This window comes from Anomaloglossus baeobatrachus, chromosome 1 (assembly GCF_048569485.1).
Source record: "Anomaloglossus baeobatrachus isolate aAnoBae1 chromosome 1, aAnoBae1.hap1, whole genome shotgun sequence".
Classification (NCBI taxonomy): domain Eukaryota; kingdom Metazoa; phylum Chordata; class Amphibia; order Anura; family Aromobatidae; genus Anomaloglossus; species Anomaloglossus baeobatrachus.
Window position 1 is genome coordinate 865118682 of NC_134353.1, and position 72089 is coordinate 865190770.

Here is a 72089-nt window from a genome sequence, read left to right on the forward strand (position 1 = left end):
GCGTTTTTGTTTTTTGCTCCTTTTCTTCAGAGAGCCGTAACTTTTTTATTATTCCGTCAATCTTGCCATATGAGGGCTTGTTTTTTGCAGGACGAGTTGTACTTTTAAATGAAATCAAAAGTTTTACCATATAGTGTACTGGAAAATGGCAAAAAAATTCCAAGTGCGGAAAAATTGCAAAAAAAGTGGGATCGTACAATAGTTTTTGGGATATTTTATTCACCGTGTTCACTTTATGATAAAACTGATATATCTATGTGATGCCTCAGGTCGGTGCGAGTTTGTAAACACCAAACATGTATAGGTTTACTTGTATATAAGGGGTTAAAAAAATTCACAAGTTTGTCCAATAAAAGTAGCGCACGTTTTGCGCCATTTTCCGAAACACGTAGTGTTCTTATTTTTTGGGATCTATGGCTCAGTGATGGCTTATTTTTTGCGTTTCGAGCTGACGTTTATAATGGTACCATTTTTGCGCAGATGCTACGTTTTGATCGCCTGTTATTGCATTTTGCGTAAAACTTGCGGCGACCAAAAAGCGTAATTTTGGCGTTTGGAATTTTTTTTGCCACTACGCCGTTTACCAATCAGATAAATTGATTTTATATTTTGATAGATCGGGCATTTCTGAACGCGGCGATACCAAATATGTGTATATTTATTTATTTTTTAACTCTTTAATTTTCAATGGGGGGAAAGGGGGGTGATTTGAACTTTTAGGTTTTTTGTTTTTTTTTTATTTTCTAAAACTTTTTTTTTTACTTTTTTTTTTAATTTTACTAGTTCCCCTAGGGGGCTATAGCAATCAGCAATCCGATCGCTGATCGCTATCTGCTGATCACAGCAATACAGCTGTAAACAGCAGATTCAGTCACTTTGGTTTTCCCTCTGCTCTCGGCCGAGGGAAAACGAAAGTGAAACATCATAGCAGCAGGCGTCATCACATGACCCTGTGCTACGATGGCAACCACCGATAGTCACGTGATAACACACGTGACTTCCGGTGGGGGCGGCGGTAAGTAACAAACATGGCCGCGCGCATTTAAATCTTGCTGCCAGACTTTGGCAGCAAGATTTAAGGGGTTAATGGCCGCGGGTGGAAGCGATTCCACCCGCGGCTAGGAGGCACACATGTCAGCTGTTGAAAACAGCTGATGTGTGTGCCGATCCACACCGCCTGCCCGCGGCAGGGGGCGGGGCTTAACGGGACACGATCCTGGACGGATAGATCCGTCCAAGGTCGTGAAGGGATAATGAATGGAAAATCCTGCTGTTTTTTGTTTGTTTTTTTACACCAAATTCTATATGTCAAAGTTTCAGGTCATTTTGTGATTCACCCTGGTAATTAGGTGTGCACTATTTATTTCTAAGTATCTACTTGTGAATCCTTATGAAGCTTCTTTATTCATAACTAGTTTTTTGATACTAGAAGTTTTTCTTAATTATCGTCATTAAATAAAAAATAACTATAAATCAAAGAACATCCAAGACTGATAATATATTAAGAAATGTAGATAATGAGAATAAGAAATAAATAAAAACAATAAAGAGAAACTGATAACACATGATTAAGTTTAGATGCTATTTGCGTAAAGAAATCAAGAGTCAGAACAGGAGCCCTACCTTCACTTTGTCCTGCTGATGACATTTTGCTCTGTCAGATTTGGGTAGCCCTTATACAGTGGCGAAAATAACTATTTGACACACTGCCTATTTTTGCAAGTATTCCACACCTAAAAAAATAGAGAAGTCTGTAATTTTTATCATTGGTAAGCTCCACTTAAAATAAATGATGAAGTCATTAGATTCATCACTACATACTCGAATGGATCTAGGGAGCTTAGGTATGTACTTGAAAGACACTGGCCTATTCTTATGATGCACAAGGATATCAACGATAGATTGGATGACCATCCACATATTACCTTCAAGAAAGGCAAGTCCCTGAAGTTCAAGCTCGTTAATAGCCACTTCTCTGCCTTGAAAAACGACATCTGGTTGAAATCCGACATCAAAGGATGCTTTAGGTATGGTGGGTGTGTAGTGTGCCCAGATATACAGTACAGACCAAACGTTTGGACACACTTTCTCATTCAAAGAGTTTTCTTTATTTTCATGACTCTGAAAATTGTAGATTCACATTGAAGGCATCAAAACTATGACTTAACACATGTGGAATTAAATAATTAACAAAAAAAAGTGTGAAACAACTGAAAATATGTCTTATATTCGAGGTTCTTCTAAGTAGTCACCTTTTTGCTTTGATTACTACTTTGCACACTCTTGGCATTCTCTTGATGAGCTTCAAGAGGTAGTCACCGGAAATGGTCTTCCAACAGTCTTTCAGGAGTTCCCAGAGATGCTTAGCACTTGTTGGCTCTTTTGTCTTCACTCTGCGGTCCAGCTCACCCCAAACCATCTCAATTGGGTTCAGGTCTGGTGACTGTGGAGACCAGGTCATCTGGCGTAGCACCCCATCACTCTCCTTCTTAGTCAAATAGCCCTTACACAGCCTGGAGGTGTGTTTGGGGTCATTGTCCTGTTGAAAAATAAATGATGGTCCAACTAAACAAAACCGGATGGAATAGCACGCCGCTGCAAGATGCTGTGGTAGAAAAATTATTTTTCCCATACAAAATAATTTATTGAACACCACACATAGGTGATTGTCACACCAATCAGTGAATTAGTAACAAACAAATACCAATTTGTCCCAGGATGCTATAAGACATCCTGAAACCTTGGCCCTAGATACCAGGGGCAAGGTGAAGATGGTAATTTACACAAATTAATACAATTTAGATGAAGCACTAACACAGTAGGGACAGAACAACACAATATAAACAACCGGACTTATCTATTAAATCGCAACAAGTATCCATACAAGTATAGATGTTACAGAAGATGCATAACTGTGCAGATGTCAAAGTCCCTTTATTTAGTGACACAGTAGCCATCTACAATGGATGAGGTCTGTCTCTGTCGGTCTCAAGTGGCTACTGTGTCACTAAATAAAGGGACTTCAACATCTGCATGTTAACGACACAAGGATCTTTATGGACTGCAACCTTTCCAACATTATTTCCACAGTTATGCATCTTCTGTGAAATCTATACTTGTATGGATACTTGTTGCGATTTAAAAGATAAGTCCGGTTGTTTATATTGTGTCGCTCTGTCCCTACTGTGTTACAGTGCTTCATCTAAATTGTATCAATTTGTGTAAATTACCAGGGGCAAGGTGAAGATGGTATCTAGGGCCAAGGTGTTCAGGACGTCTTATAGCATCCTGGGACAAATTGGTATTTGTTACTAATTTACTAATTGGTGTGCCAATCACCTATGTGTTTTATTCAATAAATTATTTTGTATGGGAAAAATATTTTTTCTTTAATACTAGACTTTTCCCTGACCTAGAGTCATTTATGAATAAAGATGCTGTGGTAGCCATGCTGGTTCAGTATGCCTTCAATTTTGAATAAATCCCCAATTGTCACCAGCTAAGCACCCCCACACCATCACACCTCCTCCATGCTTCACGGTGGGAACCAGGCATGTAGAGTCCATCCGTTCACCTTTTCTGCGTCACAATAAGACACGGTGGTTGGATCCAAAGATCTCAAATTTGGACTCATCAAACCAAAGCATAGATTCCCACTGGTCTAATGTCTCTTCCTTGTGTTCTTTAGCCCAAACAAGTCTCTTCTGCTTGTTGCCGGTCCTTAGCAGTGGTTTCCTAGCAGCTATTTTACCATGAAGGCCTGCTGCACAAAGTCTCCTCTTAACAGTTGTTCTAGAGATGTGCCTGCTGCTAAAACTCTGTGTGGCATTGACCTGGTCCCTAATTTGAGCTGCTGTTAACCTGTGATTTCTGAGACTGGTGACTCGGATAAACTTATCCTCCGCAGCAGAGGTGACTCTTGGTCTTCCTTTCCTGAGGCGGTCCTCATGTGAGCCAGTTTCTTTGTAGCGTTTGATGGTTTTTACCACTGCACTTGGGGACACTTTCAAAGTTTTCCCAATTTTTCAGAATGACTGACCTTCATTTCTTAAAGTAATGATGGCCCCTTGTTTTTCTTTACTTAGAATTTGTATTATGGCAAGAAAAAAGCAGCTAACAGTCTATTGAGTAGGACTATCAGCTGTGTATCCACCAGACACATCTGCACAACACAACTGATGGTCCCAACCCCATTTATAAGGCAAGAAATCCCACTTATTCAACCTGACAGGGCACACCTGTGAAATGAAAACCATTTCCGGTGACTACCTCTTGAAGCTCATCAGGTGAATGCCAAGAGTGTGCAAAGCAGTAATCAAAGCAAAAGGTGGCTACTTTAAAGAACCTAGAATATAAGACATTTTCAGTTGTTTCACACTGAAAATAAAGAAAACTCTTTGAATGAGAAGGTGTGTCTAAACTTTTGGTCTGTACTGTACATACATAAAACCTTTAGGCCTAATGTGACCAAAGAGGAATTTGTGATCGGATGTATTATCACCTGTAAATCTCAAGTCATCATATACAAGGCTACATGCGTGTGCAGGGTGCAGTAAGTAGGCAAGAGGATTTGCAAAATCGGAGGATAGGAGATCATCTGGAGACATTGAGCTCAAGCGAGATACGACATTTGCTAAACATGTACACGAGATTCATCGTGGACATAAGGATGTTCTGTAGATTCAGGGGATTGATGAAGTGCACAGACCCCTGAGAGGTGGGGACTGGGTCCTACAGAGCGAAGGGAGATGGATATTCCGCTTGAATACTATGTCTCCACATGGCCTTAATGAGCAGCTTCATTTCAGCAGTTTTATTTAAACCCTTGATATGCGTTCCCTTACTTCCCATAAAACCTGCCTTTAATTAATCAATTTTTTCTCCGATTTGATTGATCTAATTGTCATATTTATGAGAGGTAGTTCTAATTGGTACAGGTGTTCTCTTTCGCATCATGTGGTGATGTGGGTCTGTGTGTTCTACAGACCCAAGGGTTAATGTCCACTGTCAATGCAGTGTATGTAGTGTTGGGTGCTTTTGTGAGGTGTGCAATGATGGGATAATTTGTATCAAATATATTGAGGCACGTGTGTAATTTTTACTGGCTCCTTTATTGGCCATGAGAGCGGTTATGGTCACATGCTTCACTTGACTGTTTACACTGTTCTGCGTTACAGCTCCCGGTCTACTGTTGCGCTTCATGGAACGCATGTTGCTGTGGTAATATTGCAGCAGTGCCCCTGTGGTTTAAGGGCGGGTACATGTGCATGCCCGAGGATCGCATCAAAAGGTGGGCATTACTGCTGCCGGTGTCCTAGTAGAGGTCATGTACTGAACATTGGATTGCACACATTATGTTCCACCTCTTTGGGCTTCAGCCTCTGTTTCTGACCGTGGTACCTGCAGCCTATGGAAGCGTTCGCTATGCTGGCAGTGGTATATGTAACTGCCGGTGCTGGTGAGGGCATGTATATGTCAATGTGCGTTCCACAAGTGGCGTGTACTCCATTTAAGTTATACATGGCTACAGGTAAGATGCTGTTAGAGCATATTTAGCCATTTTATTTGGAGACGCCTGTGATTCATTAACTAAGTGACCAATTGTACACCCACAAGGAGATGGGGCAGTAGATACTTAAAACCACCTATTCTGTCGTTTTTTTTGTTCCTTCAGACCAGTTTGTGTGCTAGGCAGCTGCTTTACTGCGGTATCTAGTTTTATCCCATTAGTATACCAAGTGCATGCTGACTCCCCTGATGATCCTGTGAAAGGTGAAACATGTCGGAAGGCTCCTGGAGTGTGATTAGGGACAGCCATACATAGGATAAATTGTGGACTGTCCTTGTAAGGACGGGAGATATGGGGTGTATAGAGCAAGTTATACCCTAACAGGGATAAATCGGGCCACCCCTGGCCCCGCCTCAGAAGTGCTGGTCATTTCAGGAAATTGGCTCTATGATGCTTACATACTGGTGAGATCACTATGTTTGTTCAGTTTTTGTTGGACGCCATGTAACACATTTTTTGTGTCTGTTCAACATGTTCTATAGGCACGATGACTAAAGCTGGGGTCACACATAACGACAACGACGTCGCTGCAACGTCACCATATTCTGTGACGTAGCAGCGACCATAGATGATCGTTAGTAAGCTGTCAAACATGTTATAAAAAGCTGCGACGGAGCAGCGATCATAGCGACGTCGACGGTCGTTGTGTGGTTTCAGACGTAGCGTAGCGTCCCTGCTGCGGTGTCAAACACAAGGATTATCAGCTTATCAGCATGGCGCAGCGGGATAGCAGCGATCAAAAAATGACCTGGAGCATTCAGGAGCGAGCAACGATTTCGCAGCAGGGGTCTGATCGTTGTTATGTGTCACACACAGCAACGTCACAGAATATGGTGACGTTGCAGCGACGTCGTTGTCGTTATGTGTGACACCAGCTTTAGTCTTTTATTTGTTTAGCTCCTGCTGCCGTCTACTGCATTCTGGTAATGTGTAATCAGAGTTTACCTTTTCCATGGTAAATTATTCTTGAATAATGTGCAGGGTTATCTATAACCTGCGTAATTTTATACTCTTGCTAGGCCACCTTAATTTTTCGCTTTCTTGGCCTTTTTTCAGAGAATATGAATGATCGCACAAAATCTTTTTTCCCACTCATGGTTAGTGGTTGGGTGAAGCCATTTATTGTCAAACTACTGTGATTTTTCTTTTTAAATCATAATGACAACCAAAAACATCCAAATGACCCTGATCAAAAGTTCATACTCTGGTGATTGTGGCCTGATAACAGTCCCAGAAGTTGACACAAATGGGTTTGAATGGCTAATAAAGGCAACATCCTCACCTGTGACCTGTTTGCTTGTAATCAGTGTGTGCATAAAAGGTGGGTGAGTTTCTTGTATCCAGATGAGTCTAGCATCTTTCATCCAGCCACTGACATTTCTGCATTGTGAGTCATGGGGAAAGCAAAAGAATTGTCAGTGGATCTATGGGAAAATATAGTTGAACTGTATAAAACAGGAAAGGGATACCAAAAGCTATCCAAGGAATTGATAATGCCAGTCAGCAGTGTTCAAACTGTAACAAATGAATAATCAGGGGCTCTGTAAAAACCAAACCACATTATCAGGTAGCATACACCACTAAATTAACTACCCTTAAAAATATATTTTATTAATAAATATTAAAATTCTCTCATATGACAAACACAGACACATGAACAACCACAAAATGTGCAGGTGTCAAACAGTGCTATAACCGTATCCGAAGATAGCTCGGAACAGATGGACAATTGCAAGGGAAAAAAAGAAGGAATAGATGATTATAAGGTATATATCAGGATGGGACTAATCTATATAGATCCTATACTGCCCCTTCCTGACAGTGGAGAGTGCCTTAATGTTTTGAACACCCCCCGCTCCAGATGACTCACCCTCACTGTCCCTACTTACCTCTAGCAGGGGCAACCACCACCAGGAAACAAGTGAAAAATTGTGTGATACAGACAGAACCACAAAACATATAACACTGACAATAAATGCGTTAGAAATGTCAATAGTTCCCTAGAATAGGGAGTTGGGAGAGATGAGGGTGTCTATAAGATAAGTAGACCTCTCGACTCTTACCTAACAATTTATTGTTCCTCTAAAAGGGAAACTTAAGCGGGCTTTACACGCTACGAAATCGCTACAGCGATCTCGTTGGGGTCACGGATTTTGTGACGCACATCCGGCCGCTGTAGCGATGCCGTTGCGTGTGACACCTATGAGCAATTTTGCATCGTCGCAAAAATGTGCAAAATCGCTCATCGGCGATATGGGGGTCCATTCTCAAATATCGTTACTGCAGCAGTAACGAAGTTGCTCCTCTTTCCTGCGGCAGCACACATTGCTCCGTGTGACACCGCAGGAACGAAGAACCTCTCCTTACCTGCCTCCTGGCCACAATGCGGAAGGAAGGAGGTGGGCGGTATGTTCGTCCCGCTCATCTCCGCCCCTCCGCTTCTATTGGGTGGCGGTTCAGTGACGCTGCTATGATGTCGCTGTGACGCTGAACGAACCGCCGCCTTCGAAAGGAGGCGGTTCGCCGGTCACAGCGACGTCGCAGGGAAGGTAAGTAGTGTGACGGTTCCGGGCGATGTTGTGCGACACGGGCAGAGATTTGCCCGTGTTGCGCAACCGATGGGGGCGGGTACGCACGATGGCGATATCGGTATCGATATCGCAGTGTGTAAAGCGGCCTTTAGTCTATTCTAGGGAACTATTGACATATCGAACGCATTTATTGTCAGTGTTATATGTTTTGTGGTTCTATCTGTATCACACAATTTTTCACTTGTTTCCTGGTGGTGGTTGCCCTGCTAGAAGTAAGTAGGGACAGTGAGGGTGAGTCATCTGGAGCGGGGGGTGTCCAAAACATTAAGGCACCCTCCACTGTCAGGAAGGGGGAGTATAGGATCTATATAGATTAGTCCCATCCTGATATATACCTATAATAATCTATTCCTTCTTTTTTTCCCCTTCCAATTGTCCATCTGTTCCGAGCTATCTTTTGGTACGGGCATAGCACTGTTTGACACCTGCACATTTTGTGGTTATTCATGTGTCTGTGTTTGTCATATGAGAGAATTTTAATATTTATTAATAAAATATATTTTTAAGTGTAGTTAATTTAGTGGTGTAGGTTAGTTATATTCTACCTTGATCTAAAAACCTTTTGTGGTTCTTGCGACATTATCAGGTAGACAAACAAAAATTTCAGCCACAACTGGTAGGAAAATTGTTCGGGATGCAAAGAAAAACCCACAAATATCAGCTGACATACATAACTCACTGAAAACTAGAGGTGTGGCTGTATCAAGATGCACAATAAGGAGGCACTGAAAGAAAAATGGGCTGTATGGCTGAGTCGCCAGAAGAAAGCCGTATCTGCGCAAACACCATAAAGTATCCCTACAATACGCCAAACAGCACAGAGGCAAACCTCCAAAATTCTGGAACAAGTTAATTTGGAGTGATGAGACCAAAATCAAACTTTTTGGCTACAACCATGAATGTTACATTTTGAGAGGTGTTAACAAGGCCTATGATGAAAGGAACACCATTCCTACTGCAAAGCACGGTGGTGGATCGCTGATGATGTGGGGGGGGGGGGTGACCTACAAAGCCACAGGAAATTTGGTCAAAGTTGAAGGAAGGATGAATGCAGCACGTTAACAAGCTGCACATGGGATGTACTTGGACATTCCAACATGACAATGATCCAAAACACAAGGCAAAGTCAACCTGTCATTGGCTATAGCAGAACAAAGTGAATGTTCTGGAGTAGCCATCTCAGTCTCCTGAACCCATAATCATCGAGCCACTCTGGGGAGGAGTCAAGCGCGCAGTTCATGCAAGAAAGTACAGGAAATTACAGGAATTGGAGGCTTTGTCAAGAAGAATGGGCAGCACTACCATCTGAGAAAATAAAGAGCCTCATCCACAACTACCACAAACCATTTTGTGTTATCATTCATTTTCTCTGAAAAAATGCCAAGAAAGCAATAATTCTGCCAGGATATGTAAACTTTAGCATAATTGTATATAGAATATTAATCTTCATGTAATAAAAGTTAAATTTTATACTCACCTTGGTGATATTTGTGTTAGGTACACTTCAACCATACTAGACAGAATAAAAAAAAAAAATCCAGAAAATAAGATTGTATGATTTTGAAATAATTTGCATTTTATTACATGAAATAAGTATTTGATACAATAGAAAAACAAATTTAATATTTGGTACAGAAACCTTTGTTTACAATTACAGAGGTCAGACATTTCCTATAGTTCATGACCAGGTTTGAACACACTACAGCAGGGATTTTGGCCCACTCCTCTACAGTCATATGAAAAAGTTTGGGCACCCCTATTAATGTTAACCTTTTTTCTTTAAAACAATTTGGGTTTTTTGCAACAGATATTTCAGTTTCATATGTCTAATAACTGATGGACTGAGTAATATTTCTGGATTGAAATGAGGTTTATTGTACTAACAGAAAACGTGCAATCTGCATTTAAACAAAATTTGACCGGTACAAAAGTATGGGCACCCTTATCAATTTCTAGATTTGAACACTCCTAACTACTTTTTACTGACTTACTAAAGCACTAAATTGGTTTTGTAACCTCATTGAGCTTTGAACTTCATAGGCAGGTGTATCCAATCATGAGAAAAGGTATTTAAGGTGGCCACTTGCAAGTTGTTCTCCTATTTGAATCTCCTATGAAGAGTGGCATCATGGGCTCCTCAAAACAACTCTCAAATGATCTGAAAACAAAGATTATTCAACATAGTTGTTCAGGGGAAGGATACAAAAAGTTGTCTCAGAGATTTAAACTGTCAGTTTCCACTGTGAGGAACATAGTAAGGAAATGGAAGAACACAGGTACAGTTTTTGTTAAGCCCAGAAGTGGCAGGTCAAGAAAAATATCACAAAGTCAGAGAAGAAGAATGGTGAGAACAGTCAAGGACAATCCACAGACCACCTCCAAAGACCTGCAGAATCGTCTTGCTGCAGATGGTGTCAATGTGCATCGGTCAACAATACAGCGCACGTTGCACAAGGAGAAGCTGTATGGGAGAGTGATGCGAAAAAAGCCGTTTCTGCAAGCACGCCACAAACAGCGTCGCCTGAGGTATGCAAAAGCACATTTGGACAAGCCAGTTACATTTTGGAAGAAGGTCCTGTGGACTGATGAAACAAAGATTGAGTTGTTTGGTCATACAAAAAGGCGTTATGCATAGAGGCAAAAAAACACGGCATTCCAAGAAAAGTACTTGCTACCCACAGTAACATTTGGTGGAGGTTCCATCATGCTTTGGGGCTGTGAGGCCAATGCCGGCACCAGGATCTTGTTAAAGTTGAGGGTCGCATGGATTCAACTCAGTATCAGCAGATTCTTGACAATAATGTGCAAGAATCAGTGACGAAGTTGAAGTTACACAGAAGATGGATATTTCAGCAAGAGAATGATCCAAAACACCGCTCCAAATCTACTCAGGCATTCATGCAGAGGAACAATTACAATGTTCTGGAATGGCCATCCCAGTCCCCAGACCTGAATATCATTGAACCTCTGTGGGATGATTTGAAGCGTGCTGTCCATGCTCGGCGACCATCAAACTTAACTGAACTGGAATTGTTTTGTAAACAGTAATGGTCAAATATACCTTCATCCAGGATCCTGGAACTCATTAAAAGCTACAGGAAGCGACTAGAGGCTGTTATTTTTGCAAAAAGAGGATCTACAAAATATTAATGTCACTTTTATGTTGAGGTGCCCATACTTTTGCACCTGTGAAATTTTGTTTAATTGCGGATTGCACATTTTCTGTTAGTACAATAAACCTCATTTTAATCCAGAAATATTACTCAGTCCATCAGTTATTAGATATATGAAACTGAAATAGCTGCTGCAAAACCCCAAATTGTTATAAAGAAAAAAGGTTAACATTAATAGGGGTGCCCAAACTTTTTCATATGACTGTATATAGATCTTCTCCAGATCTTTCAGGTTTCGGGCTCTCTCTGGGCAACATTGAGTTTCAGCTCCTCCAAAGATTTCCTATTGGGTTCAGGTCTTGAAACTGGCTAGGCCACTCCAGGACCTTGAAATGCTTCTTATGGAGCCACTCCTTAGTTGCCCTGGCTGTGTGTTTTAGGTCGCTGTTATGCTAGAAGACCCAGCCACGACACATCTTCAATGCTCTGCCTGAGGGAAGGAGGTTGTTGGCCAAAATCTCACGATAGATGACCTCATCCATCTTCCCTTCAATAACGGTGCAGTCGTCTTCCCCCCTTTGCAGAAAAGCACCCCAAAGCATGATTTTTACACCCCCATGCTTCATGGTTGGGATGGTGTTCATAGGGTTGTACTCATCCTTCATCTTTGATGCAAACACGGCAAGTCGAGTTGATATCAAAAAGTTATATTTTGGCCTCATCTGACCACATGACCTTCTCCCAAGTCTCCTCTGGATCATTTAGGTGGTTATTGTCAAAGTTCAAACAGGCATGGATATGTGCTGGCGTGAGCAGGGGGACCTTGAGTACTCTGCAGGATTTAAATTCATGATGGCAGTGTCGTACCAATGGTAATTTTTGAGACTATAGTCCCACCTCTGTTCAGGTCATTGACCAGGTCGTCTTGTGTACTTCTGGGCTGATTCCTGTCCCTTTTCAGAATCATCCTTAACCCACAAAGCGATATATTGCATGGAGCCCCAGACCGAGTAAGATTGACAGTTATCTTGTGTATCTTTCATTTTCTAATATATGTGCCAACAGTTGTTGTCTTCTCACCAAGCTGCTTGCCTATTGTCCTGTAGCCCATTCCAACCTTGTGCAGATCTTTAATTTTTTCCCTAGTGTCCTTAGACAGCTCTTTACTCTTGGCCACGGTGCAAAGGTTGGAATGTGACTGAGTGTGTGGACAGGTGTCTTTTATACAGGCAACGAGTTCAAAAAGGCGCAATTAATACAGGTAATGAGTGCAGAGTAGGAGGGCATTTTAAAGAAAAATAACAGGTCTGTGAGAGGGAGAATTCTTGCTTGTTGGTAGTTGATCAATTATTTATTCCATGCAATAAAATGCAATTTTATTTTTATTTAAAATTCATACAATGTGATTTTTTAGATTTTTTTTTTATTCTCTCTGTCACAGTTGAAGTGTACCTACGAAAAAATTACAGACCTCTCCATTCTTTGTAGGTGGGAAAACTTGAAAAATTGTCAGTGTTTGAAATAATCATTTCCCTCCCTGTATTTCATGGGTAGCTTTTGTGTCTTATAGAACGGCTTCAACTCATGGATGATGGTTGTTAGTGAGATTGGGAAAGCCAGTATTCAGATATTTGTTACCAACTATTCAATTCAGAATTGCTGGGGGCTATCTTGGTGAAACGATAGGCTTGGAAAACGGATATAAAAGGAAGGGAAAATCACAGCAACCACCATAAGAGAGTCATTGCATACAGATTTATTTTAATCCCTATGAGTTCAGGTTTTTATTTAACAATTTACTTACAGCCATGGCCGAAACTGTTGGTACCCTTGAAATTGTTCCAGAAAATTAAGTATTTATCCCAGAACATTATTGTAATTATACATATTTTGTCATACACATGTTTATTTCCTTTGTGTGTAATTGAACAACACAAAAAAAAAAAGAGAAAAAAAAAAAAGTAAATTGGACATAATTGCACTCACAACCCCAAAAATGGTCTGGAGAAAATTGATGGCACCTTTCCAAAACTGTGGGTTAACAACTTTGTTGCAAGCATGTGATGCTTATTCAAACTCACCTGTGGAAAGTAATAAGTGTGGGCAATATGAAAATCACACCAAAAAAAACAGATAAAAAGGGGAGAAGTTGACTGAATCTTTGTACTGTGTGTTTTTGTGTGCCACAATAAGCATGGAGAACAAAAACAGGAGAAGAGATCGGTTTGTGGAAAACAATCTCAAGATTACAAGTCCATCTCAAGAGATGTTGATATTTCTTTGTTCACAGTGCACAACATAATCAATAAGTTTACAACTCCTGGCACTGCAGTTAATTTCCCCAGACGTGAGCAGCAGAGAAAAGTTGATGAAAGGTTGCAATGCAAGATGGTCAGGACCATGGATAAGCAGCCCCAATCAAGTTCCCAAAAAATTCAAATTGTCCTGCAGGCTCAGGGTGCATCAGTGCCAGTGTGTACTATCCATTGACATTTGAATGAAATGAAAAGCTGCAGTTTGCCAAAATGTATGTGAATAAGCCAAAATCCTTCTGGCAAAGAGACTTGTGGACAGCTGAAACCAATATACAGGTTTTTAATAAAGCACATCATTTTTTTTTTTCTTTACCGAAAATTGAAACAGGTTTACAAACAAAAGAACACCTACAGTCAAATATGGTGGAAGTTCAAAGTTGTTTTGGGGTTGTTTTGCTGTCATGGCATCATGAAATCAGAAAACTACTAAAGGATTTTGGATCAAAATGTAGTGCCATGTGTCAGAAAGCTGTGTTTGAGTCCTAGGTCATGGGTCTTCCAGAAGAACAATAACCCCAAACATACTTCAAGAAGCACTCAGAAATGGATGTAAACAAGGCACTGGAGAGTTCTGAAGATGCTAGTTAAATCCCATTGAACACCTTAAAATTGCTGTTGTGAGAAGGCACCTTCAAAATATGAGAAAACTGGAGCAATTTGCGAAATAAGAGAGTGGTATAAAATTTCAGTTGAAAGTAGAGATCAATGATTGCCCACTCATGCACACTACAATACTTTTATCTCCCCTTGCTAGGGTAGAGAGAAGTGTGCAGGAGAACAATGGAGGACTGTGTGGATGGCGTAGGACGCGTCATCCACACTGAGCAGAAATTGAGAACGGCAATTGCAAGCAGATAGGAGGCGCCGAACCGAGATCTGAGACGCCCATCGGACCCAACTGCCCCTCAGGTGAGTCTAATAAAAGCTGTTTTTTACATTATACAGAGCGGCCTGGGCCTTTATACACAGTATTATAAAATACTATATATAAGAGCTTACTGGTGGGGGATGCAGCTTGTTGGGGACAAATCTGGTGACAGGTTCCAATTTAACAATTTAAATGCCACTGTCAAATCTATGACAATGGCATTTAAATCTGTGATTGCATGGTGCAAATATTCTGGCATCTGTTGATTTTTGTTGGCTAAAAAACAAAGTTTTTTTTTTTTTTAAAAAAAAGTTTAAAATCATTGATCTTTTCCCAGTTCACAGTTCAAAAATAAAGAAATTAAACAAACACATATTTGGTATTGTTTTGTACATAAAAATTGATACCAAAACGTTATTTCACCCATATTCATATCAGAGATGGCACCTGCTAGTGTGGTGCTCAGGACTGTTTTCTTCTTCCAGTTTGGCCTATTTATTGATGTGTGTGGCACCCCTGAGGCTTCAGTCGCCACGGGGTACTGCAAATCACTTAAGGTGCAGTATTCATCTCTGGTAGGGAAGGGGTTAATCACCGGTGTTTCCACATTTCACCTTACATACAGCTTAGGTACCTTCTCACTGGAGACTAGACTAGGGTAGACAGGGGGTGGCCATCACGAGGCATGGGACTTTTCCGGTCACTAGGACAACCACCTGGGGGGCGGGCACCATTTGGGGTAGACGTAGGAGCAGCCTTTACACGATCTTCAGTCAAGTCGGGACTTCAGTTCTGGCAGCACTACACCACTTTCTTCCTTCTTTCCTCATGGAGCCTGAGGCTTGGAGCGGGAAGCTCAGCCTGGGTTCCTGACTTCTAAAGGGGCATCTCTTGGGAAAGGACACTGACAAACACCGGTGGCTATCTCTAACCTATCCGAGATCGGCTGAAGCCCATCACGGCGGAGACCAGTACCTCCGGGCAGCCCACAGACAGTGAGTAAATACCTGGAACTGCAACTACTGTGTCAGCCCCTCATTGCGAGTGCCCCACTGCAACCTCCATCATCCTCCCTGGGGCCTAGCTTCACCTGCGGGAAGCTGAACTATCCTAGCTGCGACACCATCCACCCCAGAGGACTGCAACCGCAGTGGTGGCTAATCCCTGGCCACATACCGCAGACAACTCCTAACATCCTCATCATCCTTCTACATCCATCATCCCCTTTTGGTGTACACCTCGGGGCCACCTGTGACATTCCAGACCCGACATCACTGGCCTGGCGATGAGTATTCAACCCCTTGCCACCATTGGTGCTACATGTGCAGTGGTTTTCATTAGACGTCGGACTGTATTAAAGCCTAAGGGCACCGTTATGTACCCCTAGAGATGATCAACAGGTATCAATAACCTACTGCAGATTGTACATATTCAGAGTGTGGTTTTAAGGTTATTATAACAGTCACCCTACACCATTACCAACAATATCAAAATTCATACACAAGCCCAAATTGTGTCAAATATAGGATCACACATATGCAAATATATGCCCACTCAAAAGTGGAATGATCTCACCACAATTCTCATGTTTTCAAATGAAGACCACGCTTCTCCTGCGATCTATGGTCTACATACCAGCATATTCAAGTGGTGATGGGGATACGGTCGCTCTCCCTGTTTGGGACTATGCTGAGCTTTTTTTTTCTCCCCACAGACTCCTGCCCTTACAAGGGCAATCCACAGCTGGCCCTACTGTGACTAACCCTTACAGTACATCCAGGCGCCTCCCTACACGTTTCGCCTTAATTGCTCTTCAGGGGAAAACATAGCACCTATATGACTAATGATGACCCAATACAGAGCCCATTCAAAACAAATCTGGTATCCATGGTATCGGGTTCTGGACCAATTCCGGTTTTAATGGGTGTACGATCAATTTATGTCTAGTTTGTCTATTTTAGACTATTGATATTAAAGGTTATGTTTTAATAACACATGATGCTATATTATATATAGGGTTGTATATCATCCCCCTTGAGGCGAGCCCTGTCTGAACCGCTTCGGGCAAATTAGACACTCATTTTGGAATGTCTTGACCAAAGCAGTGGCCTGAAGCAAGGAGAAAATCTATGCCTCCAGAATGGTCTGCTACCACATCATTAACTTCAGGGAGATTCCTAATAGACAAAGGGCCCTCATACAGGCAGTGCAAAGCCTGCCAACCTCCTTGACTAGTATGCAAAAGAAGCTGACAAATGGAAGAAAAGATGTGAAACTTCTCTTGCTTAGAAGTCTTCTGTCTGACCCGAAGGTCCTTTATTGGATTTGTCCTTCGCATCCCATATTGGAACCCCATCATCCGGGCCTGCTGTGTCTATGTAACCCTCCCCATTAGCCCATGGAGACTGGCTGCCAATTCTGGAGTAGACCCCATCAGAGAGAAGTCAGCCATGACTGGAGAAGAAGAAACTGAGGCCCGCCGACCAGGCAGGACTGGAAGGATACCCAAGCACAAAAGGAGCCGCCGTTAAACTGCCAACCCCCACACACTGTGTGGGAAGCAAGAAGGAAGTCGCCCGAAGAGAGAAAGAGCATTTGATCGCAGGGAGTCCCATCCTGCATACCGACTTTGAAGGTATTTTGATAGGGAAAGAAAAGCTAGACAAACAGAAAGACAGACAGAAAGACACACGGGGAAAGAGACAGAGAAAGAGACAGACATAGCTAGACAGGGATCAAAGGCAGACAGACAGAGAAAGAGACAGATAGAGACAGATCGGGAAATAGACAGAGTTAGACAGGGGAACGAGGCAGACAGGGGAACGAGGCAGATGGGGAAACGAGGCAGACAGGGGGACGAAGCAGACGGGGGGACGAAGCAGACGGGGGGACGAAGCAGACGGGGGGACGAAGCAGACGGGGAGACGAAGCAGACGGGGGGACGAAGCAGACGGGGGGACGAAGCAGACGGGGGGACGAAGCAGACGGGGGGACGAAGCAGACGGGGGGACGAAGCAGACGGGGGGACGAGGCAGACGAGGGGACGAGGCAGACGGGGGGACGAGGCAGACGGGGGGATGAGGCAGACGGGGGAACGAGGCAGACGGGGAAAGAGACTGACATACAAAGACAGACAGGGAAAGAGACAGACCGAGTGTGAGACAGTGAGACTGGGAGAGACACACACATATATATATATATATATATATATATATATATATATATATATATATATATTATACATACATACATACACAAAAAACGGCCAAAAGTGTTAGCACCCTTGACGTTGTTCCAGAAAAAAGTATTTCCCTCAAAAAATTACATTACAGACATCACTAGGGGGGCACACAGACATCACTAGAGGGGTACATAGACATCACTAGGGGGCCACAGACATCCCTAGGCAGACAGGACACCGAGGGAACGAGGAGAGGTGAGGAGGATTTGTGTTTGTTTTTTTGCATGTGTGAAGACTGGCAGACTAGCGGGCAATTCTACAGGACAGAGCATTACTACAAGAGGAGCAGGAAAGGGGTCATTACTACAGGATGGGCAGAAGGATGGGGCACATAACTATAAGATGGGGACATAACTATAAGATGGGGCACAATACTATATTATGGGGACATTACTATAGTATGGGGACAGGGATCGGCACAATGTACTAACAATGATTGGAAATAGAGCATTGCTATCTCATCTGTGACCGCACAATCTCCTCAAATCCACCGCACATATAATGTAGTAATGTGCCTATCTTTGCTGGAGCGATGAGAGGTCAGTGTTGAGCAGAATACTGACAGCCAATGAGTGTGTAGGGGGTGGGGCTGGACAGTGAGGCGTGCGGCGCCAGCTCTGACTGTGGGGTTCGGCAGTCAGGCATGACATGTTTGGTTGAGCTGCATGTAAACAAACAGCTGCAGAGAATAAAGGGATAACTCAAGAGGAACAAAAGTTAGAAAACAAAAAAAAAAGTAATGTAGGGCTGATTTATATGATAATACAGCACAGATTGAATTACAAAAATTTTTGGAGTTTATGTCGGACAACTCTTTTAAATGAGAAGGCATGTAGGGGGTTATCTCTACAAGTAGAGTATACTTCGCCTTTAAGAGACAGTAGCTGAATTCTTGGTTTAGTCTGCCTGAAAATAGCGGGCAAAGGAAAGGAAGAGTAGGGTACCGCAAGCGGACCGTGAGTGACCCGAGTGCAGTGATGTGAATACTGAATTGAGAGGATATCCCCAAAGCCAGCGAAGCTCAACCTAGGAGTCGGAAAGGAGTGCAGGTTCACGACAGAGGAGGAGTTCCTTGCCCCGCTTGGAGAAATGCATGAAACCCTATTTGTTGCACTGATTCCTCTTCAGCGGTACTGTGAGTCAATACTGTGTGCACACTTTGTAGGGCATAGCGTAGGCCTCATCAGCCAGAATGCGGCATCTGCGCAGCCCTGTTAGCGGAGGCTAGTTAGGTTGTAGTGTAGTAATTGTATTGCTTCGTTTGTTCCATACTTAAGGGGGCTTTACACGGTAGCGATATTGCTAGCAATTTCTAGCGATAGCGAGCATGTAAGTACCCGCCCCTGTCGCGCATGCGATTGTTTGTGATCGCTGCCATAGCGAACATTATCGCTACGCAGTGTCACACATACTTACCTGGTCGTCGTCGTCGCTGTGACTGCGAACAATCCCTCCTTCAAGGGGGAGGGACGTTCGGCATCACAGCGACGTCACCGCAACGTCACTAAGCGGCCGGCCAATCAAAGCAGAGGGGCGGAGATGAGCAGGACGTAACATCCCGTCCACCTCCTTCCTTCCTCATTAGGGCCGGCGGCAGGTAAGGAGACGTTCCTCGCTCATGAGGTGTCACACATAGCGATGTGTGCTGCCGCATGAGCGATGAACCACAACGCTAAACAACCCTTACCGATTTTTGACTTTGGGACGACCTCTCCATGGTGAACGATTTTCACCATTTTTGAGGTCGCCTAAGGTCGCTGGTAAGTATTACACGCTGCGATATCGTTACTGACGCCGGATGTGCGTCACTAACAACTTGACCCCGGCGACCAAACATTAACGATATCGTAGCGTGTAAAGCCCCCTTTAGTCTTTTGTCTGTGATAGTTGAGGATACGTGCGATTCGCCAGCCCCAGCTAGTAGCCGAAGCTTGTAATATCTTATTGTTCCAAGTAATATTCCGCTGACTACTCTTACCGTCATTGTGTGTCTTGCCTGTAAATAAGGCAAACCCTTGTTTTCTGTAACCTCATCTTGCATTTTGTAGTTATATTCTGTCCGCCGGCCATCGCTAGCGATACAGAACCCCATCAGGTGAGCACATCTGATTTCACGATTTGCCGACTTTACTCTGGTAAGACCCTATTGCGCTTTTTGTCTTAGTTTTGTATCGTGTAATTTCTTAATTATGGAGAAGGCACGATTTTGTGCTCGGCTGCGATTGGTTAGATATGGACACTGTCAGGAAACGTTCAGTAATGTAACACTTTAACAATTGCTTTTTCTTCCGGACGGCAGATTATGCTTCCTCTATAGAGAGAAATAAGTACTGTGCTCTCACTTCTGCATCCTAACAATGGCTTTTTCCGTTTGCTTTGTTTTTTTGCTTGTATTTTATCCATTGCTCTCACAAGAATCTGCACAATCAGTAGAACCGGCCTGTTCTGAGGTACGTACCGTGAAGCATGCAATGGCTTTATAAGAAGAAAAGCATAACTGGTATTTTTTATATTAGATTGTAGAGCTTTCACACTGCAGGATATAGTAACAGTATATTTGGTGTACGGTATGATGTTCTTACTGTTGTCAATGAGCACATACAGTATGAAAGCATAAGAAGCAAGAAGGGGAAAAGCTGTAGAATCATTAATTACTCTATCAATATTTAAATAAAAAAATAAATATATATATATATATATATATATATACATACACACACACACACACACACACACACACACACACACAGTGCTCAGTATAAATGAGTATGACCCCTTTGAAAAGTCAAATTAGTTGATGCAAAATTGAATACACCCCACGTCAAAAACTACAACATCTAGTGTCTTATATAAGCGCTACAATTTTTTTTTTTTTAAAGGTGAGCACCAAGTCTTCTAGGCATGGAATGAATAAGTTGGCAACTTATTGTAACATCTATTTTTTTACATTATTTAAGAACTACTTCTACCGTGTTAGAGCCTGTATACTGGATAGAGAGTGATTACAACTTGTCTGTTCAGAATTCTCCAAAAGGTGTTTCCTCTTCAGAAATGCTCCTCATGGAGCCCCACATAAGGACACTGGTGTCAGAGAGCTATATTTCATTGATGGTATCATGAATTCACAGATGTACTACTCTATACTGAAAGAGAAGTTGCTACCATCACTCTGTGCCCTTAGTAGATGTGCACTTTCCAAACACGACAATGATCCTAAATCTTCTGGGTTGTCTGGTTTCTTCTCACATATACCCAAGACATAGTGATGGGGAAGTTTGGTTGTAATGAGGTCTGTAAAGTGCTGCGGAATATGATGGTGTTGTGGCGCCCCTGACCTGGTCAGGCACCACTGAGTACTGCATCCATGCTGGGTCAGTACAAGGGGTACAAGGTAGGGGGCGTAGCTCTCCCATCCCAGCTAGTGGTGGGTGGTGTCACTGGAAACAGAGAGTTGTGCAGAGGCAGCCGAAGGAGCAGGAGGTGTAGAGCCGCGTCTGGAGGGCAGAGCAGAGGAGCAGGGCCCTGCCAGACACTGCACCAGTTAGTGGCTGCTGGCGGGGGAGAAAGGCTACCCTGAGGTGCCGCCTGAAAACCACCTAGGCAGCAGCAAGAGGTGGCTGAGTAAGGGGACTACTCGGTAGACCAAGCCCGCACGGGGAAACAGGTCCCCAGAGCAGGGGCCCATTCAGTTGGCCTGCCAAACCTGCTGGTAAGGCCACTTTATGCACCTCACCAACCACACAGAGTCTGCAGCTACAGCAGCAACGAGGGGGCCCATAAGGAGGACAGAGCCTGGAGCAGTCTTACCTTGGTCCACGCTCCCCGCAAACGAACCAGAAAGGGGAGAACGGCAGAAGTGACTTCCCTGGGTGATCCCCGCAATACTACAAGTAGGGGTCACATCAAAACAAGAAGAGCTAGGAAGGCGAGTCAGCAGTCACCCCTACATCAGCTGAAGGGATACCTGGTTCCACCTGGTTCACCATAGCATCGCCCAGGTTAGCTCACGTTGCCACCAGAAAAGTGAGTAAAAACCCTAAAAGACTTTGCTGCTTGTGTGTGAGTTCTTCTGCGACCTGTGGTACTACACACTTACACTGAGCCCTGGGGCCAGCCTCACTCACGGGAGGCCACAACATCTAACTGCACCTACCACCAGCCCCAGGCATTCCCTAACTGCAGTGGCGGTCGCCCTGACCGCAATACCGAGAGTGGCGTCACGAATCCCATTGAAGTTAACCTACCTGTGACCAGAAGATTTCCAAGCCCGTGGAGACCCTGCGGCGACCTGCACCTGAAGGTAATGCGGGGCTTCACAGTGCTATATAGGCAAAAAAAAACAACTAAGAAACAGAGTGAATGTGATTAAGGTCAAGTATGTCTCTTTATCTGAACCCAATTGAACATCTATGGGGAATTCTGAAGAAGCAAGTTGTCATCACTCTCCGTCCAGCATCCAGGCTGTAATAGAGGTCATTCTTAAAGAATGAAAAAAATATAGGATGTTACAATATGTCACTAACTGGTTAATTCAATGTTTAGAAGACTTGGTGGTATCCTTGAAAATCATGCAGATTATACAAAATACTACTGTAGATGTAGTGCCTTTTGATGTGCAATCAATTTAATTAAAACTGAAGATTTTGTAATGAACATTATTATATTATTTACTATTATATTATATTTTTTAACTCATTTTATTGAAGAAAAATAAACAAAACATTATACAAACAATTGTACAATGAAAAAATGAACCATCTAGGATGGCAACAAACCGCATATACAGTATAATAGAAATGATAAAATAATATACACTGTGATGGAGATCTATAAGGGAGACTCATACAATGAAGTTACATAGTAATTACAGATGGGCAAACCTGCAGATGTTCAGGTTCGGCGGGTCCAGACAGACTTAAAAATATATATATATCATATTATTATTATATGGAGACCCAAATTTGTGTGCTGTAAAATGGTGCTAGTAAGAGCTAGGTGCCTGCAAGGAGAGTTATACTTACCGAGTCTCCCATGCAGCTTTCACACCACTTACGGGTTCGCGCATTAGCTCTCATGCATATTCACTGCTTGCCCCACTTACCTTTTGTGATAGCATCTATGATTGGTTGCAGTCAGACTACCAGTGTACTGGCATCTGTGATTGGTTATGGAGTGTAAAATTAAACATACTGTAAAAAATGGTGTAGGGTCCTTTGTATTTTCATGCCCAGTGAAGATAAAGCATACTGTTAAGCGGGCTTTACACGCTGTGATCTCGCTAGCGATTGTACCAGCCCCCATCGGTTGTGCGACACGTGCAAATCTCTGCCCGTCGCACACAACCTCGCTTACCCCCGTCACACGGACTTACCTGTTCTGCGACATCGCTCTGGCCGGCGATCCGCCTCCTTTTGTAAGGGGGCGGGTGGTACGGCGTCACACCGCAGCCATCCAATAGAAGCGGAGGGGCGGAGATGAGCGGGACATAAACATCCCGCCCACCTCCTTCCTTCCGCATAGCCAGTGGAGGCAGGTAAGGAGATGTTCCTCGCTCCTGCGGTGTCACACGCAGTGATGTGTGCTGCTGCAGGAACAAGGAACAACATCGCTAATGAGAGGTAAGCTATTTTTTGTTTTAAGACGACCTCTCCGCGGCAAATGATTTTTGCCACTTTGCGACCATTTTAGGTCGAACATAACTGTTACACGCAACGATATCGTTAATGACGCCGGATGTGCGTCACAAACAACGTGACCCCGACGATAATTCATTAACAATATCATAGCGTGTAAAGCCCCCTTTACATGCTGCAGCCTCCAGCTGTGTGCAATATCTTGGCTGTATATCAAAATGCAAGGGACCCCATGCGGCTTTTTTAAAACTATTTAAATAAATTATTTTTAAAAACCGAGTGCAGTCCCCCCCAAGTTTTTGATAACCAAGCAGAATAAAGTGGACAGCAAGGGGCTGGTATTCCCAGGATGGGGAGGCCCATGGTTATTTGCCCCTCCCCAGCCTAAACATAGTAGCCCGCAGCAGCCCAGAATTGTTGTATGCATTACATGCGGCAATTCTTGCGCTTTACCCGGCTCATCTCTACTGTTGTGATGCATTGGCAAACGGGGTAATATAAGAGGTTAATGACTGCTGTAAACTAAAAAAAAAAAAAATTACCGCTGCCATTAAGCCCCAGGTTAGTAATGGGGAAGAGTCTATGAGACCCCAACATTACTAATCCTGTAAGTAAAAAAAATAAGCACAGAGAAAAATCCTTTATATAAAAAAAATCCTCTTTCTTTAATTTATTATCCCCCCAAAACACCCCTGCAGGTCCGATGTAATTCACAAAAAGGTCCCACGACGATCCTGGCTCTGCTACATACTGAGATTGCAGTGTACGGTCACATTAGAAAATGTAACTGCTCACTGCTGCTACCGGAATATGCTGATGGAAGCCACAGCTGTGAGTGGCGATGTCACTGAGATCACCTGAGGTCACAGCTGCGATTCCCATGGTACCCCACCTGCGACCTCAGTGAAACTCTGTGACCTCAGCTCAGTTGAACTCTTCTAATTCAATGCCAGATTACCAGATTAGGCTGTGTGCGCACATTGTGTATTTGGTTGCAGAAATGTTCTGCACCAAATCTGCATCTCCTGGCAGAGTAAAGCACCAAAGCCGCATCAATACAGTTTCGCTTTTTCCCAGGAGATGCAGATTTGGTGAAGATATTTGTTTCAGAAATTTGCAGCAAACATATTGATGCATTTTTCTGCCAGGAGATGCAAATATGGTGCAGAAATTTATTGCAGAATTTTGCACCAAAACTGTATCTCCTGGCAAAAAAAACAACGCATCAAAACCGCTTCATGTTTTTTAATGTGTTTTTTCTACCAGGAGATGCAGCTTTTCTGCATCCAAATAATCAACATACACACATAGCTTTAGCCGGTAATCTGGAATTGTGTTCATTGAGTTTGCCTGAGATCACAGCAGGGTACTGTGAGAACTAACAGCTGTGACCTAAGGTGAACTCAGTGACATCACCACTCACAGCTGCGGCAATTCATGCGGCATCATGCCGCGATCCAAAGAATTCAGGAACAGATTCAAGAACAAATTGAGATCTATCAGTTTGGAAAAGGTTATAAAGCCATTACCAAAGCTTTTGGACTCCAGAAAACCACAGTAAAAGCCATGATTCACAAATGGCAAAAACATGGAACAGTGGTGAACCTTCCCAGGAGTGGCCGGCCGACCAAAATTACCCCAAGAGCGTAGCAATGACTCATCAAAATTGTCACAAAAAAACCCACAACAACATCCAAAGAACTGCAGGCTTCACTTGCCTCAGTCATGAAAGTCTTCATGACTACACCATAAAAAAAAAAAAAAAAAAGACTGGGCAAAAATGGCCTCCTTAACAAAAATAACAAAGGCTCATCTCAGTTTTGCCAGAAAACATGTTGATGATCCTCAAGATTTTTTGGAGAATACTCTGTGGACTGATGAGACAAAAGTTGTACTTTTTGTACGGTTTATGTCCCATTAAGTTGGGCGTAGAAGTAACAGCATTTCTGAAAAGGAACATCATACCAAACAGTAAAATACGGTGGTGTTAATGTGATGGTCTGGGGCTGTTTTGCTGCTTCCGGACCTGGAAAACCTGTTGTGGCAAATGGAACCATGAGTTCTGCTGTCTACAAAAATAAAAATCTTGAAGGAGAATGTCCTGCTATCTGTTTATTACCTAAATCTGAAGCACACATGGGTTATGCAGCAGGACCATGATCCAAAACACACCAGCAGGTCCACCTCTGAATGGCTTAAGAAAAACAAAATTAAGACTTTGAAGTGGCCCAGTCAAAGTCCTGACCCTAATCTGATTGAGCTGCTGTAGCATGACCTTAAAAAGGCGATTCGTGCTTGGAAACCCTCCTATATGGCTGAATTTCTCAAGAATGTTGTTCACATCCTGGGTTATAAATAAAACAAACATTCTATGAAAGTCAGTATTGTCAAAATTTTGGAAATCGTTCTTGTATTCAGTGAAATATTTAAACCTTACTTTTCAAAAAGGGTGTGCCCATTTATGCTGAGTAGTGTGTGTGTATGTGTATATATATAATATAGATATATAGATAGTGCTGCACTATTGGCACCCCTTCAATTCTGTCAAATACTCAGTTTCTTCCTGAAAATGATTGCAATCACAAATTCTTTGGTATTATTATCTTCATTTAATTTGTCTTCAATGAAAAAAAAAAAAATTGTCATACAGCCAAATTGGAAATAATGCCACACCAAACATAAAAAATGGGGTGGACAAAAGTATTGGCACTGTTTGAAAAATCATGTGATGCTTCTCTAATTTGTGTAATTAACAGCACCTGTAACTTACCTGTGGCACCTAACAGGTGTTGGCAATAACTAAATCACACTTGCAGCCAGTTGACATGGATTAAAGTGGACTCAACCTCTTTCCTTGTGTGTACCACATTGAGCATGGAGAAAAGAAAGAAGACCAAAGAACTGTCTGAGGACTTGAGAATCCAAATTGTGAGGAAGCATGAGCAATCTCAAGGCTACAAGTCCATCTCCAAAGACCTGAAAGTTCCTGTGTCTACGGTGCGCAGTGTCATCAAGACTTTCAAAGCCCATGGCACTGTGGCTAACCTCCCTAGATGTGGAAGGAAAAGAAAAATTGACGAGAGATTTCAACGCAAGATTGTGCGGATGGTGGATAAAGACCCTCGACTAACATCCAAACAAGCTCAAGCTGCCCTTAAGTCCGAGGGTACAACAGTGTCAACCCGTACTATCCGTCGGTGTCTGAATGAAAACGGACTGTATGGTAGGATACCCAGGAAGAACCCACTTCTTACCCCGAGATATAAAAAAGCCAGGCTGGAGTTTGCCAAAACTTACCTCAGAAAGCCTAAAACGTTTTGGAAGAATGTTCTCTGGTCAGATGAGACAAAAGTAGAGATTTTTGGGAAAAGGCATCAACATAGAGTTTACAGGAAAAAAAAAAAAGAGGCATTCAAAGAAAAGAACACGGTCCCTACAGTCAAACATGGCGGAGGTTCCCTGATGTTTTGGGGATGCTTTGCTGCCTCTGGCACTGGACTGCTTGACCGTGTGCATGGCATTATGAAGTCTGAAGACTACCAACAAATTTTGCAGCATAATGTAGGGCCCAATGTGAGAAAGCTGGGTCTTCCTCAGAGGTCATGGGTCTTCCAGCAGGACAATGAGCCAAAACACACTTCAAAAAGCACTAGAAAATGGTTTGAGAGAAAGCACTGGAGACTACTAAAGTGGCCAGCAATGAGTCCAGACCTGAATCCCATAGAACACCTGTGGAGAGATCTCAAAATGGCAGTTTGGAGAACGCACCATTCAAATCTCAGGGACCTGGAGCAGTTTGCCAAAGAAGAATGGCCTAAAATTCCAGGAGTGCATTGTAAAACTCATTGATGGTTACCGGAAGCGGTTGTTCGCAGTTATTTTGGCTAAAGGTTGTGCAACCAAGTATTAGGCTAAGGGTGCCAATACTTTTGTCTGGCCCAGGTTTGTGTCAAATGATCAATGATTTGATTTTTGCTTCATTCTCTTTTGTGTTTTTTCATTGCAAGCAAAATAAATGAAGATAATACCAAAGAATTTGTGATGGCAATCATTTTCAAGAAGAAACTGAGTATTACCTGACAGAATTGCAGGGGTGCCAATACTTTTGGCCAGCACTGTGTGTGTATATATATATATATATATATATATATATATATATATATATATATATATATACATACATACACACACATACATGTATATTTATATCGACACGCGCGCGCTCAATAACTATATGTCTTGTATATCTGATTCCATACCAACTATGTGAAGTATTCAACTTGTCAACCTCCATCTATTGCAAGATTGCAACCCTGAGCCGCAGGAATATAGCAGACCGATGATAGGATGTTCTGTGTAATATATGTACTCAGTCACCGGACCTTAGAGAGCACATATGGATGACAACCACCTGTCACTTCTACACAAATCCCTCAACGCATGGAAGAAACTCACATCATCAATCACAGACAGATGTTTCATTAACTTTTTTTTTCCCCTAAGTGTTATTAATATCTTAATACAATTAAACCGTACACAAGATTAATGAGTAATCATGATCTAAGGGGGAAGATACGAAGACATTATCCAAGAAGGGTTTTAGAATGGAAAAAGTGGAACAATCCCCCTAAGGTCTCCGCAAGTTTGATTTACCACTTATATGTAAAATAAAAGTGGTCTAGACAAAAAAAAAAAAAATCCGCTTCCCATTTATTCATCACGTCACATTTCCCTCCATGTGTCGTGATTTTGGCACACGTGTGTCTGTGTGCTAGCCATGATAATACACGGAGACCAGGCACTTATACTCACCTGTCCACGCTCCTGCTGTTAGTGTTGTCTCCTGCGATGCTGTGTCCGGCCACTGCTGTCTCACCTCTGCTGTTACTTCCGGGTCGGCTGTGCAGTGCATATGTATAAGCATAATTAGCCGGCCTGGAAGCAGGAGACCGCAGCGACTGAAGACAGTGTTGCTGGACACAGGAGAGTTAAAAAGCTTTTTACTTTAAATGTACTGTACGAGTTTTTCTGGTTTATGTTTCATGGATCACACTACTGTGTGGTCCATGGGACATCAGTGCTGCTGGAGAAAAATGGACTTGTCTCCGTGCGGAACACACGGACACGCGTGTATGCCACACGTTAACACGTCAGTGAGAAAACACTGATGTGTGCACAGACCCATTGATTTTAATGGGTCTGCGTGTGTCCATGATTCTAGTACGTATAAAAACTGCAACATATGTAACAAAATCACTGGCGTATGAAGGAGGCCAAGACTAGGTGCGTACTAGAAAGTGACTTTTTCTCAAGGAAAATCCGGACCCTCTGAAAGAATCCCACACCTGCGGTAAAAAAAAAGTATCAAAACCGCAACGAAATCCGCATGCGGTTTTGCCTCGGTTTGGTGCGGATTTGCCGCGGTTTTTTCGGCACTTTTGGTCCCTGCTGATTTTTAGCATTATTTATGACAAAAACTGCAGATACCTGCGGAAAAGAAGTGACATGCACATTAATGCCGCAGCGGAAAATCCGCGGGTAAATCCGCAGGCATAAAAAAAACGCAGTGCGGGCACAGCATTGCTTTTATACTAAATAGGTTTTGCTGCGGATTGACTGCCGAAATGTTAGACATTTTCTGCAGCAAATCCGCGGTAAAATCCACGGTAAATCCGCAGCGTGCGCACATAGCCTAACTCAGTGTTTCTCAACTCCTGTCCTGAAGATCCCTCAACAAATCATGTTTTCAGCTTTTCCTTAATCAGGCTTTCAGTATTTCCTTAACATTGCACAAGTGATGGAATAATTCCTTGTCTAATATTGAGGAAAACCTGAAAACATGATCTGTTGGTGAGTCTTGTGGACTGGAGTTGAGAAACACTGCAAACTGGTGGCTACAGCTATGCACTGGATTCGGAGCTTTGTGGTGTACACCAACTCTGATTAAAAAAAAAATATATATATATAGTCGCGGGCGGGGAGGGGGACGCTGCGCTCACCCACTGCTCGGGTCCGGCTGCTGCTGCTGCTCGGTGGTGGCTCGAGCGGTGGGCCGGATCCCGGGGACTCGAGCGGCGCTCCTTGCCCGTGAGTGAAAAGGGTGATGGTTTTGGGGGTTTATTGTCCGTGACACCACCCACGGTTGTGGTGAGGTTGTGACACCACCGCTGCTCTGGACGGGGATCCCGGGAGCGATGACAGGGAGCAGCTTGGATGTTGTTTTTCCCCTCCGTGGGTAGGGGGTTGGTTGTCCCGGGGCCCGGTGAAGGGAGGGATGGCAGGCGGGTTACGGGGTCTGGTGAGGTGCAGGGTCGCGGGGGCAGCGCGGTGCCGCACGGCACAGTGGTACTCACTCAGCCATTGATGAACACAAGTCTCCGGTAAAACAAACAGCTGGATGGACGGGTCCCACAGACGGCTGCGGTGGTTCTTCTCCCGGTAGGTTGGTGGTGACTGCCTTTCCCTGCACCTGTGTTGTGTTCTCGGTTCTGGTGGCTTCCCACCGGTAACCTGCTCCCCAGCTTGGATGGATGCTGAGGGAGCCCCTTTTGCCCGCAGGCTCTGGCCCTGGGAACTGTAGCCTTGGCGGTAACTGTGTTTCCCTTCACGGTTTGAGCTGTTGCCTTCAATCGGGTCTTGACTGCTGGGAAACCCCGGAGGTTCCCTTCGCTTACGGATTTGACCGGTTTTACGGCGACTCCAAGCCTGGTCGGGGTCCGTAGGCCCTGCCGAATGGTGCTGGCTTCTCTTCGCTCCCCGATCCGGTACCGGCGGGCCACCGCCCGTCCCCGGTTCTTACGGTTCACGTCAATCTGCCTCGCCTGCAGACGGTCACCACCGTCTGCCAACCATGCTGTATGTGCCCGGGCCACGCACCCGGACACGGTCAGGCTGCTCCTCTACCACTTCAGTCCTCAACTCCAAAACTGATCTAATCTGACTCCTTTTCCCGCCTCCAGGACTGTGAACTCCTCGGTGGGTGGGGCCAACCGCCTGGCTCCACCCCCTGGTGTGGACATCAGCCCCTGGAGGAAGGCAACAAGGATTTTTGGCTGACTTCGGTGTGCCTAGCCGGGGTGTGGGTTGTGTTGTTGCAGTACCTGTGACGTCCTGGCTTGTCCAGGGTGCCACATTCCCCCTTAGTAAAATGCAGACCGTCCGCGGGCTGCCCGTCCATCACCGGTTTTATTTTTGTTAACTGCAAAGATAGAAAACGGTAAAAACATGTAAAAACATCACAACATTTCACAACGGTACGGCTTCCGCTCTTCTCCCACCCAAATAACCTGGCCCTGATGCTGCCCCTAAGAAGTGGGCAGCACCCCTTGACCCCAGTCCAGAACCAAGTTTCCCGAGCCGGTACTGTCTGTTTCAGGGGACCCGCGTCCATGGGGACCCCTGAACCCCCGGAGGATCGCCACCGGTTACGGTAGTGGCGGGCCTGGGCCATCCCTTTCCTCCAGGCCCATCCTCCCAAATCAGCCTCTCCGGAGGCGGTAACGGTGTCAAGACAACATTTATTTACATCCCACTAGTTTGTGGTTGCCCTGCCAGTTCTCGGGCTTGTCCGTAAGAAGTCCCTTACGCAACGGTGCAGGAGGTTCCTACGGGGACTAGTTGCCGGCAACGGCCGGGTTAATCACGGTTCCAATCAGGTAAACTTCGGTTGGTCCATCTTATCATTCAAACTTTCTTAACTCCACACTCAACACACAAAGCCCCCTTTAAAGAGTAGTTTCCCGGTACCTAAGTGGCGGTCTACCTAGGTTGGGATGGGTGGACCTTCGGGGCCCGGTGTCAGTGGTGGCAGGCAGTGGGGCAGAGGGAACAACTAGTTCCTCCTCCCTGCTATCGTGTGGGGCAGGTGGAGGCATAGGGAAGCTGGGTACAGGTACATCCCTGGGCACTGGCTCATGGTCGATAACTTCCATCACTTCTTCATCCACGGGTTGTGGTAACAGTATCACTGGAAGAATCACCGCGCCGTTCTGCGTAGGCCAGTCTGACGGGAAATCACCCATAATGGTATGGATCACCTCTTTTTCTTTCTCCGTCGGTTGGGGAACTGGAGCTTCAGCTGCTTCACTCAATGGTAGTTGCTTTAGATGGTCCTGGGAAACCGTGGCCAAAGTCCTCCCCTGGTCACGGCTGATCTGGTAGGCCTTCCCATTCTCCCATCCAGTGGGCTGTACAACATACGGGGTCCTTTCCCATTGATCATCCAGCTTGTGAAGCCTTCTTTTCCGCTTTAGTTCCACATCCCCAGGCTGGAAGGGACTGGCAGGCGCCTTTTTGTTGAAGTACTGTTCCTGCTGTCCCCGACTCCGGCACAAGTTCTTTTCAACATATTCTTGGACCTGTCGGTACTGTGCTCTCCGCCGGGTGTCCCATCCAGCTGTCAAAGGGAGTGATTCTGGGGCTTCCAACCCCATTTCTAAGTCCACTGGTAGCCTGCCGGGGCGAGCCCTCATCAGGTATGCTGGAGTACATTTCGTGGAGCTGGAAGGGATATTATTATACATATCGACCAGGTCAGGTAGCTTCTCCGGCCACAGGTTCCGCTCTTCCAATGGTAACGTCTTGAGGAGGCCCAGGACAAAGTGGTTCATCTTTTCACACATGCCATTGGTTTGGGCATGGTAAGGCGTGGTCCGGATTTTCTTGCAGCCGTACAACTGGCAGAATTCTTGGAATACCTCCGCTTCAAAAGGCCGGACCCTGGTCGGTAAGCACTCTCTTGGGGTACCCATGCGGTCGACAGAAATAAGTCTGGAACGCTCTAGCGGCGGTACGGCCGGTTAAGTCCTTAACCGGGACAACCACCATGAACCTTGAATAGTGGTCTACAATGGTCAGAGCGTAGGTGTACCCACTTTGGCTGGGGGTGAGCTTCACATGGTCGAGGGCAACCAGCTCCAGCGGTTGATGCGTAATGATCGGGTGTAGGGGTGCCTTCTGGCTGGCCTCGTCCTTCATTCTCAATGCGCAGGAGCCGCATTCTCGGCACCAGGCCTCCACAGATTCCCGCATTCCACTCCAATAGAACTGCTCCCTCAACAACATCTCCAGCTTCTTCCACCCGAAGTGCCCAGCACCATCATGGTAGGCCTGCAAGACGGTGGGTATGTTAGCCTGGGGAAATACTAGCTGGCGAACCTTCTCGTGGGTCTTCGGGTTAATCAGCTCACGATACAATTTCCCCTGGTGTAGGTACAGCCGGGTCCGTTCTCGCCACAGACGTTGGGCTTCGGCAGGGGCCGCAGGGTCTATCCCAGCAGAACCCTGTTCCACCAGGGTCTTGACCAGACGGACAGCAGGTGCCTGGTCCTGAGCTTCTTGCCACTCCTGGCGGGGCAGCGGGTCTAGGTTCACCCGTTGTTGATGGACATGCACCTTCTCAGCTAGCGGCTGAGGTCATCATCCTCTGGCCCCCCTTCCGACAGGTGGGGCATCCGGTAGAGTGCATCGGCATTAACGTTGGTACGGCCGGCCCGGTACTTGATGGTGAAATCGTAGTTGGCTAACTTGGCCACCCACCGCTGCTCCAGCGCGCCCAGCTTGGCTGTATCTAGATGGGTTAGCGGGTTATTGTCCGTGTAAGCGGTGAACTTGGCTGCTGCCAGGTAATGGCGGAACCGCTCGGTGATAGTCCACACCAGGGCTAAGAGCTCAAGCTTAAAAGAGCTGTAGTTCTCCGGATTCCTCTCAGTCGGTCGGAGTTTTCGGCTAGCATAAGCAATCACCTTTTCCCTTCCGTCTTGGACCTGGGATAGAACAGCCCCCAAGCCCACATTGCTGGCATCGGTGTAAAGGGTGAATAGGCGGCTGTAGTCGGGGTATGCTAGGATTTCCTCCCCGGTCAGAGCCGCTCTCAGCTGGCGGAAGGATTCTTCATGCTTTTCTTCCCACACCAATGGGGCTCGTAGGGGTCTACCACCCTTGCTCTGTCCCACTAGGAGGTCTTGCATGGGGGCAGCCAGTTTCGTATACCCCTTAATGAAGCGACGGTAATATCCCACCAGGCCCAGGAACTGCCTCACTTCCCTCACTGTGGTCGGTCTCGGCCAGTCTTGGATGGCAGTGATCTTCTCGGGGTCGGGGGCGACACCTTCCGCACCCACCACATGTCCAAGGTACTGCACTCTGGGCTTCAGCAGATGACACTTTGAGGGTTTCAACTTCATCCCATACTTGGCAAGGGACGCGAACACGTCGGCTAGGTGCTCCAGGTGGGCTTCATATGTCTGTGAGTACACAATCACATCATCTAAGTACAGCAAGACGGTCTTGAAGTTTAGGTGCCCCAGACAGCACTCCATCAGCCGTTGGAAGGTTCCGGGGGCATTGCACAGCCCGAACGGTATGCTGTTGAACTCACAGAGTCCCATAGGAGTGGCAAAGGCAGTCTTCTCTCGGTCTTCAGGTGCCACGGCCACCTGCCAGTACCCACTGGTGAGGTCAAGGGTAGAGAAGTAGGTAGCGGTTCTCAGCGCGGCCAGGGACTCTTCAATACGGGGCAGAGGGTATGCATCCTTATGCGTTATCTGGTTAATCTTCCGGTAATCCACGCACATCCTCATGTTGCCATCCTTCTTCTTAACCAGCACCAACGGGGCGGCCCAGGGACTACAGCTGTCCCTAATAATCCCCGCCTCCTTCATGTTCCTCAACATGTCTTTGGCGTATTGGTAATGTGCAGGGGGAATAGGCCTGTATCTTTCTTTAATAGGGGTGTGTTCACCGGTAGGGATGTGGTGTTGGACCCCCTTAATCTGCCCAAAATCTAGAGGATGTTTGCTAAAAACCCGCTCATACTCCTGTACCACCCGTATACTCCTTCCTTGTGATGTGTGGGGGTATCATCAGTGCCGACGTGTAGCTCTCGACACCACTCGTCTAACTTCCCCCAGGGATGGGTGAGAACTGGTGGTAGGCGGTGAGATCGGGGGGACGACCTCATGGATGGTGTGGGGATCTAGAGTGAGCAACTTGGCAAGGGTAGCGTACCGGGGAAGCCTAAAGTCTTCCTCCCCACAATTCAACACCCTTACGGGCACTCTCCCTTTTTTGACGTCTACCACCCCTCGGGCGGCCATTACTGTCGGCCAGTGTTCGGAGGGCATGGGCTCTATCATGGCGGGGTAGTCTCGCCCTTGGGGTCCTACCACTGCCCTACACCAAATCATCATCTCACTCCTGGGAGGCACAAGCAAAGGGGCCGCATCCATCACTCTCACTCCTCCAATCTCTCCTCCTGTCGAGTTCACAGGCTGGCGATACATCAGGGCCCGGATCTCACACTGCACAGCTCTCTGTCGGCTCCCCGCCGCTGTGGCGGCCAGCTGCTGCAGTAAGGTCAGCACCTCACTCATACAGTGCTCCATCACATTAGTCCCTAGCACTACTTTTGGGTTATGATCGCTGGGTTCATTCATTATCACAATCAACCCCTGGTGTTGCAGTTCAGCTCATCCCACAGTCATGGCCACTTGTTTGTACCCCACTTGGGTCAATGGGAGTCCATCAGCGGCAATCAGTGTCATGCTGCCATCTGGGGGGGCTAGTTCGTCCTTCCCCCAATACCGTTGATACAGTGTGTATGGTATTGTGGTTACCTGAGATCCAGTGTCCAAGAGAGACATCAGCGGGATGCCGTCCACTGCCAGGGGGATGATGGGCCGGGCTCCGATGTACCGGTCCCGCCAGTCAGGGAGGCCACTGGGTTCGACTCCTGAGGATTGGCCCGTGGCCCCAGGGGTTGCTTGTTTAACGGACACTGTCGGGAGTAGTGGCCGGGCTTGCTGCACCTGTAACAAATCGGAGGTCCATACCGTGAGTCATTGGCCCTTCTCCGCTGCATCCAGGGGACGTCCTCGGGGCTGTCGGCGAGCTGCATCTTCCCCGGGGGCTGGGACCTGGTCGGAGGCTGCAGAGCGGCGAGGATCTTGGCGAGGTCCCCATCCATGCGGCGGACCTGGGCAGCCAGTTCCTCCATCCTTCCACTTGGGGCTGCAGGTGCTGGGGGCGTTGAGAGAGCAGGGGCCGCCACGACGGGAGCAGTCTCAGCTGGCCATGGGGCTGTCTCAAGGACTTCCGATGCTGGGGGCTGCAGCGCTTTAATGGCCCGTTCCTTTAACACGGCAAAGTCCACATCAGGGTGTTCTAGGGCCCACAGCCGGAGTTGTTTGCGGTCCTCCGAGAACCTCATCCCCTGCACAAACTGCTCAACTAACATTTTGTTGCTGTCCGCATCATTAATGGTGTCTACCCGCTTTAGTGTGCGGAGGGCGGTTTGCAAACGCTAGGCGTAGTCCTGAATGCTATCAGAGGGCCGTTGCCGGCATTGATAAAACTGCATCCGCAGCTCGGCTTCGGTACGGGTCTCAAAGGCAGTCTGCAGCTTCTCAAAGATGGTGGCTACAGAGGCCCGGTCCCCCTCGGCCCAGGTCTCTGCCTCCTGCTCAGCCGCACCGGTTAGCTGCCCTAGCACTACCGCTGCCCGTTGCTTATTAGTCAGGGGGTACAGTTCTAATAGCGGGCTAAGCTTCTTCCGGAAGACCTGCAACGCGTCAGGCTTCCCATCGTACTGCGGCAGCCAGGTAGCTCCGGGCACATAGGGCAAGGAGAACGGCATCACCTGAGAGAGCTGGGACCGCGGCGCCCCCCGCCAATGCGGCCGGGACCTGGGCGGGCCCATTCCCATCCATGGGTGCCGCTGCGGCTGCGACCGCCGCTCCTCCAGCGGCTCCGTCGGGCGCGGACATCTTGTTTCCGTCCCCCTTAGTCTTTTTCCGGCTCCTCCTCTACAGGGGCGGGGTTTCGGCTTTCGCGCCTCCACTGCTCGAGGAGACGCTTGAGCGGGGATTTTTCGCGCCAAAAATGGCGGCTTCTCAAATTTTTCGGCCGGACACCTCAGGCGGTCACAAGGCGCACCTCTACCAGACGGCAGAGCGGTAAGATCCTGTTCGTGATGCCAAGTTGTCGCAGGCGGGGAGGGAGACGCTGCGCTCACCCACTGCTCGGGTCCGGCTGCTGCTGCTGCTCGGTGGTGGCTCGTGTGGTGGGCCGGATCCCAGGGACTCGAGTGGCGCTCCTCGCCCGTGAGTGAAAAGGGTGATGGTTTTGGGGGGTTTATTGTTTGTGACGCCACCCACGGTTGTGGTGAGGTTGTGACACCACCGCTGCTCTGGACGGGGATCCCGGGAGCGATGACAGGGAGCAGCTTGGATGTTGTTTTTCCCCTCCGTGGGTAGGGGGTTGGTTGTCCCGGAGCCCGGTGAAGGGAGGGATGGCAGGCGGGTTACGGGGACTGGTGAGGTGCAGGGTCGCGGGGGCAGCACGGTTCCTCACGGCACAGTGGTACTCACTCAGCCAATGATGAACACAAAGTCTCCGGTAAAACAAACGGCTGGATGGACGGGTCCCACAGACGGCTGCGGTGGTTCTTCTCCCGGTAGGTTGGTGGTGACTGCCTTTCCCTGCACCTGTGTTGTGTTCTCGGTTCTGGTGGCTTCCCACCGGTAACCCGCTACCCAGCTTGGATGGATGCTAAGGGAGCCCCTTTTGCCCGCAGGCTCTGGCCCTGGGAACTGTAGCCTTGGCGGTGACTGTTTCCCTTCACGGTTTGAGCTGTTGCCTTCAATCGGGTCTTGACTGCTGGGAAACCCCGGAGGTTCCCTTCGCTTACGGATTTGACCGGTTTTACGGCGACTCCAAGCCTGGTCGGGGTCCGTAGGCCCTGCCGAATGGTGCTGGCTTCTCTTCGCTCCCCAATCCGGTACCGGCGGGCCACCGCCCGTCCCCGGTCCTTACGGTTCACGTCAATCTGCCTCGCCTGCAGACTGTCACCACCGTCTGCCAACCTTGCTGTATGTGCCCGGGCCATGCACCCGGACACGGTCAGGCTGCTCCTCTACCACTTCACTCCTCAACTCCAAAACTGATCTAATCTGACTCCTTTTCCCGCCTCCAGGACTGTGAACTCCTCGTTGGGTGGGGCCAACCGCCTGGCTCCACCCCTTGGTGTGGACATCAGCCCCTGGAGGAAGGCAACAAGGATTTTTGTCTGACTTCGGTGTGCCTAGCCGGAGTGTGCGTTGTGTTGTTGAAGTACCTGTGACGTCCTGGCTTGTCCAGGGCGCCACATTATATATATATATATATATATATATATATATATATATATATATATATATATATATATATATATATATATATATATATATATGTGTGTGTTAATTAGCACAGAATTGCAGGCCTAATTAGCTTACTATTTAGACAAATACTGTCCATATGACCTGTCAGGAAATATAGGCCGTAAATCTAAGATTCACCTAGGGGTGGTCAAGATGGTTGAATAGAGAACGATACTCAATGTACCAGTCCCCAAAAGTTATCTCCAGACTAGACATCTCCAAATTCATTACCTATTCAAGAAGGAATTTTTCCTTGCTGAGTCAATTGGCATCTTCCTTATTGGATTTTTACCTTTAGTATATATATCAAATAGATGAACTTGTCTTTTCTCCATCCTTAAAAGCATGGTTGAGTGGACTTTTATAATCTTTACATTGTTGGCTTCTTTTTTCTAACTTTCATCATGAATTAGTGTGCAGAGGTGACTAACTTCTTTTATGTATGATGATTAGCGATGAGCGAATGTATTCTCCACTATTCACTATCCGACGGATAATGGGATATTCGAGCTATTCGCTAGCCGACGGATAACGGGATATTCGAGCTATTCGCTAGCCGACGGATAAAACAACATCCGCTCCGATACTCTTATTTTCATTTCTGACTTCATGACACCTGTTTTCCAGCCAATGAACACATCTGACGTTGCTTGCCCTCACAGTAATGCCGCAACCATCTTTGTTGTGGTGTTACTGTGATTGGCTTAGCCGCACAGCGTCATAGGGGCTATATAAGGCAGCGGCCATTTTGTGAACACGAAGTGATAGGAAGCTGGCGGTGGTGATAGACTATTGTGTGTGGGAGAGCGTTCATAGATCCAACTAATAAATAGTCCTTGTAAGGGCTGAACACAGTGTCCAGTAGCTGCTAGAAGCTGAAGAAATTGTAGAACCAGCTATAGGGACAGTGCAGTGCCTTGTATGAGATAGCGTTCCTGCAGCAAAATCCTAACTAGTCCTTATAAGGACTGAAGCTAGTAGAGAGTAGCTGGTAGCAGCTGCATAAATCGCCAGGCTGCAAAACAGTGAATGCAGAACCAGCTATAGGGCCAGTGACAGTGCAGTGCTTTGTTAGGGGAGAGCGATCCATCTTTAATAAAAAATAAATCCTCTTATTAGTGCTGCATATGGTATGTTAGTGCAGTGTCTGATATAGGGAGAGCTTTTTCAGAGGCAGGGAGAGATTTAAAGCCGTCCTGACATCTGCAACTAATAATCAACAATCCCAGCACTGCTACATCCTTTGTGTGTGTTCTACTAGGGATAAGTATTGCAAATTCCCCCCAAAAAAAGGTGCCAAAACTTACCAAACAACGGGTTCAGGTGTAGTGTAGTGCCAGTCAGCCACCATCTCAATTCATACCAGCACCGTTGCGCCCTTGTGTTGGCTTCATAGCGTACATAGACTCCATAGTACCCTACTGCTAAAAAAAACTAGTGTAAGTTTAAAAAAAAAAATGCTGTCAGTGGCTGTACTTCTGCCTGAAGCCAAATACCTTCATAGCACCAACCTAGCATCTTTGTGGTGGCGTCTTTGTATCTTACAGAACCTATATAGTGGCCTGCTCCTACTAAAACACAGTGTTAGTGTTACCAAATTTTAATTAATACTCTGTGTCAGTGCCTCTACTTCTGCCTGAAGCCAAATACCTTCATAGCACCAACCTAGAATCCTGGTGGTGAGTTCATATCCTACAGAACCTACATACTGGCCTGCTGCTACTAAAACAGTGTCAGTGTTACCAAATTTTAATTAATACTCGGTGTCAGTGCCTCTACTTCTGCCTGAAGCCAAATACCTTCATAGCACCAACCTAACATCCTGGTGGTGACTTCATATCTTACAGAAACTATATAGTGGCCTGCTGCTTCTAAAACACAGTCTGAGTGGCAAAAAACAATACTAAAATAAACATGGTGTCAAACCCTGTTTTCTTTTAGGGCTGAAAGACATTCACAACATCTTTGTCGACTTCTCCAAGTGGCACTTTGTCCAATAAAAGGTACCTTGCGTTTTTTAGACTTACAGAAACAGCTATCGTGGCAATCTATTAACACAAGTTTAACAACCAGGCATCAGTGTTGTTCCACTGCCTGTATAAAAAGGTCATGTTACAATATTCACCTTCAAATAATCAAACCCAAAAAATGGGAAAAAGAGGCGGTAAGGGCCGTGGACGAGGTGGTAGTGACAGTGGTGGTAGCCCAAGCAGTGTGACCGAGCCAAAGAAAAAGGTTCCTGCATTATCTATCTCTGCCTTCCTATCCCAATTTTCTTGTCCACGTGGGAAACTACTCTTGCGCCCATAACAGTGCAAACAGGTAACGAGTTGGCTAGCAGAAAATGCCTCCAGTTACTTGTCGAGTAGCAAATCCCAAGGGTCCACACAGACAGACTTGAGTAGCCCAGAGGCTGGGCCATCAAATCCTCAGCCTGGCCTTCCTTCCTCACAATATCAGTATTCTAAAGAAACATAAGACTCCAAAGCAAATTACTCTGAGGAACTGTTTACGGGACCCTTTGACCTTTCTTGCCTCTCACCGCGCACCACCACCAATGCAGGTGAGGCCGTGGTGTGCAGTGATGCACAGATCTTTGAGCACCCAAGACCAGAAGAAAGCCATTTTGTTGGCCGTGACATGCTGAGCAATCAGGTGGAAGTGTTGGAGGATGATGAGACACAGCTGCCCTCAGGTCAGCCCGAAACCTCCATTACCGAAGATGTTTACCTTCAGTAATTTGAAGACGACATGGTCGATTATGAGGTGACTGATCCAACATGGACGGGTGGCATGGATTGCGAGAGCAGCAGTGCAGAGTAGCATGTGCCCATAGTCCGCAAAAAGGCTGTAAGAGATAGAGTTTTGACCACTGCCAGAGCTCAACCAACTGTACACATGACACCACCACATGTGCCATCTCAGAGTCCAAGGGTACGTACTGTGATTGTGTGGGAGTTTTTCTTCCAAGAGTCCTTCGGACAAAACGGTTACCATCTGTCAAATCTGTCAGACCAAGCTTAGCAGAGGAAGAAATAATTCCAGCTTGGGGACCTCCAGCATGAGAAACCATATATTAGCCAAGCCCATCACTAAGTGGTTGACAGCTCTAGGTAAAAAACACGATTTCCAGACTCAAACCACTGCCACTTCCCCTGGCCTGCCTGCTTCCCAAACTCCTGTGCAAGAAGGTGACACTGATACCTCCTCTTAACCTGGTGTCCCAGCGTTCTGTTCAGTTGTCCATACTACAGACCTTCAAAAAGAAGCGAAAATACCCCGTTATGCAACCAAGACCAGAAACCATAACTGCACACATTGCACTATTGATAGCCTTTGAGATGTTGGCGTATCGGCTTGTGGGAACAGAGGCTTTCCGCAACGTTTTGGTGGTGGCAGACGATAGTTACTATCTACCTAGTCGCCACTATTTTGCTCATTGTGCTGTCCCCGCGCTCCACAATCACGTGTCCGTAAACATCAAACAGGCTCTCACCAACGCCATAACAGGGAAGGTCCACTTAACCACAGACACGTGGACAAGCTGAGGTGGACAGGGATGCTACATCTCACTGACGGCACACTGGCTGAACCTGGTGGCGGCTGGTACAGAGTCTGAGCCGGCAGCACCCCATATAATTCCCACACCCAGAATAGCGGGTCCCACTTCAATCACAGTTTCAGTAGCCTCCTACACGGCAAAAACTCCCTCCTCCTCCTACTCTTCCTCTGGCTCCTGTGCATCCTCCTCAACATCTGCCGGTGTCCAACCGTCGACATCATTCCACAGCGGGGATCTCTGCAGCACTGCCTCGGCTAAGCGGCAACATGCTCTACTGAAGATCATCTGTATCGGTGACAAATTGCACACGGCAACTGAGCTTTTGAAAGCAAACTGAGCAGACAGATGAGTGGCTTGCACCGTTGGATCTCCGTTCAGGGATGGTAGTGTGCAATAATGGTCGTAATCTGGTGGCGGCTATAAAGCTTGAAAAGCTTGTACATGTTCCTTGTATGGCCCACGTTGTAAATTTAGTAGTTCAGCACTTTCTTAAAAAATACCCTGAGATGCCACACCTACTTACCAAGGTACGACGTATTAGCGCCCATTTTCGCAAGTCATCTCCCTCTTTTGTTGGCCTGGCAGTGCTGCAGCAGTGCTTACACTTGCCTCGTCACAGACTAATTTGTGACCTCCCTACGAGATGGAATTCAACCTATCATATGTTGGCCAGGATCCATGAGCAGCAGAGGGCAGTATCCCAATTCCAGCTGGAACATGCCTGTTAGACGCAGCTGCCAGACATAAGTACTGCATAGTGGGTGTGGATTGCAGACATTTGTCAGGTCCTAGAGAATTTTGATTGCTGTACGAACATTGTGAGCAGTGATGATGCTCTTATCAGCATTACCATTCCACTGATTTGTTTATTGAAACGCTCTCTCGATGGTCTGACTGACCAAAGTGTTAATGCACCCAAGGTGTCTTTGGATCCAGACTTGTAATCTGCAGAACCTCGGCCAACAGGCTCAGGCCACCTTTGGTCAGCATCATGAGGATGAGGAGGATGATGAAGAACAGAAATGCTTTGAAGTTGGTAACCAAGGGATTGACAACCCAAGCTTCAGGGTTGTCCAGCATGAATAGAGTGAGGAGGAACAGGAGCAGGAGAGAGAGACTGAGGAGGAGAGGAGGTTTAGGGAGACAGAATGTATTTTTAGCAGTGACACACAAAGGTTTCCAGTTCAGAGTGTCACATGGCACATGGCACAATTCATGTCATTCTGACATTCTCATGACTGTCGGCTAGTTCACATTTTGGCAGACAACAAATACTGGTTATGTACCTTCCTTGACCCACGCTACAAAGACAAATTCGCTTCGCTGCTTGTCAAGGCAAATAAGGATTGTACTACAGAAACATTCAAGAGGCCTGTAGTGGAACAGTTGAGGAAACGATTACCCTCAGATAATGCTGGCATCAGAGGTAGCGTGTCATCTCACGCAACAGGATTACAAGGGAGGGCAACGCATAGTAGGAGCAACACAGGCGGGGGACTAATGTGCCAAAACTGGTCCATTTTCCACAAACCGTCAACTCAGAACCAGATAACGATTGGGGGAACTATGACATGGAGGGAACACTTAAGTAAGATGGTGAGGGACTATGTAGGTGACCGTATCAGCGTGCTTTCAGAGTCTACAGTTCACTTTAACTATTGGGTTTCCAAGCTGAACACTTGGCCAGATCTCGCCTTATATGCTTTGGAAGTGCTAGCTTGCCCTGCTGCGAGTGTGTTGTCTGAGCGTGTTTTCAGCTTAGCGGGGTCAATAATAACAGATACTCGCACACAACTATCCACGGAAAGTGCAGAAAGTTTGACAATGATTAAAATGAACCATCGATGGATAACAAGACCTAATAAAAACTGTAGCCCCAAAATTTGTATTTCTTAAGTTCAAAGAAGTTCCATTGTTTCTCATTCAAGACTATTTTGTCTTCTATTATCTAATGAGACCGCATGACTAATGTAACTTGTTATGCTGCTGCGATTTAATTGTTCGGCCCAATCACCCAGTGCAAAATTTTTCAAGCCTTTGTACATTATGCACTAGCACAACCACTGTCGAGGCTACACTGTCTACAACAATTGGTCAGGCAGTCTTGGTGTTGTTTATTAATGCTGTGCTCCACGGTATGTTACACATGGCCCCCTGTGGAATCATAATTTTTTTTAAATCCTTGGTATGTTATGGACTGTTGCAAATCCTACCAATTTTTTTAAAAAAAGCAATTGGGAGTACCTTCTGATGCTGTGCTCCATGGTGTCTGAACTATTCCCCCTTGGGGAAACTGAATTTTTTTTTAACTCCTTGGCATCTTATGGACTGTTACAAATCCCACCATTTTTTTTTTTTAAAAAAAAGCAGTTGGGAGTACTTTTTGATGCTGTGCTCCATGGTGTCTGAACCATTTCCCCTGGGGAAACTGAATTTTTCTAAATCCTCGGTGTTACCTAGTGGAATAATACTAAGGATAACTGAAGTGAGCACTAATATATGTTATGAGTGCAAGCCAAAAAAACATAGTACATAAGGATAAGGCTGCACATCAAAGTTGGATAATAGTATAATGCTATAAGCATACCGAAAAACATTGAAGCATACAATGAAAAATGCCACTTGCTAACTTGAAAGTGTGAATGATGAAATGCATACCTGCCATGAATATTAGGAAAAAGGAGATATTTAGCAATCGCATTGATCTATGTAACTGAGCCCCAAAACCTCGTCAAGGTATCTCTCTATATTGGGGTCCCTAGCTCTATGACCCTAACTGTGTGTCATCTCATTGCAATTAAAAACTGCTGTGTGTGGAGAGGGGTAACTAAGGACTTTCTTATATAGCTAGTGGAATAAAACCTGAGTTCCAGAGTGAAAACTGCCACTTCCAGAGTGCTACATGCTTCACAAACTGCAGTCTAGGAAGCAGGTGATGATGCCTCCTGCTCCCAACATGCTTTTGGCCAGATGCAATTGCAGCGCACTAGGGCCGGGGGGACTCTGTTCCAGGTACGCTGTGCTGGGGAGCAGTGTCACAGTGATGGCCGTTACCCGGTTCCGTGACCGCTGGGGGTGCCATCTCCAAAAAATTTAAAAACAAAACATAAGATAAAATAAAGTAAAGAAAAAATAAGAGGGTTTCTGTGACGCCACTTGCGGTAAGATATAGTAGTACCGCCGCTGCTGGAGATATTGGGACTGTTGTTATAAGCAGCTAGGGTGACCGGGCCCTCCGCAAGCAGGGCTTGAGTCCCAGTGTGGTGTTGCTGTGATATGTAGTGCGGCTTTGGAGTGCACAGCAGTAATAAGTTGCACACAACACAGTCTTTGCAGTTTAACAAGTTTTACTCACTTAAGTCCGGTGGAGTGGCCCGGTCGAGTTGCACCGCGGGCCTTCTTTCTCCCCTATGCTGGCTTGAGACCCGGTGAAGCCTCCCGTTGCACATAGTCAAGCTTTTTGCTCTCTGTCATTTTTCCCTGGGCACGTACAACAGGCCCCGCAAACATTTCGTGGGTTGGACCTTACCTCAGTGCCCGCTCCCAGGTTCTTCTCTTGAGGCTGTGTCCCGTACCTTTGGCGGTGATGGACCATGAAGGTCCGCTTTCAACTCTGGATTAGCAGATAGCTTTAGGCTTCTCTCTGCCCTAAGGTCCAGTCCCCTGTTGTGCTTAGTCCCTTGGGTACTGCTCTCTGTTCCCCTCCAGGCAACCAATCTCCTCTGTGCTCTCTGGGGTCTCAACCACTCCACTATTAAGGGTACTTTACACGCTGCGATATCGGTACCAATACCGCTAGCGAGCGTACCCGCCCCCGTCGGTTGTGCGACATGGGCAAATCGCTGCCCGTGGTGCACAACATCGCTAACACCCGTCACACGGACTTACCTTCCCTGCGACGTCACTCTTTCTAAGGGGGGCGGTTCGTGCGGCGTCACAGCGACGTCACACGGCAGCCGTCCAATAGCAGAGGAGGGGTGGAGATGAGCGGCAGGAACGTGCCGCCCACCTCCTTCCTTCTTCATTGCCGATGGACACAGGTAAGGAGATGTTCATCGTTCCTGCGGTGTCACACATAGCGATGTGTGCTGCCGCAGGAACGACGAACAAGGTCGTACCTGCAGCAGCAAAGATATTAAGGAAATGAACGACGTGTCAACGAGCAATGATTTTTCACATTTTTGCGCTCGTTGATCGTCGCTCATTGGTGTCACATGCTGCGATGTCGCTAACGGCGTCGGATGTGCGTCACTAACGACGTGACCCCGACGATATATTGTTAGCGATGTCGCAGCGTGTAAAGCAACCTTTGCGCCTTCTTTTTCCCTGGGCACAGCCTCACTGGCTGAACTCCCAGACTCCATTCTCTGACCTGGCTGCCTGCCAGGCTCTAACTTGCTGCCTTTCTGTCCTTAGACAGACTTTCCACCTCTGGCCTCTGCCAGACTCTAACTCCTGCTCAGCCACTGGCTGACTCCTTTCTGCCTAGCAACCCTTCTTCTCTAGCTTCCCAAACTGACCACACCCCCTCCCTGGGCTACCAGTTACGGGACTGGGCAGGTCCCAGTCTATGGGCAGCTACCCTTTTAACTAACCCACTACATGCTGAGCCCAGCTCCCGGGAGGTGACAATTGGGTGTATGAGGTGTGGGTGCCAGCAACAGGTATTCCAGAAGGCCCAGGGTGCTGCACAATCATCAACTTCATCAGCTTCGATGTCCTAGGGTGGCGTTCATTTGTCCATAAAACAGACATTACTGAATAATATGTATAGAATTTGAACAGAGTGCCACTGGAGCCGATGGTGTTGGTGGAGGAGGATGGCAAGGCCAACACCCAAATGGCCACATTGGTAATAGCACTGTAAAGTGTTATGGAGTACATATTCCAACTTTCACACTAATGACATTGGGGATGCAGAATATTATAAATTGCTGCCATCCCTCCCCAATGTATGTTACAGGGCCCATCTGAGGGCCCTAATAAGTCTGAGATTTGAGGAAAGCCAGTGGCCCTTTCTACATTTGAAAAGAGAGCCACTGGAGCCGGTGGTGTTGGTGGAGGAAGAGGGCAAGGCCAACATCCCAACAGGCACATTGTAGCTGACCTTTTAAAGTGCTGTCAAATATGTCTCAAAAAAGGAGGTGTGAGATAGACACCAATATAAAGTATAAGTTACAGCCCTTTCTAATCGAAAAAGGGAGAAAAATGTAAAAAACAAAACGTGTGAACATATGCTAAAGTGGGTTTTTTTTAGGTCAGGGCTTGATTTTACATTTTATTTAAGTGATTAGGCACTACAAACTGTTTCTTAGCAATTTCCCCTCTTTACTTTGGTTTGAGAGCTTTTCTGGTGACTATGTAAACGCCGCGTGCTGCTCTGAGCGCATTATTCAAAGGCACCAGAAATGCAGTGAGGCACCTTCTACAGGCTGTGCCCATACTGTTTCAGCCTTTTCCCATCCATTTCCTCAGTCACCACAGGTCACCGTTAGGTCCAACGTGAAATTATGAACCATAAAGATTCTGGGTGCACAGCTAATGGTGCAAGTAATCAACAACAGGGATGCTGCGTCCTGCATGAATAAACAGACACCAACTCGGGAGAAAAAAGCTCATGCATAATGGACGCGCAAACCACAAAGTGAGACCATAATACTGGAATTGTAGGTAGAAAAATATATGAAATTTATTGAACAAACCCAAAACACACAATGTATTAAAATCCCTTAAAAACATGAAACGTCAAAGTCCCACATCTCTCATGCTGGTAATAGGGGGTACCGCCCTGTACAACCATTCAGTGAACAATATGTAAGCAGATTGTAATCAGAAAGTGCATTATGCGCTTAAGGTAATCCCTATACATACATGAGAAATCATAGAATCTGAGTGACCGGGAGCCACTTTGTGGTTTGCGCGTCCATTGTGCATGAGCTTTTTTCTCCCGAGTTGGTCAACATGAAATTATTTGAGTTTCCCATAGACTTACATTGGGGGGGGGGGTCAAATATTCGCGAATAGTTGAATAGTGGCGACCTATTTGTCGGATATTCGTCGAAGCGGATATTTTGGTATTTGATCATCCCTAATGAAGAAAAGTAATATAAAAAAAGCTACTTAAGGGAAAACATTTATAAAAATTAAATCCACAAGAGTTCTTAGACCTGTCAGGTGTAAATCATAAACCTGCTGGATCAATATGAACATCCAACCTACAATTCTAATGGGACGCTTGGTCTCAACTCAATCCGGTCAGACTATACTCTAAACTGTCCTATATATTTATATTGGGCTTAGTACATATAATATTTATGTTCTACTTACTAATCTGTTATTCTTCTATGTGTTTGTCATTTATTTTATCTAATTTTCAGATCATTGCCAATAGAACCTACAGCTGTGATGGTCTCGGACTCCAGGAGATCCCTAAGGTTATCCCCAGCAGCACAGAGAATCTGGATTTCAGCTTTAACTCACTGTTTGCTCTGTATTCCTGGATGTTCAGTCGTTTTGAAAACCTGAAATATATAGATTTATCACGGTAAACACTTTTAGCAAAAGTTTTCATAATTTGCTTGTAATTTAAAGGGGTTGTGCCATGGCATACTTTACTGTTAAAAGCTGCAAAACAGGTATAAATGTTCACAGAAAATGTTTATACGAGTAGTCACCTTTATAGTCATCTCCTCACTGTGGTGGTCAAATAATCCTCTATTGCATTCAGGCTTCACAGGAATCCTTTTTTTTTCCCTAAAAATTATGTTTCTTCATTATTTGACAAAAACACTCCGATGTTGAACTTTGAATCATCCATCATATGCTTGTTAGAAACTAATAATGTATATGTATAGGCTTAGGTATATTGTTTCAAGCATGTGTTCAAACTCAACTTTGGCAAGTAACAAGTGTGGGCAATATGAAAATCACACCTGAAACCAGATAAAAAAAGGGGAGAAGGGATATCCTGCATGGCTGAGGCAGCCATTTCTAAAAGGAAAGGGAACCGCGCATGCTCGACCTCTAGAAGAGAGTGAAATGGAAGAATATAAAGGCTAGTGATGTTAACTCTTGGGGTCACCATACTCATCATCAAAGATACATAGATTTTGAATGGGGCATTATTTTTAATATATTTAGATTACAAAAGTATTTCTTTCCATGATGTCTGCAGCATTACTTAAATATTATATAATGACACAACCCTTTTAATTTTATTGTTTAATTGATACAGCTTTTAGTGGTAAAGATGTGGTGTCATCAATATAACCAATTCTATATAATCTGTTGGGGCATATTGACATCACAGAGGGGGTCCGTCAAGAGGGACAGATATGGAAAGTATATTGAGAAGTAAATCAAACCTTTGTCTTCTACAGTTCAGTGAATCCCATGGGGTTTATCGCATTGTTTTCAGAGTGTTCATCAGCTATATCCTCCTGCTTTCTAAAACTCAAAACTGAATTATTTCCCCGCAATCCCATTCAATCCCTTCCCCAAATCCATTCATTGGCTTCATACTTTCCCACTGTCACAGGACAGCTACATCTGGGTGACCTTACACCTTAACGTTCAGATGGCACATCCATCCTCTTACCGCCTCTAACTGAAAAAAAATCCACCCTTTCCCAATTTTTGAGTAAACAAAATTGCTAGTGCGTGTCTCATCTCATACCTAGACTACCATTACATTTGTCTCTGCTGTAACCCATATGCCAACAACTCTTGCACCTTTGCAATCCAACCTCAATTCTGCTTCTTTGACAATATACCACACTCCTTGCTAATCTTGTCTTTGCCCTCTGCCCTTGACCAGTCCCCTCTATATATCTATGACTTGATCTCCCAATACCTCCCAACACCTAAATGATACTTAAGGATGTCTGTCTTTACTCACCTCTTCTGCTTTTCATACAGTCATTGCCAAAATTTCTATTCTGCAGCCTACAATACTCTAAGGTCCCAATTCATCATTGCCTGTTTTTTAGATTTTTTTTTTAGTTTTGTGATTCACCCCACTCAGTCTATTTGCACCTTTTATAGTATTTTTTGGGGGGGGGGGGTGTTTTCCATTTTTGGACGGAGTTTAACATTTCAGAAAGTTTTGCCTGATTCATCAATAGCAACTTTTTAAAAAGTTCCAAAAGTTGGCATAACTCTACTTTAGTTCCCATTCTGGAATATTTTGGTGCAATATTTGCACCATTTTTGAAAAATATGCGACTTTTTGTGCAAAAAGTCGCAAACTAGTTCAAGACAGGGGAAAAAGACCATTTTTTATTTTGCGCCAAATTCACCAGTTGTGTGACATTTTGAAGAAATCGGAGCTAAAAATGGCAACTAATACCACAATACAAAAAAATAAAGTGTCTTGAAAAAAAAACAAACAGTAAATTAATTGGGACTTTCTAGTTGAAATGGCCATATTCTCTCCCACCTATAGGCCCTGTGTACACTTGCCGTTTTTTGCCGCGGATTTCCTGCGGTTTTGCTGCATGTTTCGCTGCATGTTATGTTCATAACATCTCTACAGTGATTCACCAGCAAAACCTATGGGAAAAAAAAATGCTGTGCGCACTATGCGGATTTTGACAGCTGCATGTTTTGCTGCGGGATTCCCACAGCAAAAACAATTGCATGTCACTTCTTTTCCACACGTCGCTGCGGGATTTCACTCCATTGACTGCCATGTAATTGTGAAACCTGCAGGGAATAACGCAGGCAGTAAATTCTGTGCGGTTCATTGCGTTTCCCTCCGGTATTTCGCGGTTTACCTGCGGTAATGTTCATCGCTGCCCTGCGGTTTGCAAGGAAGCGATGTCATTATGACAGGAAGAGGAAGCGGAGCAGAGAGTAAACACACAGATCAGACACAGACATAGAACACACACATATCACACTCACACACAGACATATAGAATACACATAGAAAGCAAACGGACATATAGAAAAAAACACGTGGGCTCCGCCGTATTTTTACCGTCCAGCCGAGGTAAGCACACAGCGGCGGCCCGGTATTCTCAGGCTGGGGAGGGCGAGTGGCACGGTTAATGTCCCCCTCCCTCCCGCAGCCGAGAATATCAGCCCGCAGCTGCCCCGGGACTGTCGCATCCATTATGCGGCAGTCCCGGAGTGCAATCAGGGTAATATAAGCAGTTAATGGCGGCAGATCGCCACCACTAAGTCCAGGCTTGATCATGGCAGCGTCTATGAGACAGCTGACATGATCAACCCGTAAGTAAAGTGAAAAAACACACACCGAAAATTCCTTTATTTTAAATAAAACACAAAAAAGCCCCTGGTTCACCCCTTTATTAACCCCCCCGAAACACAGCTCCAGCGTAATCCAGAGCTCTGGCGTAATCCACGTCCTGCAATGCTTGCATCCAGCCGCGCTGAATGCACCCTCGCAACGAGACAGCAGAGGTAACCACAGGGCATTTCCCACGGCCGGTAATGTGAACAACACATTACCACTCAGGAGAAATGCAGAGTGTGCTCACAGGGACTCTATCTATCCTTCTATCTGTCTTCTATTCTTCTATTTATCTGTCTGCTATCTCAGAAGGAAATTACTTTTTTTTTTCAATGTGCTTTATTGCATTGAATGCATTAAAGCACATGTACCAACCCGCATGCGGCAAAACCGCGGAAATACCGCAGCAAACCGTGGCAAACCGCATGCGGTGTTCGGGTGCGGTTAGTCGCGTTTTTTTACCGCGGGTGCGGTAACCTTTCAGACCCTGTGGAATTTTCTTAAGAAAATTCCGTTTTCCAGTGCGCACTGGGCCTTAAAGATAACCTGAAAACCTACTTTTTCAGAAAAGCCAACAACTTTCAACAACCTTTGCTCAATCACACTGACTTAAGTGCAATTTGTACCCTCACCTGTCACCTATCCTACATCCCTTCTAGATTGTAAGCCATCACGGGCAGAGTCCTCTACTTCTATACTTGTGAGTCTTGAAAAGTGTAAAGGGGGTTGTCCGGTCTAAATCCATAGGTCTTATGAATCCTCACATCGCACGTAGTGTGCGCTGTGAGGATCCTCCGGTGTCAGAGCCATGAAAGGCGGTCACGTGGCCGCGAATATGTAATCTGTATACTCCTGGCCACATTGACTAGAGGGGCATATTTTTGTGAGTATATTGAGTCAGGCTGCGCCCATCAAGCCAGATTATACATATCACACACTTATGGCCAGTTGCCCACCATTCCCAGCTTTGACACCGGAGAATCCTCACAGCGCACAGTGTGTACAATGTGAGGATTTGCAAGGTTACAGTCACATAGGATGACTGCAAACTTATGGATTTAGATCGGACAACCCCTTTATTTTTCTTGGGGTACACACAAATGCATCAGATCGCAATTTTCTTAAAGAAATGTTCAATAATAAGTTACTGAAGTTTTAAATTTCTTGCCTTTTTCATTTCAAGATCTATTTCTCCATTATGTTACAGGTGCGGCATTAACTGGATATACAATGAGGCCTTTTGGAACAATGCAAGGCTTAATACAATCATCCTCATTGGAAACCCTATAATATATATCGCAGACATTGCATTCCTAGGAGCAACCTCCCTTGAACATTTATACTTGCAAGAAACCTCCATACCAGACTTATCATTCATTCCCTTAAAAACCTTAAAAGGTCTAGTGACTTTGCACTTGGGAGGTAATTTCATATCTTCTATACGATTTCCTGAAGATATTACATTTCCTAACTTGGCCTTGGTAAACTTTGCACTAAACCAGATACAGACAATATCTGTACAAGATTCTACATTCCTAAAGGAAATTAAAAATTTGACTTTAATTCTAAAAGGAAACAACATTAAATACATTGAGCCGACGTCATTCAACCATAGTGACTTCCATCACTTGGATCTTACTGGCTGTGCCTGGAATACAGACATATCTTCACTTCTAAATGGCCTTAGTGGGTTGACCACACACACCTTGAGTATTGGTACATTTCGTGACATCACTGTAGATAACGATGTACTTTCAAGTAGTCTGACCGGACTCTGCAATATTTCTGTAAAGGAGCTCAGTCTGCAGTATAGACACCTCTCTGAAGACTCAAAGGAATCTTTCTCCTGTTTCACAAAGATTGAAAAACTGGATCTCACTGCCATGAACCTTTATTCCCTTCCAAATGTGAGCCAACCCAATGACATAAAGGAACTCATTCTAAATGAAAACTTTTTTTCCAGTCTTTGTCAAATAAACTCAGACAGTTACCCATTCGTCACACACCTATACATAGTTGGAAATCGCAACACTTGGAGCTTAGGGTCCAAATGCTTAGAGCATTTGTCTATTTTGAAATACTTAGACTTGAGTCACAATGACTTTCAGAATGAATTATGTTGTACGTCTCAGCTTAGTGGTCTACATAACCTCTTGTACCTTAATCTCAGTTTTGGGCCACCACTCCCATTAGACAGCCCGGCATTTCCTGCAAGTAAGCAGCTGGAAGTTCTAGATCTCTCATATGTCCTTTTGTTAATTAATGAATCATCAAGTCCTTTCAGCAATTTAGGAGATCTGAGAACCCTGAACTTATCTTATAGCTATGTGAACAGCAGCTATATAAAGATGTTTGAGGGTTTGACCAAACTAATTTACCTAAATTTGGATGGAAATGTTTTTCATAACAAGATTCTCAAAGGTGAAAATCTGTTATCCAAAGTTCTACAGTTGGAAACCTTGATATTATCTAACTGTGACCTAGAAGTCATAGAGAACCAAGCCTTGCAGAGGTTGCGGAACCTCAAATCTGTTGACCTTAGTCACAACAAATTAACGTCATTTGCTACAAATGCTTTTGAAAACCTGAGTGACATATCCTTAAATTTTGCCTTTAACATGATCTCAACTATTCCGATTGGTTTATTGAGGAATATATCAAATAAAACCACCATTAATTTAAGTTACAATCCAATTGACTGCTCATGCTCAAACATAGAATTTCTAACCTGGTACAAAGAGCATGAAAACATCTTTCTAGATACCACAAATACCATGTGTGCATCTCCACCATCACTAGCTGGTACAGAGCTGATGAAAGTATCAATAACTTGTAGATTTACTGTTACGTATATCATCCTAATTATTGTTAGTGTAATTATTATCATCCTTACAATATGCCTTGTACAATATTACAGGAGGAGAGTTTATGCTGCCATATAAATAAAAAATAGTTCCTTCAGATACTACTTTGGGTGAACGAGGAGATGTTAAGAGTTGAACTTTGGTGATAAACCGGAAGGTGACTACATTATATAAATGCAGACAATCTCGTTTTTGTTACTTTTATTTTTGAATTGTGCATATTTTCTTTTACCTTAACATTTTTTATGGTAGAGCCATGAATTTATTAGCTATGACACTTGGATAAAAGCTAAAAATATTTCATCAGCTAACTCTGTGCAGAGGTCACCTGTGACGGGGAGACAAGGATGATACAGGGAGCCCTAAGCTGACCCTAAGGCTGGGGACCCTGTGCTGTCCCTTATCCAAACAGTAGACTTGAAGGTAGTCAGGGTCGAGCCTCCAACTTGGCCCTGTCTACTATCCTAGCTCTGATGACTAAAGGGGGCTTTACACGGTAGCGATATCGCTAGCAATTTCTAGCGATATCGAGGTGTAAGTACCCGCCCCCGTCGCGCATGCGATTGTTTGTGATCGCTGCCGTAGCGAACATTATCGCTACGGCAGCGTCACATGTACTTACCAGATATTTGAGTCGAAAGTTTACAATATTTTTATTGGACTGTCTGTACAATAATCTGGTATTTCTGCATCTATTTCTAGAATGACAAGTTCTCTTTATAAGTTTTACGGGTTGGCACCTTCATTGAGCACTCTCCTCTATTAAAAGTGCCATATACCTTTTTCCAAATAAATTTAACCAGTCATTAAGAACAAAGAGTTCTTTACACGCTGCGACATCGCTACCGATATATCGTCGGGGTCACGTCGTTAGTGACTCACATCCGGCACCGGTAGTGACATCACAGCGTGTGACACCAAGGAGCGACGATTAACGATCGAAAAATCGTTCAAAATTGGTGATCGTTGACACGTCGCTCCTTTCCTTAATATCGTTGCTGCCACAGGTACGATGTTGTTCGTCGTTCCTGCGGCACCACACATCGCTATATGTGACACCGCAGGAACGAAGAACATCTCCTTACCTGCGTCCACCGGCAATGAGGAAGGAAGAGGGTGGGTGGGATGTTCCGGCCGCTCATTTCCGCCCCTCCGCTTCTATTGGGTGGCTGCTTAGTGAAGCCGCAGTGACGTCGCTATGACACCAAACGCACCTCCCCCTTGAAGGACTGATTGTTTGGCGGTCACAGCGACGTCGCTAACTAGGTATGTGCGTGTGACGCTGCCGTAGCAATAATGTTCGCTACGGCAGCGAGCACCAAATGTCGCACGAACGACGGATGCGGGTGCTATCGCGCTCAACATCGCTAGCAATCGCTAGCGATGTCGCAGCGTGTAAAGCACCCTCAAGTCACTAATTTAACCAGTCACTAAGGCTTTACTACTAAGTGGTTAAACTTAAAGGTGTGGAGAGAATGCTGATGAAATGTCAATCTAAATCCCTATCTATTTATTGCCCAAATATAAACTAATTTCTAATATGGCTGTATTAAAAAATAATTAGTAGTTAGTGTAGTCCAGGAACGGTAGGAAATTTTTATTTCCTACTGTTCCTAAACTACACTAAATACTATTTTTTAAATGTCACATGTAACTGGACAAGTGCATGCTGGGATACTCAAACAAAGCGTCATCACAGCAGGGGAAAGAGACTGCTGTCACTGATAGAGCCTCTGCCTCCTCCCTGAAACGAAGCGATCTGATGACGCTTGTTGCAGGGGCTGCTCTGTCAACCCTTCTCAATGTGCACAGTGACAGCATGCACTCTGTTGTCCACTCAGATCAGTTGAGCTGGCAATACAGACAAGCGCGCACTGTTAGTACCCGGTGGCTTTTAGAGACCAGTGTCATCCCAGCAGAGACGTCACTTGTGGGGGTGGTACTAGTTTCTGAATGCCGCTGGGTACTCCAACACCACGCACTAACAGTGCGGACTGCTTTGTTGCCGACTCTACTGATCTGACCAGGCAACAGAGTGGATGCTGTAATGGTGCAGATCACACAGTGAGCATGGAGGGACAGAATAGGGATACAGCAGGGATAGAGTAGCCCCTGGAACAAGTATCACTGATGACACTTCATTTCAGGGGAGGCAGCCTCTGCCACCAATGCCGCTTCGTTTGAGTATCCCGGCATGAACTGGGATTCTCAAATGAAGCGTCATCAGACAGGAAGTAGGGAAAAAATGAATAATGTAGTCAGGGAAGGAAATTATGAATAGAGCCATATTCAAAATTAGTTTAGATTGCGGCAATAAATAGATAGGGAATTAGATTGAAAATTATTTAGCCTTTGGCCCTCCCTTTTAATCATGATTAATATTATACATTTCTAAAATATAGTCACCAAACCTAATGTCCTCTGTTCTGTTTTCACTACTTATGTCTGAAAAGTAGGTTTGCCTTTCTTTTTTGCCCATAAATGACTCATGTAGAAACATGGGGAGCACTGTGTAAAGTGTGACCCACACCGCTTTTCTTACTTTGGGGATGGGATGGATCAGCACCGATGCCAACATTGCTGTATCCATTCCTTGACAAAAGGCAGATGAGGCAAGTTCTTTCCAGAGCTCTCCCTATACCGCTGCACAAGCTATTTTAGACCAGAAGAAAACAAGGCCCTGAATTTACAGGCAGGACAGCATAATGAAGGATATTAGGTATAGTGACTATACATTAGAAGTCTAGAGTCACTTTTACGGTCAGGGGAGGAGGATGCTCCATACAACAACTAATTTTCATCAGGATATCAGCATAAGTAGAAACGCTTCAACCATAACAGTGTTCTGTGGGGAAGAGATAAAGTCTAAGGCCAGATTCACACATCTTTGTTTTGTGGTCGGGGTACAGACTGCAATGCATGGACCGGCCGGGTTTCTCCTGACTTGAACTCTACATTCTCGCATTTAAAAGACTGGTGTGTCAGGAGAAGCACGTCCGAGCTGTACACTGCGGTCTGTACTCGGACCATGAAAAATGGATGTATGAATCCGGCCTAACTGCAGTGATAATACTGGATTAATCATATAAACCCAAAATTCTTACATTAATGAATGTATGAGGTATTCTGGTTTGGCTTTAAATCAATGGAAATGGTTTTACCAAAAATTATATAAATGTAAAGAAAATCATGTTTTCCTACAGACTGGCGCTATCATTAGAAGCAACATCATCTTTCCATTTTTACCATGAAAAGCTGCACAGCTTCACAGAAAATGGTTTCAAATTGAACCAGATGCTAACTGAGATGTCCATTGGGTGGCTACCTCTGGTTTCTCCACCCTAGGCTCGGTTATACTGACCCTTCTTAGCCCTATGCCTTAATAGATTCTTGTCAATGACAAGATGGAGGGATTGCCTGGCTCTTTTCGGAATTAAGTTTTTTCTCAAATGTCAGGAGGTTTCCGAGGTTTTCATCTGCCTAGGGTACACATCTACTATATTTTCTGCTGCCTAAGGTTAGGGTCAGCATGAAACAGATGAAATGTTTTCCTTTTAGTCACCTTTTTAGTGTAAAAGATGATAGTTTGGTGCCTTCTTCTTCAATGGTATAATAGATTCCTTAAAGGGAACCTGTCATGTGTAAAAACACTATTAACCTGCAGATAGGGGGTTAATCTGTAGGGTAATAGCATCTGAGACCTGCCTGGCACCTACACATTGGACCCCACTGCCGGGAGGAAATTAACTTATTTCACTTTGCAGTGTTCGGGTTTCAATCACGGGGGTGGTGCCGGCACATGTTCAGTCACCGCTCTGTATACGGAAAGCGGCAGAATTGAGTCTCCTTCCCCACTGCACTGACTGACAGCTGGTTCTAATAATGTCAGTCAATAAGTATTGAACATGCTCACACAAAGTTACTTAATACTTTGTATCTTTGTTGGTGATGACAGCTTCAAGACTTATATTGAGAAACTGTATAGAGAAATTAGTCACATGCATTGCTCAGGTGTGATTTTGGCTATTCCCCCACATACTCTTCAAATTGTGAAGGTTCTGTAGGCACCTTCTATGAACTCTGAGCTTTAGCTCCTTCCAAAAATGTTCTATTGGATTCAGGACAGGTGATTGAATTGGTTTCGGAGAAGGAAAATAAAGCCGTAGAATGGCCAAGCCAGAGTTTCCTTGGCTGAATGTTTGGGATCGTTGTCTTGCTGAAATGTCCACCCTCATTTCATCTTCATCATCCTAGTAGATGGCAGCAAATTTTTATAAATAATGTCTCTATACATTTGTCTATTCATCCTTCCTGCTATTATAGGAAGTTTGTTAGTGCTATATGCTGCAACAGCTCCACACCACGATGTTCCTACTACCAATTTTCACTGTTGGTATGGTATTTTTGGGATGATGTTCAGTGCCTCTTGGTCTCCAAACATGGTGTGTATTATGCCACCCAAAAAGTACAATTTTGGTCTCAGTTGACCAGACTATATTCTTCAAGTATTTCATAGGCCTGCCTAAATGTGGTTGAAAAAACTTTAAATGTGCTTGAACATACTTTTGGTTCAGTAATGGAGTCTTGCGTGGTGAGCGTGCATACAGGCCATCGCGGTTAAGTGGTTTTCTTTGAAACAATTGTACCTGCAGATTTAAAGTCTTTCTGTAGCGCTCCACAGGTGGTCCTTGGGTTTGGATAATTCTTCTGATAATTATAATTCTTTTCACTCCTCTGCCTCAAATTTTGCAGGGAGCACCTCGTCGTGGCCAGTTTATGGAGAAATTATGTTCTTTCCACTTCCGGATTATGGCCCCGCCAATGCTCACTTGAACCTTCAGGAGTTAGAAATTCTTCTGTAACCATATGGTATGAAGTACCCCCTCCTGCAGGTTGAGGCCAACTGAATGGGGACCTGTAACCCCGTGCGGCCTGGTCCTCGCCTGGCAGTCCCCGTAATCAGCCACCTCTCTGCACTCCGGCCTTAGGTGGATTTCGGGCAACACTACCAGGTGACCGTTCTCCCCTGCCAGCAACCACTGCACCTGCGGTGTCTGACTAGTGACAGCCTTCAGGTTTCCTCCTTGCGACTGCTCTCCCTGAGCTTCACTGACTGACTCCCTGCTTCCTCCCCTCTGTGCCTGCCTCCGCACTTTAGCAATCAGCCTCTCTACCACACCCTTTGAGTGGAGATGGAGGCCACGCCCCCTCCTGGATGCCCCAGGGGTCCCTTCAAAGGTCAATGTGGGAGACCTAGTTACTATGTGCCTGTGTAACCACACCTCCGGTCAGCCTTCTGGATTACCTGTGTGGTACTGCCCCCAGCATGGGTGCAGTACTCAGTGGTGCCAGACCAGGTCAGGGGCGCCACATATTGCTATGTGTATTTGGATGCAATGTGGCTTGGCTGTTTCTCCCTCATTTCTGTCAGAGACCATTACTGCTGGGAATGTTTTGCATACGGCTGGAGATCTAGCCAATAAGAACCCAGTCTTATCCACCAATTGTGAAGACCCCGGTGGGCTGTATGGAGAGCTCAGGGGTATAAGGAGGACTGTCCCTTGCCCAGGTAGACTCTTGCTACATGATACCAATTTAGGACCTGCGGATCCGATTGGCAAGCCATAGCTGAACCTGGATTATAACACTACATGGACTTCAGCATAGAATGCAAGGATTCGGCTGAGATATCAAAGACTACCTAAGGAAGGAATCCAGCTTGGGACAATGCAGTCACCTGACTACAGGCTTTGTGGTCCTCACACAGCTTCCTAAATCCGGCGTTTTTCCATTCTCAGTGGGTGCCCGCCGAAAGCGGGGTGCTGCTGGTTTGGCGTTAGTAGCCCTGGAAGCTCTGAGGCACGGACATTCTAATCCCTGGTGAGCCAGCGGAAGGGTGAGAAACTGTTGCCGGTTACATTCTGTGGTATTGCTGGTTATGTGCCATATGCCGTTGATTGTTTGGGGATCCAATAAAGTCTTAATATTGTGATTCCCTCACCCTGTGTTGTCTGAGTAGTGTTCCGCCCACGGTTAAGGAGGTCGTCGTTCAGTTGGGATGAGCCCTGGGCCATGCTATCTTTCTAAAGGCGGCCGGGTCAGCGGACGAGAGCACCTACTGACCCCCGTGTCTCCACACCTATGTCTTCAGGTAAATTGCATTTTTGCACATGACAGGTTCCCTTTTAGAATAAAAGAAACATACATGTAGATTGAGGAGTAAATTCCGTGGCTTACAAATATCCAAAAAGGGAACCAGAAACAAAATTGAGGAAATAAAGGTTGCGTTAAACTAAGTTGCTCAGACAAGACAAAACCATACTGAGAACTGCAGAGCTGCAAGGATTATCAGAAACATTACGTTTTAAGGGGTTTTACAATTTTATATACATTTTGGTCTGGCATAAAGATAAGTTCTGCAAATTTCTAATACACTGACACAATTTCTTGCCTTTTGCAATACCTCAGGTTATGGTGAGTGATGGAAGCATTTATTGTTGACAGAGAAGAAAAACACGTCCAAGCTGATTACTTATCACAGAAGATGCTGAGCACATATTGTGTACTATGTTATAGATGTAGCAAAGGTTACATTAACACAACACAGCTCTGGGATAACACAGCACAAAAGTTGGCAATGTGCTGTAGCGGTGATGTCACCTCTGTCAGTCATGTGCTGTAGTGGTGAGGTTACCCCTGCCAGTCAATTGCCATAGTTGTGATGTCACCTTCGTTATTCATGTCCTGTAATGGTGAATGAGGTCACCTTTGTCATTCATGTGCTGTAGTGCTGAGGTCATCCCCAACAGTCATGTGCTCTAGTTCTGATGTCACCTCCGTCAGTCATGTGCTATTGTTGTGAATGAGGTCACCTCCGTCAGTAATATGCTGTAGCGGTGATGTCACCTCTGTCAGTCATGTGTAGTTATGATATCATCTCTGTCAGTAATCTGCTGTAGTTATGATGTCACCTCTGTCAGTTATGTGCTTAGTGGTGATGTCACCTCCATCAGTCATGTGTAGTTGTGATGTCACCTCTGTCAGTCATATGTTGTAGTGGTGATGTCACCTCTGTAGCCAGTTCATCAAGGACAAGAGCACTAGCAGAAAGGTAGTGCTAGAGCAGCAGTGGGTAAGTCCATTTTCTGACATACTCACAGCACAAGCCTAATACTATATTATCCACCCTATCCGAAATAAAAAAAATAAATACCTTTTTAACTAACCTACTCTTTAAGCCTGATCCCTTAGCGAATCCCTACTTGGCGAACTCCAGTAATTCAAGTCCTTATATGACGTAATGACATATTGCCAGATTTCTTCCATGGAATCAAATCTCAGCTGTTTCCCAATCACCTATCCATAGGTGATAACCTACAGATTGGTGGGGGTCCGGCCTCTGGGACCTACACTAATTGGCAGCATGGGGAACTTTATTTTTGTTCAAATGGAGAGGCAGTGCTCACTGCTCAGCCACGACATTCATTTCCTCACTTGTCTTCACTGGACAACCCCTTAAACTAATTTCTTTTTATTATTATTTCTGGCTTATTATTCTCCTTCTGCCTAACTGAAAATAAACAGTCCAGCACAGACTTTCTGGCAACTTTGTGCTCATATATAGCAAATCTGAAAAGGCAGACCTGTACTAAAAAGGATGGTGAAACATACAAAAGACGCTCAAGCCTGCAGCAAGAGGTGGAGTTCAGACCTTAGACTGGAAGAAAATGGAAACCAACATTGAAAAGCAACATACCTCAAAGATAGCGACAGTCACAGAATAGGAATAACAGAATAGGACACTAATTTGCAGTCTCATCACAGAGAGATATTGTTACAGTAAAGTCGCATCTATAAGTGGTTGACGTGTTGCTGGCAGATGGGCTCACACACTGATTTAAATGTGCACCGAGGAACTCCCATTTTGTGTGTACGAATCACGAATATTGTGTATCTAATATCTACAGATTTCTGTTATATTGTGTTTGTGCGTCACTGGTGGACACAGACTTAAGAGGGCCCTGTGCAATAGCGATATATGGCCCCTGTGCAATAGCGATATATGGGCCCTTAGTTGTCCAATCATATCATACTGCATCATACTGCACAATTCCATCAGCTTTGGAGGTAGAAATGGGCCCCTTTATCTCTTGGGTCTCTGTACAACTGTACAGGTTATACCTGCATATTCCTTTAATACTGTAGGGTAGGTTCATTGTGTATTTACAGGATGAGAATACGAGCTGAACTGCAGTGCCTGAGAAAAGCCAGTATACAGCGCACCCTACCCGCCTCCACACAGTTTACATCCGGCTGCCTTCTCCATTATGTATCTCTGCGGGGTGTTTTTAAATAGGTTGTCCACTACTGGGACAAGCCCTTCCAATTCCACACGTCTCCATCTAAAATAAAAAAGCCTATAGTCTCCTCCCTTGGTGGCACCATTCCAGCGATGCCGGTGCTCGCGATGCTGAGGCTCACGTGACGTTGTGCTGTCATGAGAGCTCTGCGTTCAATCCCCAGCGGCTTCCCTCTCTCTGCCTTCAGACGCAAAAGAGCAATCAACAGAAAGTGAGCAGTGCTCAATACCTGTTGTATAATTTATTTCTAAGAAGGTGGGGAGACACAAACCGGCGATGATTGAATGCGGGGCTATCGTGATGTCACAACATCATGTGAGCTGCAGGAATGCAAGCATCGGTCCTGCTAGAACTGTATCGGATTCGGCACAGGAGGGGAGTATAGGCTTTATTATTTTACCTGTGGGAAACGTGTGGCATCAGAAGGGGTAGTGCTAGTAGTGGAGAACCCCTTTGAGATCTGTGGCTGCACATATCTTCCATAAAACAATTATTAAAATTACTTTCCCCCTTTTTCCATCTTTGGAAGGTCAGCTGAGTAGATACTGTTTATTATCTTGATAACATACTCAGACATTACCTAAAATAAGAGAATTTAAATACCCCTTAGGCATTCCTTTTTAGCACATCTATATACCTAAAATGAAAATTAAGTAACTTTGCAAATAGGATTGATTTTTTAATGACTATCATCTTTTTGTGTCTACAGCTCCTTCGGAGGCAAACTCTGTGTATTCTGATTCTGCAGCAACACACAAAAGTCATCTCATAGTACTGCATATTGTCCGCCCGCTAAATCTGTAACAATCCAAGACGCCAGTCCAAAATATATTTATAAAAGGTCCAATTTAAAAAAAAAAATAAAAATATTTGCACATTGGGCTCTGACGCAGATGGATATTGTGCATCATCGGATCGGAAAATGACGTTCTGCTAAAGTCAGGGTTTTTTTATTTTTTAAATCTGTATTAATAAAAATAGAAATATTTTAATTTTCACATTGGCCACTATGAGCAAATCTAAACTCCCAATTCCTATTAATTCAGGAAACGCACATGTACATTAGCAGCAATAGACTGACTCAGACCCTATCCTTTGTATTGAAGCATCTAATGAGCATGTGCACAGGTCACTGATCTGTTTTATCAGCGGTGTCAGGTGTTACTTGTCAATGTCACACTACATGTGATGATAATGACTATTGAGAAGTCGTTAAAAAAATAAGCTATTCCTAAGGTAGCCCTAGTGGCAACTGAGAAAGCTGCAATTTTTTTATTTTTTAATAAAATTTAGATTTTTTTTATATTTTTTAAACATTTCCCCCCAAAAAGTACACAAAAATCCAATTTAAATAAGTAATTTGCTGATGATAAATTTCCGTTTTTGATTTTTAATGGAGAAATAAAGTGACAAACCATACAGCCTCAGCCTTCATGCCGACTTTTTATTTCAATCGTATGCATTGCAGCTGAAGTATAAATACTTGTCCAGTATACAACAAATACAACATTCATAAAGTTGTGGGTTTGTATTGTTTTGTTTTTTTTACTTGTGTACTTTGTTTTATATAAAGTTAAGACAACAAACACTTTATTGCACAGATACTAAGCTGGTATTTCTACAGCAGAAAAGACTAGAAAAGGAGCACAGATCATCGTTACATAGAGGAGACTAATCAGTACACAAATATCTTACATCAGTAGTAAGGTTAACACATACAAACAAGAAGGAACGTGAACACACCGGGTACTTTAAGACTACAAAATGATTGACGGGTGTGAGAATCGACTCCACAACACAGACAGTTGTAAACACGGAATCAACAAGGGGATGGGGTCGGAACGCAAAAGGCAAAAACGAACAGCGTCTCAATGCACGATAGGCGGGTGCTTTTATATTTGGTATTTCAGAGATTTGCCGCTAACGCTGCAAGCTTCATATCTTATCTATTCTGCATCCTTTGCATTGCTTATTCATGGGAGTGGCAAAAGCAATTATGTGCACCAGGAAAAACAAGTTAATGTGCGTTAATGGATGTCCGACTACAGTGAAGACTGCAGAGCTGATGATGAAAATGTCGTCTGGACGTCTCATGTCCACACTGTGAACCTAAAAGATATTGGAGTAGACTAAGTGGAACATTGCCAAGGAGCAAACACTGATGAGTGTGCTTTTTTTTCCCAATAAACATGCAGTGTAAACATACAATCATCCGATGGACAAAAAAAAAAAGGCTCAATTGTTGGGTGAATTTTTAGCTCATTGTTCTAGGCGGCACCTCATTCTGTATAAACAAATGCTGCTGAAAACAGTGATTGCCTATGCGCACTATCTAATTACCAATCGGTCTATGCGCATTAAGTGCGGTCATATTGTAAACAAGCTATTAAAGGTAATCTGTCAAATGATTTTGTAGTACAATACTAATGTTTTTGCTTAAGAGTAAGTGTTATAGCTCTACCTTATCCGGTTATCCTGTTGTAAACTGTGTAGAATTTAGTGTCTTCTGCAGGCTAGTAAGTACATGTAAATAAAGTATGCATATGTTCTGCCCTCTTACTAGCCGGAGAGGGGGCTCAGTGAATTCACTATAAAAGGTGGGAGCAGTGTATATGCAGTCTGTATTTACATATGCTTGACTAGTTACTATGTCAAACTGAATTCTACAGAGCTTACAACAAGGTTACAGGAAGAGGAAGAGCTATAAAATTTACTGATTCTGAAAGGTCTCCTTAATCCCTTAATTATTAATCCTTAATAATAATATTTAAATAGAACATTAGTATTGTACTAGAAAATCACCTGACAAATTCCCTTTAAACAATCACTAATGAACTCCTATGTTGCCGTTTGGCGGTTGTGTGATGGTTGTTACTACAGAAAGCAAGTAAAGAGGAGTCTGATTTGTGGAAAATTCTACAACCTTTTCCTAGTCCTATTTTTTTACTTCAGCAGTTTTTCCAATATATTTTGTTAAAGCAAAAACATATTCCCATTGAAATAACATTGATTTTCTTAGAATTATGCAATTCATCTGTTGTTCCTGCTGCGATGCATGCAAAAATCGACAACGGCATGCTACTATTTCCCCAGCTGTTGACATTGTAATATTTTATAGTAACAATTCTGAATAATCTAAGCAATGCCCAGATGTCAGTTTAGGCTGTGGTGGTGCAGGCAAAGATCATTGTATGCCACTATTTCACAGCATAGTGCAAGTGAGTGGGTCGCATTATACCACAGGAAGCAAGTTGAAAAATATCCAACACTGGTTCTGACTTTTTGTGACTATGTTATCATAATCACGGTACCCTGCAAGACACAATGCGACCCCAATTCACCCCAGTTCAAGCTGCGATATAGCAGCAGGATACAGCGATCTCTGTCCTTGTGATAATTGTCGGGCTACAGATGCTATGTAGCCTCAACCTTAGGATATGTTCACACGGCATTTTTGGTGCCAAAGTCGCTGTGTAGCCTCAACCTTAAGATATGTTTACACATGGCATTTTTGGGGCTAAAGTTCTTGTGTAGCTTCAGCCTTAGGATATATTCACAAGTGGCGTTGTTGGGGCCAAAGTTGAGATGTAGCCTCAACCTTAAGATATGTTTACACATGGCATTTTTGGGGCTAAAGACATTGTATAGCTTCAGCCTCAGGATATATTCACAAGTGGCGTTTTTGGGGCCAAAGTCGCTGTGTAGCCTCAACCTTAAGATATGTTTACACATGGCTTTTTTGGGGCTAAAGTCATTGTGTAGCTTCAGCCTTCGGATATATTCACAAGTGGCGTTTTTGGGGCCAAAGTTGATGTGAAGCCTCAGCTTTAGGATATACTCAAAGTGGCGTTTTGGGGTCGATGTGTCGCTTCAGCTTTAAGATATATTTCACATGTGGCCTTTTTCATTCATTTATTTTCCCCATTCATTAGAAAGGGTGAAAAGCTGAGCAAAAACACTGAAAGATTTAGTATTCTGCCGATTTCCAAAAACTCCCAGCATCTCAAAAAACGCAAGGAAAAAATCCAGCACATGCATAAGATTTTTAAAATCTCATATACTTTGTTGGGACTGCTAAAGCGCGATGTGTGTTCTGGGTGGAAATCGGGAACCTATTACTGTTAATCTCACTACAGCAATGTACACACTTTGCTTTTTTTACTGCTTTTTTTTCTGCAGGCAAAACCTGTTCTCAAGGCAGTAGAGACGCTTCTTACAAAAAGCAGGTTTTGCTGCATTTTTGGTACACATTGTGTGTCATTTGGGTAAATTTCATTTACCAGAAAAAATGTGTGGTTGCGTTTTTTCCAGCATTTTTGCACTTTCATTACTTTCTATGGTGAAAAAAAAAAAAAACTCTTCAAAAATGCTGCAAAAACGCTGAAAGAATTGACATGCTGTAAATGAAAAAAAAAAAAAAAGCAGCAGTTTTCTGATTCAGTCAGGAAAAAAAAAAAAAAGAATCATGTGCATGAGGTTTCTGGAATCTCTTAGGTTCTGATGCTGCTGTAAAAAGCAGCTTTCAATTTGAATTAAAAAATGCATTTGAAAATGCATCAAAAACGCGATGTGTGAACATAGCCTACTAGACATTTACTTCTGATGAGTCTGCAGTGCACGTGCCTGTCTGCCTAGAAAATTACTGTATGCCAAGGTCTTCTGAAGGTCCCCAATCTTTCTGATTTGTAGACCGTGGTGCAGACACCTCTTCCTCAAATCTATACGACATGAGTTTTGAGATCACTTTAAGATTGTAGCAACCACCCATCCCGCGATATGGACGCATGCTGAGCGCTGTCACTTTAAGAGTTATCCCCAGTGCATTTATCTTAGGACATCTTAGGGTGACGTTCTTCTTTCGACAGCCATGGATTAACAAATACATGTGGTGGGGAGAGCGTATATAAAATATAAATAAGCTTTACAAAAAAAAGATAGAAAGTAAAGTTACCCTCCAAGCACCAAATAGCTCTAACATGGCCCCATGTTACACAAAACCCCTTTATTTTACAATATTCACATATTTATAACACAGAAATATGAGATGCTATGAAATGTATGGAGCTATTTAATGCACTTACAAAAAAAAAAAAAACCCATGAGAATGCTAGCACAGATAAACGTCTACATTGTAAGGCCCCCGGCTAAACATTAACACCCACAAAGAAAAAAAATTCTCTTCTGTAGCAAAACACGATTCCCGTTCAAGCCTATGGAGTAAACAGAAATCTATACATTCAAGAACTGCAACAAAATGTCTTTTTTTTAACCCCACAAAAAGTTGATATTTGCACTTGTGAAATGGAGGTTGACAATAGGGCAGGAATCGCTTTTCTAAATGAAGATTCAGTGCTTTGACAGTAATAATGTGCTATGTATACGGATACAAAAGGCTCTAGGTGACAATACAGTATGGACTACATAGAGAATTGAGTCACAAAGCCATACTACTCGCGATACTGACGAGCTAGATGAGGTCATCTTAGAAATATTAACTATTTGGCACAACAAGGGTCTGGTAACAGTCCAGCATTATTGTAGAACCAGTCCGCATACTCCCGCTCCCTTACACTAGGCCTCTTCATGAGAGGACTACGGGGAACCATAGATAACTCAGCAGGCCTATTGATGAGAAGACTATGGGGAGACATAGATAACCCACCAGGCCTCTTGATGAGAAGACTATGGGGAACCATAGATAACCCACCAGGCCTCTTGATGAGAAAACTACGGAGAACCATAGATAACCCACCAATGACTTCTGGATGAAGTTAATTTTTTCGAAGATTGCTATAAACACCACAGTTAATCGTAGTCATCACATATTGGTTTTGTTCTTCTCCGAGTTTTGTCGCTCCACAAAATAGGAAAAATAATCCAAACCTTAATTTGTGTATTTTTTTTTTCATTTTTTTAAGAAAGTAAACAGTAGAATTGAGCAGCAAACTGTACATTCGACATTCAACACAACATACTACAGTGTAAATTACAGACCTTTTTCCCCATAGCCCTTTCCATTTCTACTAACTAGGTACATCGTCCTGTTCATAACTGCATCCGGCAACCAAAAACCTCATAAGCTGGGACTGAAATTTGGAACAAACTACTAACTGTATCATCAAACGGGTTACAAATAGATATGGAAACACTACACAGTGCTGGTTTTGAAAGAAGATTCAGATTAGCAGCTACTACAGTAAAGAGGTCTTGGTGAAGGTGCTGGCAGATTATGTCTTTTTGTGAGGACTATTTTGTGGAACTGTATCCTTTCCTCTTTTTTGTCCCTTCAAGTCTGAAGAAAGGCTACTAGAATTCTCCAAAGATGCAGCTGGTGGTTTCGGCAAGTTTTTTGCAACAGTCTTTTTGCTTGGAGATGATGGTGGTTCTCTCCTAGCTGTGACCGAGGCTGTAGTATTTGTAAGGACACACGATTGCTTATCAGTGACAGGTTTACTTGCAACATTGCCCTCCCTTAAGGCAGCACAAGTCTTACTTGAGGAAATCTGGGCTTCCTTCTTAATCTTGACATTTGAAGCATTCAAGGTTGGAATTTGCTCACTTTTCTCCTTACAACCACTCATAGTTAAGTGCGTCTTACTTATGGAGACATCTGGACATGCAGCTTTGGGAAAAGTAGTAATGCTGATGTTGTTGGCATCAGGCATGGTCTTCCTTATGTCTCCTACTAGGCTTTGAGAAATACTAGGCTTGCTTTTTTCCACAGTCGCCTCTCTAGTATCTTGATGTGTAACAGAAGTAATTTTAATTTTACCTTTGTCGCTATGGACATAAAGTGCTTCAGTGCTTTTACTATCTTGAGGATTAATTGCTAAGGAAACTTTAAGTTCTGCTGCTTCAAGCTTTCCTTGGATATAAGACTTGGCAGCAGTCACTCGACTTAATTTTGTACTTGCACTTGTTTTTTCTTTAAGATGAGATTTTGCAGAACATTCTTTAAGGTTAACAGTGGCTGGTATTTCAGAACTAACTGAAGGCTCTTTGTCGAAACACAACTTTGAGGTGGACACATTGGTGGTAGCCTGTGTGTTTACTTGGGTAATGGGGGAAGTGGATGTGAAACTGGCTTCTGTTTTTGTAGTAACTTTGCTGGGGGTAAAACAACCGACTTCAGCTTTTACGCCAGTATTCGCTTTTATTGCACATTCAGATCGTTGAACAGTTTCATTACCTGTTTCCTCAGGCAGCTTTGAATTAGGCTTTTGCAAGGAAACAATTTTGTCAGGGAGTGATAGCCTCAGAGAATCTGCTTTAGATTCAGGTAACAGCTTTGACTTGTTCAGGCAGCTGACAAGCTTCGTCTGGGTAGAAGTCTGCTCCTCTTTAACAGTTGTGAGGTTTTTAATACTGGCTACGGATTTAACATTCAAAGACAGAGGTGTGTGCAGAATATTAGAACAGGAGGTCACTCTTCTCAACATTGGACCTTCGGCGTCATTTTTGCCTTTGTTTTCCGCAGTGCTTTTCTGTGAAGCATCTTGATGTTTTTTACTTTGGCTATTGCAGTTTACGTTAGCGGATTTAGCTTTTGCATTTGACGAAGTTTTGTTAGCAGGGCCAAGTTCAACTAGAATAAGAGAAGAGTCAACATTCTTTAGCACAGATATGTGATTATTAGAGTCTATCTGGGGAACAGACGCCTGTTGATTTCTTTCCTCTATACAGCCAAGCGCTGAAATGTACTTTTCGGAGTTGCTAGATTGTGTCAGGCTCGTAGCAGGAGTATTCTCACAGGACTCTCTGAATGTACAAGTCCTTTCAGAGTATGATGTACTATGTATTTGCTCCAGTGAACATTTGACAGAGGACATATCCTGAGTTGTCATCTCTTGTCTATTAGCTTTCACAGAAGAAGACAATCCTTCTGTCACTGGACACTTCAATATTGGCTGCAATGTGCTTATCCTTTGACTTTCAACTGCATTAGTCACGTCGACATTTTTCTTTGATCCGGAGCCTGATGATTCTTTGTTCTGATGAATCTTAGTGTGACATTCAGCTTGTAGACTCTCACTCTGATTCTCTCTAATAGGTCCCTTGGGTACAGTATGAATATTTGAGTAATTAAAGTTAGTTTTCGAAAATAACAATACATTTCCATTGTCTACAACCTCCATCCTTGAATTTCGGCTTTGATCATCGGGTTTAATAGGGTTATTACAGACATCATCACACTCGGCTTTCGTAACCTTTGGTCCTGATAGTAATGCTATGTCTAACGTGCCTTCGATAGGTTTCAAGGAAGATACGGCCCTTGTTTCGAGTTTATATTCAGAAGGGCTTTTCCGAACAGGGGTCTCAGTGGCTATAATGGATGATTTTTCGACACTGCTTTCACATCTACTGTTACAAGATTTTAAAGAAGTAAAAGAGAGAGAATTGCTCTGAATACTCGAAGTCCTGTTATCTAGCAGGGTCAATGATTCTGTCTGAATATGTCCAGGTTTTGTTTGCATACATTCATGAGAGACTGGAACCATTTTAGATTTTAAGACTTGGCACAGGCTGCCGTCTTTCTCTTCAAATGATTTTTTCTTCCGAAAATATTCAATGTTTGTTGAAGACGCCTTATCTAAATTGTCCTCTTTGACAAACTTTTCTGAAGGATGGGCAAGTTTTTCTTGCAGGGAGCAAGATGCAGGAGCTTTCTTGAGTTCATAAGATACGTGGGCGCTTTCTGCAACAGGTGACCCATGACAAAATGAAGGGTTGTCCATAGATATACTGGCAGCATTTGGCCGAGGATTTCCATTCTTGCAATGAGTGTCTTTAAACGTAATACCCCCAGAACGAGGTTCATAAACAGGAAACTTATTCTCAGAAATGTTTGATCTCTTCAGAAGACTCTGATGTGCTTTTTCTTCCTTCTCTACATCTGGACCTAGGATTCCCATGTCGCTGCATAATTCCTGTATTAGATTTTGTTTTAGGAGGAAGTCTTGTCTTTCCGATACATCTTTTTTCTTCATAACTAATTTGACCTTTAGTTTCTCTTTATCAAGCTCATCCAAGGACTCCTGCCTTCCGAGTTTCCGTGATACTGGACGTTTCAAACAACCTTGCTCGACGGGCCTTACTCGTGTTGATCCAGAAATATCACATGTGTTCACCTCCAGACACTGCAATGTTAGCTCACGTTGTGAGGATTGTTTATGAACTTCTTCCTTGGTTACTTCCAAATTGTGCTTGCGAGGACATAAATGCTTCTTTTCACAGCAGTATGAAGGGGACAGCTTTTCCTCTGACTGTACTCTTTTTAAAAGTGGAGACCTGGGAGGCTCTGCACTCTTGGGCCTGACAACATGCCTAACAATTGTGGGTGGAGAATGCATTTTTGTAGGGAAAGAGGTTGTAGTCTTTGAGTTCCCCACTGTATGGCCATGTAGTGGAGATGGAGATCGTTGTGGGGAAGGAGGCTGAGGAGTTGGCGATGGTGTTCTTGCAAGTGGTGACAAAGGAATACTCCCAGCAGATTTACGTCTTCCAGACCTGTATCTCTGTCCTCCCAGCTTGGGGCCCAAACCATGAAGAGTGCTTGGTCTTATGTGTCCAGAACCTGCTGGAGAATTGGGAGCACTTGAACTTGGGGAACTACTCTGTGAAGAATTTGTACCTAAAAATCAAGAACACAAATAAGAAGGTTTAATCTAAGTAATACAAATATTCCAGCTGAGAAAATCAAAGTGACATCTAAAACCACACACTCAAACCCTCAAGACCAAGTGTGAATGTAAACTACACATTATGGAAAGCGTGCCTGCATACATAGAATATTCTCCAATACGATGTATTTAGTTCTATGTGAAATACAAAATTAAAAATGCAGAGAAAAAATTTGCAAGTCTAATGAAACCTGTTCGGTATCTATGCAAACCACAGGAACCAGACTAAACTCGCTCAGCTTTACATATGTCTGCCCAGTTTTACAGAAGCACAACTTTCACATATTTGATTAGCTGTAAGCCAACACTTCAGTCTCTAGGTAACTCACCAGATGGAAAGTCTGGAGTGGAGCGACAGCTTGGTGTAGGTGACCTTGGCGAAAGGCTGTGAGTGGGCGATGCAGGCAGGCTTTCACCAGATGACAGTGACCTGTTCAAACAAGAAAAGCTTCGACTTGTGTGGAGCAGAGGAGACGGCTGCTTTGCCAGTTTTTTGAAAAAAGACCTCCTCCTGAGAAAAGAATAAAGTACAGGAATAATGAATATTACCAGCAACATATCACTAGGACATTCCATCACTATATGATCCAAAATAAAATATACACAGACTAATGTTGACCGAACCCATTGAGTTCAACAAGTTCAGCCAACAGTCTGATACGTATTGAAGTCTCAGACAATTGATTGTCAATTGTTTCTCAACGCCAGTCCTCAAGACCCATTCAACAGATTGTTTTCACGTTTTCCTCAATATTAGACAGAGAATAATAACATCATCTGTGCAACATTCTGGAAATCCTGAAAACCTGATGGAGGAAAACCTTAAACCATGATAAACCATG

General features: G+C 44.3%; 2 protein-coding genes across 11 annotated transcripts in view; one reads left to right on the plus strand and one right to left on the minus strand.

The window, feature by feature from the left end:
• The first annotated feature begins 20027 nt into the window (after nt 1-20027).
• CD180 (CD180 molecule) lies at nt 20028-53377 on the plus strand. The gene is made up of 3 exons (XM_075342484.1): nt 20028-20147; nt 47465-47631; nt 51551-53377. The coding sequence occupies exons 1-3, from the start codon at nt 20055-20057 to the stop codon at nt 53283-53285; spliced, it is 1995 nt and encodes a 664-aa protein (XP_075198599.1). The 5' UTR covers nt 20028-20054; the 3' UTR covers nt 53286-53377.
• A 14109-nt stretch (nt 53378-67486) lies between these two features.
• Nucleotides 67487-72089, minus strand: part of MAST4 (microtubule associated serine/threonine kinase family member 4) — a 775598-nt gene continuing 770995 nt past the window's right edge. For all 10 annotated transcript variants that reach the window (XM_075325968.1, XM_075325950.1, XM_075325959.1 and 7 more), the window contains 2 exons: nt 71577-71758; nt 67487-71198 (listed from right to left, as the gene is read on the minus strand). In XM_075325968.1, the coding sequence (XP_075182083.1) occupies nt 67795-71198; nt 71577-71758 (3586 nt within the window). In that variant the 3' untranslated portion in view covers nt 67487-67794. The remainder of the gene's footprint in view (nt 71199-71576; nt 71759-72089) is intronic.

What these genes read in the sequence shown, in the direction of transcription:
- CD180 (XM_075342484.1), top strand. Translation starts at nt 20,055, where the DNA reads ATGGCTTTTTCCGTTTGCTTTGTTTTTTTGCTTGTATTTTATCCATTG. An exon ending in TAGAACCGGCCTGTTCTGAG is followed by an intron (nt 20,148 to 47,464) that starts GTACGTACCGTG and finishes TCTAATTTTCAG; the next exon opens with ATCATTGCCAATAGAACCTA. An exon ending in AAATATATAGATTTATCACG is followed by an intron (nt 47,632 to 51,550) that starts GTAAACACTTTT and finishes ATTATGTTACAG; the next exon opens with GTGCGGCATTAACTGGATAT.